The sequence below is a fragment of the Xenia sp. Carnegie-2017 genome, unplaced genomic scaffold (genome assembly GCF_021976095.1).
Source record: "Xenia sp. Carnegie-2017 unplaced genomic scaffold, XeniaSp_v1 HiC_scaffold_3, whole genome shotgun sequence".
Taxonomy (NCBI): Eukaryota; Metazoa; Cnidaria; class Anthozoa; order Malacalcyonacea; family Xeniidae; genus Xenia; species Xenia sp. Carnegie-2017.
The window spans coordinates 2,879,116-2,933,554 of record NW_025813493.1 but is presented as its reverse complement, the minus strand read 5'-3'; the positions used below and the strand labels follow the sequence as shown (position 1 = coordinate 2,933,554).

The 54,439-nt window shown below is 36.8% G+C and overlaps 2 protein-coding genes and 1 long non-coding RNA gene across 3 annotated transcripts; 1 reads left to right on the top strand and 2 right to left on the bottom strand.

Moving 5' to 3' along the window:
- Window positions 1-334: 334 nt before the first annotated feature.
- Window positions 335-4,685, bottom strand: LOC124454902 (ryncolin-1-like). Its single transcript, XM_047005655.1, has 4 exons — window positions 4,673-4,685; window positions 3,473-3,699; window positions 1,795-2,124; window positions 335-556 (listed from the first exon to the last, which is right to left on the bottom strand). The coding sequence occupies exons 1-4, from the start codon at window positions 4,683-4,685 to the stop codon at window positions 335-337; spliced, it is 792 nt and encodes a 263-aa protein (XP_046861611.1).
- Window positions 4,686-8,265: 3,580 nt separating this feature from the next.
- LOC124454901 (fibrinogen-like protein A) lies at window positions 8,266-40,273 on the bottom strand. The gene is made up of 4 exons (XM_047005654.1): window positions 39,874-40,273; window positions 38,190-38,318; window positions 21,989-22,366; window positions 8,266-8,644 (listed from the first exon to the last, which is right to left on the bottom strand). The coding sequence occupies exons 1-4, from the start codon at window positions 40,271-40,273 to the stop codon at window positions 8,394-8,396; spliced, it is 1,158 nt and encodes a 385-aa protein (XP_046861610.1). The 3' UTR covers window positions 8,266-8,393.
- On the top strand, window positions 15,352-17,579 carry LOC124454242. Its single transcript, XR_006951361.1, has 3 exons — window positions 15,352-15,374; window positions 16,615-16,706; window positions 17,116-17,579. It is a non-coding gene; the product is annotated as an uncharacterized LOC124454242 (long non-coding RNA).
- Window positions 40,274-54,439: the final 14,166 nt, after the last annotated feature.

Genomic DNA, 54,439 nt, shown 5'->3' with positions numbered 1-54,439 from the left:
ATTGCATGAAATGCATGATACACCAAGATTGCGTGAAACGTGGAGAAAATATAGAATTAGTTACTTACAGAGCAACATCTCATTAAAAAAATGAGTGAAATGACGTAACATTAGAATCATATAGTTACCTAAATCAGCTCTAATTTTTAGGGAAAATATTAGAAAGTTATTATTTCACCACAGCATTTTTAACAATTTTTTCAACGCTTTTTTAAATGATAATGATTATAAATGTTCTTAAAAAGACGTAAAAGCTAAAATTTTTTTATTATATGTTGAAAGTTTCATTGCAAATAATGATCAAATTTATAACATCACAGTCTTTGGAAATTCTTTATGGTTTTATTTTCATCTCAGTGAACTTTAAGGATTTATAACGTGTCCAATGATAGCAAGTCATACCCTCAAAGCTGTCTTGGTTGCCACTAATGTAGCGCCCATTCGGGTTGGAATCAGAACAGCTCTGATACCACCAAGCCCCTTTGGCGTCAAAAGCACAGTTTCCTCCATTTTTTATCGCTGCCATTATGTCTGGATAATGAATCCCCAGCTGTTCCTAAGAAAAGTAATTTTCCTCAGAAAAATTTTACGTCATTTAGCTAATGTTCTCATGAAATTCTCCTTAACAATTGCAGAAAATGCCCAACACGTGTTTTATGTCGTTTATAGACGATTTTAAGATGTTTTTAATGGTCATTTGTTTAGAAGGGTTTTATGAGATTTGTCAATTACTTTGTTTGATTTAGTTTATAGAGTGAAAAAAGAAGTGGTATAAATACCGAAATGTATTACAATTCTGAGTTTCATTAGATATATTCAGTAGCATTCTGATACAATTTTATACAAAGCTAAAATCGAATTTCATTGGTTAATTTTAGTGGAAGCTACAACCACAATCATGCATAATGTACTTGCTAACTGTAAGTTAATATTTGCTACCGTTTATAATATAGTTGTTGTTGTTAATATATTAAACCATTTATCCTTCTCAAAATCAAAGAAATAAATCGCAAAAATAAAAGTTGTCTACTCGTTAGCTAGCTACATGTCATAAAGAGATTTTTAACTTTTTTTCACCCCACCTTCATTCCCCTGAACTTTTTTTCTGCATCCAGTCTATTCACATTAGTCATTAATGTTAACCGGCCTAATTTTTATTGTATGATAGATTTTCAAAAATTTGTGTATTTACTTGATGGTGTACCTGGGTATTTTCCAAGGCTTAAATGATATTTATGTGTTTCATTCTTATAAATGAAAATTCTCCATGTAAACTTGAATGAATTTCAGTAACGTTTTAGGTTGTTGTTATAAGTTCGTGAAAAACCTATATTTTTAGAACAAGTTATCATAGATAAATCATTTACAATTAGTTCCAACTGGCTAACATGAATGCTTGCGTTTTTTAAAAAAGATTTTAAGAATGATTACTTGACAATGGTTTTCACAGTATAAATTCTCTCTTATGTACCAAATGATTTAGTGTGTTTTCACAACCATTTCATGATCTCTTCTTGCATGTCAAGAATTGTTGTCGCGTGGTGCAACTGAATGATTCACACGAGAGAATGATTTTTACTTAATTGTTGTTCCTTGTATTTTAAGGTAAGATTGTCGATTCAAAATGAATTATCATACTTTTTAAAACAAACAAGACTTCAGTTCAATAGCAACCGTTACTATCTGTGTTGTTTTCAAACTCACGCTTAGAAATTTCGCCGTTTATATTTACGTATTGACTTCACCAGAATATGCTCCATGACTTAGTTGATATTTTTTACTTTCATTCTTTACAGCAAAATAATCATATTCAGCATATGCTTTGTTTCCTGACCAGTCTCCCAGGTCAACACGAAGTTTATTTCTCTTGGCTGATGTTAGTCGGTATATTTTATCCAATCCAAGCCAGAATTCGCCTTTCAGATCACCAAAACCATTCTTATAATCCCTCCAATCTCGATAAAAGTCTACACTTCCATCTTGACGACGTTGAAACACAGTCCAACCTCCACCAGATGACGTCATATCACAGAAGAAACTGAATGTGCCCTGGCCATCTGGATCAATTACATAAACTCCGTTCTTTTTTTCACCTTTTTTGTAAAGATCTGCACAGTTTTTTTCCTAAAAAAAGTTTTATTAAAAAGGTATTGCAATGTACGTCTTATGGGTTTATAACTCATTAAACCTATAAGCAAATTGCTACACAGCTTTCCTGCGCATAGATCCATTGTGCTAAATAACTATTTTGTACATTTTATAATTCAATGTAAACACAAATTAGCAATGAAATTGACTCAATATCATTATAATTGCATTCTTGTCCTTGAAATCAGGAGAATTTCAGTAACTTAAAAGATGAATTTCTTTCATAGTGATTCTGTGAGCTGTGGCGTGTTTGATTTATTGTAGAAAACAAATATATCTTCTGATATTGTCAGTATCGTTTGGTTGTCTGAACGTACATGATGCAGAGCATGTTTAAATAGAACGGTTGGTAACAAAGGCTTGTTATAATGAAAGATGCATTCAACGTCTTCTACCGTAAACTTTCATTAAAAGAACACAAAACCTGTTTGAATTGGTCAAATTGAGTAGAAACAAAATCACACTTAAACATTTTGGAATTTTACATTTTATATTAGAAATTCACCAATGCGCACTTTCCATACATAAATCAGTTATATTATTATTAAACATTATTTAGGATGCTACAGGCGTGGCAAAGATGGTTAATGGACTACCATTCCGATTTAAAGACAATATTCTTTATTAGATTAAAGCCCAAATTTTTATTTAGGTAATGTTATCATATTTTTAATATTAGTGATTGACAATTAAGCAGACAAATTGAATGATATCAACTGATTCTAAACATCAACTGATGTTTTTATTGATGAAGACTTAGCGAGCATTTCAGTGATCATTAATATATATATATCTTAATAAAGGAATAACACAAATCTTTTCATGTGCAAGATTCGTCAACACTCCTTACTGTCTCCGATAAAATTGAAATTTATTTTTTGTTCAACTGACAAACGAAACTCCATTTCATTGCCAATATAAATGTAATGAGTACATAACTTTCCACCAGCTATATTTTCAAAATGACGCTGGTATTTTATATTACATTATATTAAAAACGCAAGAAAGGATAATATTTATCATGCATTGCTTTATAACAATATGCTCTAATCAATGCAGAACAAAAGAAGACCTAAAAATAAAAATATGTCGGTAGGATATTATGAGGGTTTGCAAGAAGATGATTTCGAAAACGTACACTTGATCAGGCTAACAAAAATTGAGCAAAATTTTCTTTTTAAAAGAACTTTAAGTCAGATTTAATATAGTTTTGCACAACACTTACCTAGAGAAAATTAGCGTGAATTATCAATTATTTAAAATTAATCCAAATGCCCACTTAAGAAACATTTTCCAATCAACTAGCTAATTTCTTTATTCTTACCGTCGGTAGTAGACTTTGATAAAAAGTCCATTTTCCTTCTGAGGCAACTTTCGTTAAATTGCTGTCTGTTATCTTGTTAGTAATTTGGCAGTTTATCTCATGTTCTTTTGCATCAAATAAGAAATTGAAGCCAACACATAGCTTCTGTTGATGACATTTCCTGAAACATTCAATCTGATTGGGAACAGCATGAGTTGAAATGATATCTTTCGGTGCAAGAATCTCACCTTAAAATAGAGAACAAAACAGAATACATTACAATAGGTGTAAATTATGCACAAAGATAACAAAGTTAATTTTCTAGTCAGTATATACATAATAAAATTAAAATTTACAAAATTCAATGAGACAGGAAGCAAAAGAAAGTTTCCAATTATCTCCGTTTCTTAAAAGTAACCAATCATCATTTATGTTCAAACGTAAACGCAAACATTTCTGTACGTATATTACATAGACGGGGTGATACAATGGTAGCTAAGATATAGCCCTAAATTTCCCAAATTGTATTTTGCGTTTGAAACGTTATCAGTAGATTTTTTTAGTAATTTTCATGACAAAAATCATATAAACATGCAAAAGAAACTTATTTCGTTCATAACATGCAATCCACACGGCAAAAATATAAAGACTTTTGTTGCGTTAATTTATAAATGAGATATGAACATGTTTTTAACGTCTAGCGTCTTAAAGTTCCTGAAATTCTCTCAGGGTATAAGGGAGGGTGGGTGAGACAACTCTCCAACTTTCGCAATCTTTGGACTAGTTGGGCAAGTTTCAGGAATTTGTTGGGATAATTTTCATGGTTTCACTGTTCCATTATTTTAAAAAGTACAACGGGCAAGGTTTTGTACTCGTGTATATAAAATCTGATTACAAACCATTAAAAATTTTGAGATGAAGCCCTACAAATTCTTTGGCAAATGCATGACGTGTCAACATGTTATGTGGAAACTCCGTTTTGTTTTACTGAAAGAAGCTCAGCAAAAGCAGCCAATAGTGTCAATTTATTGTTAGTTTGCAACATTAAATTCTTTGATCGTATGTTTGTATAGTTGCATTCACATTATTGTGCATGTTAATTTGTCCGTGTTTTTATCCGTGTATAATTTATTTTCTCCTAAGTCCAATTTGTATCACATAAACAAACCTGAGTTCAACGAAGATTCAAATTCACACGGGCACTTTTTTGGGTTTGCTGACCATTAAAACCCATGTTTAACCTTGGTTTGACTCAACCCATATCGAGAAGTGGAATGAATTAAACCCAGGTCAAACCTGTGTTAATAGTGTTCACACGCAAAAAAAGGCATACACGCATTCATTTGAATCTTGGTTGAGATTATGATGTTAAAAAATGCATGCTCCGTGCCTGATAATGTCGTGAATGTTAGCACATTCCAGTAATAAGAACTGAGATCAGGAACTTGTTATGTTAAATTAATAAGAGCTGTCGAAAAGTGGTTGGTTTGTTGTTGTAAAAGAGTTGTGATAAGAATGATGTGATTTGAGTGAGATCAACAATAAAAGGCAATTACTCAAGTTCAGTTTGGACTTCTACTAACTAATTGTGGGAATCGAACAAAATTCACCACAATAGAGATTAAACGTCTCGATAGAATTAAATATCAACGTCATGATAGAATAATAATGGCTTCTTATTTTTCTTATTTTTTTATGAAGCATTTGGACTACGTAGCCAATACTATAAAATTATGACAAACAAGAGCATTACATTGAAGCAATTGTATAATGTGTAGCTCCTTACTCATTTGGACAAACAGTCAACCAACCACAGTCAATTAATGTCTCAAAGTATTGTATTAAGTAAATACGTGACTGATTTGTTCTTATGTGAATTTTAAAGTATACTTGTTCAAAAATCTATTGTTTTCATTCATTAGTTAAACTACTGAAACGTCATGTCTAAAACATATACAAAGTTTATTAAACTGGAAATGCTTATGTTAGAAAATATTTGGAGAAATACTTACTTGCAAACCTCCACCTATATAGGAAATATTACACAAATACTACATTTTATGCATGATGGTAGTTCTAACACTTCTTAAAAAGAACTACGAGTTACAAGCATTCTATCTTACATGCCCAGTATAATTTAAAATAAAAGATGTTTTGCAAAAAAGATTTTGTTTTTTCTATAAAACAACTATAATCGAAACGAATGAATTTAAAAGAAATTTTTTCATTTTTCTTTATACATGTATTGATGATGAATTTCTAAATTTTCTTGAATTGATTTATTTGACAAAGATCAAATCATTAATCTTAAAATACATGGAACGCTACCTTAAGAGAATTTTTGAAGCCAAACTTTACACCAGATACGCGTGTGTAGTGTTTCGAGACTCTCTCGCGGAGTGAAAATTGATTGACTACACACGCGTGTCTGGGTGTAAAATTTCGCTTTAAAAAATTATTAGGCTTTTCAATTACTGGTAGCGTTCCATGTATTTTAGTTCAGTGGTTCAGATCGACCTCCACATTTTCACAGGCAAAAGTAAACCCAGCTGTACACCAAGCTGCGTACGCGTTTTATATTGTTGTTGTTTTATAAATGACCGATAAAAAAACATTTCTCTTTTTGTTCAGTAAAATATGTTCAAAGAAAATGTTATTAAAATAAAAACAGACAAACAGAGTTATTTGCGTGGAATATAATTCATGTATTGTAGGACGTCAGGGACGCCGGAACGTCGATAATTGAAGGGAGGGGGGAGAATATTTATATATTCGTAGTCACATCTCCTAGAAAACAATTGATTTCAAAGGAAAGTAATCATCTGAAACACACATATATGAATATTTGCCCTCCTCCCAAATTTCGACGTTTCGACGTCCATGTAGAACGTTGAATGCTCCACTAGCACGTACACAAACGTGTTTATATTTTTGCAGTATGTTTTTTCAATTACTCCTGTGTGAATTTTATTTTGATAAGATTGCCTTTTCAGTATAATGGGATGATGTTATGGTCCTCCTGAAGGCTAAAGTTGAGGTGTAGTTAATAAATCTTCATCTGCTTGATTACTATCCTTTTTTTCAGGAATACGCCCATTTTCGAATAAAATGCTTAAATCATTTCAGGCATTTTTCCGAGGAGAAGCCTGGAGACAAGTTGCGTCATGATAATGGTAAAATCCATTGTGATATTTAGGGTGAATTTTGAGCTCGTCAAAAGTTGCTGATAAACGAGAAATTCATTTTTTGGTGATTAGAAAGAATATCATTCAGATGTAGCAGGTATGTAAATTATCTCTACCAACACAATTGTTTGTTTGCATCTTCATTCAAAGTCTTCTTGAATAACGTGGTTTCTTTTGATTTTCTAATTACTAACAGTAATGGGCTTAAATGTAACGTATGTATGAATGTGTCTTTGACGGCGTCTTTTTTTATTCATTCTCAAGGCAGGGTGATCTGGATTCAAAAAACTGCAATGATTTCTTTTGCTATTGTGTTATTGTTTATAGCAGTAATTTAGAGTTTCATATCCACAAAATTGGATTTACTTTTGGTTTCACATTTCATTTTAAAGAAAAAACAACATTAACATATGACAGCATTTTGCATTTATAATTTAAGAGTTGGATCATTTGGCTAGAAACTTTAAAACTTACTACGCAAGCGAGAGCATAATTTTCACGCTGTGTCTACACAGACTGTTCATGATACTTTGCTTTTATTTTATATGTGGTGACAATTTGGAAATTCCTTATGAATATATACAACAATCCCTCCACCACCTCCCCTAACGTCAATCTATTTGGCATTTATCCCTTGTTACCTCTATTGCTTGACTTGCTTTGGCTTGCTTTGACTTGACTTTACTTTGGAAAACCGGTTGAAAACTCTCCCAGAGAGTGCTCACTACTGTCTTGTTGTAATTCCTGACTATAATAAAGTTAAAGTAAGGCATTAACAATTTCTTAAAGTTATGTTTGTATGTTTTAACAACAGTGTTATGACCTTTAAACCAGGATATAACCTTTATACTCCTTGATTTGGATTCCAAAATGACCAAAATATATTTTTTATACATAAACATGCCAATTGGCGAATATAACAATCACTCCAAAGATATGAAATAGTGCAAAACTGTGTTAATTTGTGTGTGAATTTCTACACAAATTCTCAAATTATTAATAACTGTAATGGTGTAACTCTAAAAACTCAACAACAAACATTTAGACATATTGTGTTGTCTGTAGGTGCTGTGCAAACATTCTCTTGGATGTGAACAATATTATTGCATGATAAACCAGATAATATATAGAATAGTCGCATAACGTGCATGATAAATCCAAGATGGCGTGGGAAAAGAGACAAAAAAACGTCAAAATTTTTTGCAATATATTTTCACCACAAACGTCAAAGAAATGAGAGAAAAGACGTCGCAGTAGAACTATATCAATAAATCTGCATTCATTTAGAACAAAAATAGAAATTTGTTTTTTTCACAACAGCATTCTTCAAAGCAAAAACTACAAAACCATTCCAACACATATAATTTGTTATCCCGAATTATTCTTAATTTTAGTCTTTCCTAGGCAAAAGCATATCACACAAGGCCAAAATATTACCATTAAGGCATTTTGTGATTATCTAAAAGCGCATTTAGTCGAAGAAATAATGCGCAGCTTCTGAACATAGGCAATACAACATTATTAACGTAACATTAGAATCATATAATTACCTAAATCAGCTCTAATTTTTAGGGAAAATATTAAAAAAATTATTATTTCACCACAGCATTTTTAACAATTTTTTCAACGCTTTTTTAAATGATAAGGATTATAAAGGTTCTTTAAAAGACATAAAAGCTAAAATGTTTTTATTATATGATGAAAGTTTCATTAGAAATAATGATTAAATTTATAACATCACAGCCTTTGGAAATTCTTTATGGTTTTATTTTCATCTCAGTGAACTTTAAGGATTTATGACCTTTCCAATGACTCCAAATCACACCTTTGTCACTACTTTGGTTGCCACTATAGTAGTCGCCATTCAGCTTAGAATAATAACAACTCTTATACCACCAAGCACCTTTGAAGCGTGTGGCACAGTTTAATTCACGAGTCTTATCATTATCTGAATCTTTTGTTGAAAACGCCATGCCTTTATGATAAGATAATGAATCTCCAGCAGTTCCTAAGAAAAGTAATACCTTTCAAAAATTGCATTTAATACAGTCATAGAATTCTTTTGAACTTGCATTAACACAAGACAAGTTTAATGTATATATCATTTAGGCATTGGCACTTGCATTCACAATTGATTACCAGGGTCTTACATGTAAAAAGGACTTCAGTCAATCTTCATTTGACAATGGTATTCACAGTAAAGATTCTTTCTTATGTACAAAAAAATTTAGTCGTGTTTTATTACCTACATGATGTTCAGGCGCGAGCTTATCATTGGCCGTTTTTATACTAGACACGCATAATGCGTCTGAACGAGCTTGGGCAAGAAGTTTTCTTCGTCTGGTTATGCGTCTTAAGTGTAAAGACGGGCTCAAACGCATTATACGTCTAGATGAATAGTCAATGGTTATTCGTCTTTGTAGACGAGGAATCGAACATATCCAAATCGTTTTAATTTAATGCTAATATAATTTTTTTCCTATTTACCCTTTGAACTTTGTGCTTTGATTGTTTTTATTTGCCTATTGACTTACCAGAATATTTACCAAGGCTTAATTGATATTTTTTGTTTTCATTCTTTACTGCAAAATAATCATATTCAGCATATCTTTTGTTTCCTGACCAATCTCCCAGGTCTACACGAAGTTTATTTCTCCTTGAAGATGTTAGTCGGTATACTTTATCCAATCCAAGCCAGAATTCGCCTTTCAGATCACCAAAACCTTGTTTATAGTCTTTCCAACCTCGAGAGAAGTTTACACTTCCATCTTGACGTCTTTGAAATACAGTCCAACCTCCACCAGATGACTTCATATCACAGAAAACCTTAAAGTGACCCTGACCATCAGGATTAATTTGATAAACTCCGTTCTTTTTTTCACCTTTTTTGTAAAGATCTGCACAATTTTTCCCTGGTAATGTAAACAAATAGATCTGCCATGAAATAATATGTTGTTAATTGTCACTCTTGATATCTTAAAATCATTCTTACCGTTTAGTGATTTTCCTGTGAGTTTTTTATTTTCTTTGTAAAGAGTTTTCAGTTGTTTTTCAAGTTTTTTTAGCTTTGTTTGAATTGTTGCTATTTGCACATCCAGTTTTTTCATTTTTAATGACAGCTTAATCATTTTAAGCTCAATTTTCTTAATTTGCTTTTGCAATTTTACTAATTTGTACGTTTGTACATGTGTCTTATTGATTTTGGAATGAAGCGCTATTTTAAATGTTTCAAGGTGCTTTTTTTGTGTTTGTAGATTTTTGTGATATTTTTTCAGTGTCTTTATTTGCCCTATTATTAATGCAATTTGTGTCTTTAATGTTACATTTCTTTGAACAACTTTCAAAGTGCGTTTCATGTCAAAGTTGAGCGACGAGAAATTATTTTTGAAATTAATTTCTTTTTCACTTGTTAACTTTGCTCTATGAAGTAATGACGGAAATGAGATCAATACACAAACTCCCCTCAACAGATCACAGCAATTACCGGCACCTTACAAACGACTTATTCACAAGACAAACAAACGATCAACTAAAAACATTACACTTCACATTAATTCACAATGACAATACACAATTAACACCCACACATTACAACTAAAAACAACACACCTAAATCACACATCACAACTAAAAATAAAAATTTTTCACTTCACACTAATTCACAATGACAACACACATTTCTTGTACACAATACAATACGTAAGAACAACACAATACGTAAGAACCAGATAACAAATACGTCTAACCTGACGTTTACTCCTCACTTGACTATGAAGATGACTACCGCTAAGGTTGTCGAAACGTCAGTCAACAGCAACAAAAACAGTCCTTCTCAGGACTATACCAACCTGGACGATCGACATTTACAAACATGTAATACTTACTTTCTTTATTACTATATCCCTTACGACATAATATTCCTCTAATCATTGATTTAATATAGCCAAAAAATGAAATTGTTTTAAAACAAACTCGTAAAAAGTTTGATGACTTAACATAGTGCAGCTAACTGAAAATGGCTTAATGTTTATTTACGCGTTAAGATACGCCGTAAAACCTCATAGAGACATCTATAGCGTTCAACAAAGTTATTCAAAAATCCCAAAATTGAACTTAAAATATGATTACTTACCCTTCAATAATAACACCAATACAAAAAATTACGACCAACGCAAAAGTATATTTTGCCATTTTATGATATGTGATTGATATCCACAAGCTTGAAGTGAGGACAAGATCATGAAAGCTCTATTTATGTATTTGGGTCAACTGTATTTTAATAATTTGTTGCCAACTATCGATGATGCATGCACGTAATTTCATGTTAAGTATTCATGAAGAATAGGATGGTTTCAGCTGATAATAAAAGAGTTTAATTATTTAAGATTTAGACAGTAGCCATTTTATGTTCATGCAATGTTTAAATGACGAATTATGCGCCACCATTTTATTGTATATAGTCAAACTTTGATGTAAATCAACTTGCACGAAAAAATTTCTGTTGTCTTTAGTATGAAAAGCAATTTTACTAATTATAAGGAACAACAAACACAACAGTTTGTCTACAGTTTGTCTACAACTAAAAATATTGCATCATATATATGGAATTTGTAGTTCATTACACATCCTGTTGTTTACTTATTTGATATTTTGTTGTATAAAACATAGCAAATTTACAAATTATATAAATTTTTATGCCTAAAACTCAACCCAACTGTATTCCTGTCTACAAGTGAAATGTATCTATCTTTTGATATTCTGTCTCAGCACTCAATTGAATTAAGTAATTAATTTATTTGCACGACTTACAAAGAAACCTTTATAACGTGGCACTCGATACAGATCATTTTCAAATACACCCATTTTGTGTACATACTTTGATGCAGTAAAATGGATTACAAGCTGTATTTCGCCGTTGACCATTCTTAAAACAAATTACTTTGCAGCTATATTGAACCAAACTGGCGGTAATTTCCTAGCTGTCTCTAGTATAAAAGTTATATAAATACAACTCCAAGTTTGAAAATTTGTAATCCAGGCATTGAATACATAAAAGATAAAAGTTTCTCCGGATTTTAAATGATTTTTATTGAGCTTTCGACTCGTTGCTTCGAGCCTTCATCAGAATGAGGATATTTATTTACACGTGCTTTTAGCTTGGAGACGTTTAGAGCGTCTAATTGGATTAGTGGGTGGATTAATGTGATTGGATGGGGAGAAATGCGTTGCCATGGGTTTTGGTGTATTGTTAATATGATTGGTGTTAATAATATTAGAGTGTAGTGTTTTAGTTTTGGTGTTGTTTGTAGTTTTTTTGTCCTTTTTCTTTAGTTGTGAGTATATGAAGGGTATGTCGATATGTCTGTTTATTGTGTCGCTGTCTTCATTGTACCAAGCTTCTTTAAATTCGCGTGCGTGTTTAGTCTGTGCGCGTCCGAGTAGTTTAGTTTCTGTCCAGTCGAATGTGTGGTTGTTTCCGTGGGTATGTTCTGCCGGTAGTGAGTTCGGATCTCGTCGTTTTATGGCGTTTTTGTGTTCTGTGAGTCTTGTTTCAATTTTCTTAGATGTTTGTCCTATGTATTGCGTTGAACAGTCAAAGGCATCGTTACAGCCGATACTTTTATTAATAGAGTGGAGATTATGAATGAGTTGATTACACATCCTGTTGTTTACTTATTTGGTATTTTGTTGTATGAAACATAACAAATTTACAAATTATATAAATTTCTATGCCTAAAACTCAACCCAACTGTATTCCAGTCTACAAGTGATATGTATCCTTTTTTTTATATTCTGTCTCAGCACTCAATTGAATTAAGTAATTAATTTATATGCATGACTTACAAAGAAACCTTTAAAACGTGGCACTCGATCAGATCATTTTCAAATATAGCTATATTTTGTGTATATACTTTTGATGCAGTAAAATTGGTTACAATCTGTATTTCGCCGTTGATCATTCTTAAAACAATTTACGCTGCACGAAGTTATTTTGCCTTTAACACTTTATAAAGTATTAAAGTTTATTTCTAATGAAGTTTGTTAAGTATTCTGCTGAAAGTTTTCGTTGAGCATTTCTTTGAAATGAATATATTAGCTGTTTCAGTGAATATCCTAATTATAATATTTTATTTTTAAATGATGAACTAAAAATACAAAATACAAAATGGAAAATAAGAGTTTCTGTGATTTGGTGTAGTTGTTTGTTTTAGTGTGGAAGTCGCTAAGAATTGAGAAGTTTGTAAATTGAACAATTTTAGAACATAACGAGAAAGCATCTTCGATTAAAAAACAAGCTTTGGAGTAAGAAAACTATTGAAACTGCATTAGCACGAACTTTGCAATGTTATTTGGCCCAAAAACAATTCTCTACTTGAGTCAGTTAATTGAACCTTATATCAAAAGCAGTTCAGCACAACAATCACAATACGCAATCAAATTTCGTAAATTCGATTTAAGGCATTTCTTTCATGTTTTTCGTAATCCTCGATTCTAGCGATATGAAATGACATTTAGTATCCGTCAACAATCAGTTATTACACACTTATCCATAAAAGAATGCAATATTATCTCAAAATACTGTATTACTAGCAGTAATTTACGGTGGCCCAGATGTGCAACACACAAACACAAATTCAAATACACAAACACAAAGTTTAATATGCAAAATTCATATCCGGTTAATTTGCCAGCCAAATGTGTTCTGAATTTACAAAGTTGCTGAAGTGCAGAATATTGTCATATTCTCATATTTTCGTTTTATTTCGAGAAAGTAAGATGAATACATATATTTGTGAGTATTTATTACATTTAGCGTTCATGTATATGTTCGCATTATCTTTCCCGGCTGTGGGTAATGGACTCCGTCGATTTCGACGTATGAGGGTTCCACAAAGTGGAACATCCTGGTTACTTAAGTGAAGGCAGCTGACCAGACTACAATCACTCATACCTTTCACGCAACTACAACGCTGACATCAGCGTGACACAGTGTGACAAGGCTGCAACATTGCAGATGCAGATACAGTCCATCCGAGGACATAGTTTCCTCTACCAAATTTCCCTCACATGGCTTTGGTCAACCCGGGCTAGGTTTACAGACACATTGCCAGATGTGCCACGAGCCGGGATTGAACCCGCGCCGTCTGGCTTACAGCTCACGCAATTAACCATTCAGCCACCCGCCCCGTCCGGCTGTGGGTAATGTGAACTTGAACACCATGTTATGTACAGTATGCGGGAGTTCACTAAATACATGGGGTAATTTTTGGGCTAACTGTGGGATGGATCTTCGAAAGTCTGACGAATCAAAGACGTTGCGGAACAGTGATCCATCAACATCAGCTGAGCCTTCTACTGATCCTCGTGCCACCAAACCTTTGACTTTTAAAGAGTATTTGGCAGATATTTCATTTGCCACTGTTGAGACAAGGAAGCGTCTAGATCGTTTTGTCTCCACGAAAAAGAGGAAGAAGGATGAGACTTACAAGGTTTGTGATTATTACTACCTCTGCAAATAGGTCATGTCAATAATTAGATGGGTGATGGTAGTGAATAATTATATTCAATGCTTGTTTTTATGTAGATATTACTTATGTAATTCCCACCTATTTAAGCTGAAATATAAAATGCTGCTATAGGAAATTTGTTTTTTTTTGCAGTCATTTGAATCAACACAATAACACTTATGTTGCATGCTTTAAAAATCAGGCTCGGGTTTTCATGGAGAAGGATGGAATAGTATTTTCCATTAAAATGTCTAATTATTTTTTCATTCTTCATCAACCATTTTGTGATGGCAGGTCATGAACACCTAGTAACTGGATATTTTTTCCACCCCAGATAAACATTGGAATTATTGAGCTGGATGGGAATCATTTGAAAATTAAGTGAGTCTCACTCCTTCCTATTGATGTAAAAAAAATGTGATTCTCATGCTGCTATAAAAACTGCTGGGCTGGAGAAGTAACTGGCTCACAATAAGCAACTCTGTGATGAAAGTTCCGAATGGGTTTTGTTGTACCCAGATGTGGAGTTTTATATTTACCAAGCACAACAGAAACATTTTCTGTGGAAAAGTACAAGGATTCCCTTAGCAGGCCATGCAGTAGTGTCAATTTTTATCTTTGCAAGACTTTGGATTATGAAAGTGAGGAGGTTTTCTATTAATTATTAAAAACACTTTGTTAATGTATAGGCAATTATCTTAATGTTAATTAATACCTAATTATGAGCATTTAATAATCCAAGCAATTCTGTAAGGTCAAGTATATAATAATTTTTGCACTATTTGGTTAATTTTATGAAACTATCATGATACAAATAAAATTAAACACTTACTTTATAAGGAGCTAATACTAAATATTACATATTAATACTGACAACATTTATTGTGATGTTATACTTGAGATTTCCAATATGAGTGCATAAGGAAATCAGCAAAAGTGTGTTATGCAACAATCTTTATTTAAATAAATTACATATTTGATAAAAATACAAATATTTGTTTTGTAGTTGCTAATGAATTAGTTGATGATGTTGTGGAAGAGCAATTAGATTTGGAAGAAATCAGACTAACAAAGACTCAAAATGAATCATTGTGCACAGAACTACAGCTTGGTGAAGAATCACATTCCACAACTTTGGTTGGACTGTAATCTATTGATGATGCAACTTTAACACCACATGCACTAGAGAACCTCCAAAATTGTGATGTTTTGAGATGAATACTTTCCAAGGTTTGTGAGTACTATATAGTCTACTTGTTCTTGTCTGTCTTTTTACGGAAAAGATGTTCTAGTTACATATTATAGAAGAAAAATATCCACTAATTTGATGTTCCATTAATATTTCATGAAATGATGAGTGGGTATTGTGATGATGGTGCAAAATACCATTGTGAATTCATTCAAAGAAAGTAGATGAATCGAATTTGAAAATAGAACAGTCAGAAATGTTGTGGCTTATCACCCATCTTTACTATATTAAGTGTTGTACATTGCAAGTGAAAGTTCTGAAGGGTCTACTTTTGTCCCAGAAAGTATGGCAAATGAGGTTATGGAGCGAGAAGTGTTGCTTATTCATCGTTGTAATGTGAAAGCTGACTTGCTGCACTATTTTGAGAAAGGTGATATTTTAAAGAAGTGTGTGGATGTCAAGATGATAGATTCCAAAGGTGTCGAGGAAAAGAGTGAAGGAGTCTGTGTAGTCAGGGATGCATTTTCTCGGTTTTGGAATGAAATATATAATAGTTTCATGTTAGGCGAGGATAAACGAGTCCCAGAGAAGTGGCAAGCGATAGCTAGAATTCTTGTGAATGGCTACACTCAAGAACGCTATTTTTGAATCAAAATTTCTCGCGTTTTCTTGTGCTCCTGTCTTTTTGGCGAAGATTATGTCTCAGAAGATATGTACCTGAGTTCTTTTATGAAGTATATTTCGACCACTGAGTCTAGTGTGGTTAAAAATGTACTTTCTCATTCTCTTGCAGTTGATGATGAAGATGTACAGGATTTCTTAACAGCGTTTGAGTGCAAAAAATCTAGCGTTTATACAGCGTTTGCGTATAGCTTTTTCCCCTCGGTGTTTTGCCGTATATATGTTTTTCCCTCATTGTTTTGCCGTATATATGTTTTTCCCTCGGTGTTTTGCCGTATAAATGTTTTTCCCTCGGTGTTTTGCCGTATATATGTTTTTCCCTCGGTGTTTTACCGTATAGCTTTTTCCCTCGGTGTTTTGACGTATAGCTTTTTCCCCTCGGTGTTTTGCCGTATAGTTTTCCCTCGGTGTTTTGCCGTATAGCTTTTTCCCTCGGTGTTTAGCTTCCGGAGGTATTATGTATTCCAGGTCGAAAATCACGCAAATATTTGTGTTTTTAACAATCTTATAAAATCTTGCACAAAAGCTGCTTTTTATCGGCCTCGAAATCGTCCCGAATGTTTGTTGTTTTTATATCACCTAAACTCTTCTATATTTTAGGTATTTTTCTTCCGTACGTATTTACAAGCTTATAATGAAACGAATGAAATCACGTTAGACGAGATTGAAAAAGTTATTGACGAAGCTGACAGGTAAATTTTATAACAATCGTCCTCTTATATTAATATACCGCAAGATAAATTTTAAAATTCTTTTTTAGGTTTCTATGGGTACGTATGCCTTGACTGATTCAGTGACGTAGTTCTCGTTTATTTAAGGTTCAGTTAAGTCAGTTTAGAGTTTACTGACACCATTTAGGTCAGTTTTAAGTATACATAGGGCTTGTCAAGTTATAACTGATGCAATTGATACATAACTTTTGAAAGCAATTATCTTTTTTATTACATCGCCCATTGGTGTACTTATTTAGCCATTGTATTCAAATGCTTACATATTGGCGTCGGTTTTGTCTTTCTGCGAATAAATGTTTTAATTTTACGTATATGTTTTAAAAATTTCTGAAATAACATCATTCAGCTTTGTTTTTCTTTTCTTCTATAGATTGTCTCTTCTTTCTCATTTCTTTTGGGCAATGTTTTCAATTCTTCAGAGTTATAAATCCTCGATCAATTTTGGTTATCTCGTAAGTAGATGAACAGTTAAATAGTGTTGTTTACCGTTAGATTTACATCACGTGACTGAATTTGGCTTTTTCTTTGTTGTATTGTCGTACCGTGGTATTGTATCCTAAACACCATTTGCTATTTTTAAAATACCATATCTTATAAGGAACATTCTACATCGAACAATCTTAGAAATGTGCACCACCACTTCATCAACTTTTTGCATTTAGTGTGCGTTATTTCTTTACAAACATTTGTGTAAATGCATGGTCTTTTGCACCAAGTTCTTTCCATGTGGATTTGTTTAGAACAGATGTTAGTCAGCAATATTGTCTTATGCGTATGTATCAAACTTGTACATAATGAGCGCTATCATTGTGAACAAACGTAAAAGCAACGTAACACTTTGCGAAGATTTCTGATAAGTTTACAAGAAGGATTTTGTGTTTAAATTTTTAGAATCAAATCACTATAAAGTAAATCCCATCCGCAGTAGTAACCATTCAAAGGATCTTGAGTATGTTTTATTAATCTGTCATATAAGGTATTAAGAAGCGTCAGAAAATATATGGAGAAATACTTACGTGTAAACCTCCACCTATACAGGAAATGTTACGCAAATACTACATTTACTGCATGATGACAAATTTCCGTACCTTTCATAAAACCAAATTGTTTATGACGATTTTTAACTTTTTCGAATGTAGTCCCTGCCTCATCAACTGCCTTTTGTATTGTTTCATGTTTCTCCTTTGCCGTTGTATTCATTCCCTGATCGTAATAAGACTTCAAGATAGCTTTTTGCAAGTCAATAATACTTCATACTGTATTCCAGTTACCGCCATCTATATATGGTACAGTGTGTCGTGTGCATGTCGTGTGTTGATGATATATAAATTGGTGCATATATAAATTAAATATGGCGTCAACAAGAACGCTTTGAGGATCTCCTACAACACATACATGCGAAGTTCTCTATTTAAGAAGTCTTGCTTCAGACGATTAAGAACATGTGACATGGGTAATGATTTGAATTTTTTTCAAAATCGGCTTTTCATGACAAACTGTTATTTTTAAATAGACGTCTTACCCACAGATATCTAGAATTATTTGCAGGTAGTTGACCAATTAAAAGTGACATTGCTTACATAGTGAATAATGATGTAAGATAATTGCATGAAATGCATGATACATCAAACTTGGCGAAAAGATAGAATTATCTACTTCGTAACGATCGTTTTGCACCGGTTTCCATTAAAAAAATGCAAGCGCGTAAAAGGTGTTTCCGGTCGTTTCTGTCGCAAGGATAGAACTCTAGTCTATCTCAAACGATCGATACGCAAGGATTGTTTCTAACGTAAGGATCGCTTTTGTCGTTTGAGTTGCGCGTTTCCATATGATCGTCTCTGTCGCTTCTACAAATTGCAAGCGACAAAGACGATCCTTACGACAGGAACGATCATATGGAAACCGGGCTTTAAAGAGCAACATCTCATTAAAAAAATGAGTGAAAAGACGTAACATTAGAATCATATAATTACCTAAATCAGCTCTAATTTTTAGGGAAAATATTAGAAAAGTATTGTTTCACCAACGCATTTTTAACTATTTCATCAAGGTTGTTTTAAAAGACATAAAAGCTAAAATGTTTTTATTATATGTTGAAAGTTTCATTAGAAATAATGATCAAATTTATAATATCACAGTTTTTGGAAGTTCTTCATGGTTTTATTTTCATCTCGGTGAACTTTAAGGATTTAATACCTTTCCAATGACTCCAAAGCACACCTTTGTGATTGTTTTCGTTGCCACTATAGTAGTGTCCATTCAGGTTAGAATGATAACAATAGTTATACCACCAAGCACCTTTGCAGTCAGTGGCACAGTTTCCTCCACTTTTATCATTATCGGAATCTTTTGTTGTAAACGCCATGTATTTATGAGAAGATAATGAATCTCCAGCATTTCCTAAGAAAAGTAATACCTTTTAAAAATCGCATCTAATGCAGTTATAGAATTCTTTTGAACTTGCATTAACACAAGTTTAATGTATATATCATTCAGGCATTGACACTTGCATTTACAATTGATTATTAGGTGCTTAGATATAAAAAGGACTTCAGTCAATCTTCATTTGACAATGGTTCTTTTGTCTTTAATGCGTTCGGTGCCAGAGCCCTCTATTTGTAAGAGTTAGGACAGCGGGTCTGGGGTGAGCGTGGAGCCGCCATTTTCGTGACTACTTGCAAGTTAAACTTGTAATAAAACTGTGTGAAATTGGTTAATGAGCAAAAGAATAAAGAAAGTCCGCCCTGTTCAATGGAAATTTTAAACATATCGGAAACCACAATCAAGCTTTTGGCTTTTTTCTGAATAATTTTTGCAAACCAAACTCAATTCCGCAGATTTTAGCTACATTGCGGTTGACTAGTTCGTGCTTTGAAACTAATCGTGACCCACTGCTAGACGTTTTTACGTATGTGAACGTATATTCTCGCAGTTTTCAACTGCAGCACCAAGATATTTGTCTTCATTGCTTATAATTTACCAGCGATAAAGAAAATACTCGACATTTTGGCTGCATATTCCTGTTCGGGAAAACACGTTACTACACATATCTCCAGATTTGAATCAATGCTTTGACAGGTATAAGGTATGTAAAAATAAATCACTGCAGCTCATTTTTGGTTATATTTACATTTAGAAAACGTAGAGGTGACTTAACTGGTAAAAATATATTCTTTAGAAATTCACCACTAATAATCTTATTCTAAAACTAAAAAGTATTTTGAATTTACAATTAAGCTGCTATAATTTATTTTGACTTAAACTGTGCCTACCATTGAATCAGTGTTATCCAAGTTTTGTTTTGAAGCACTGTGGTCGTGAAATTTTGCTTAGGCAGTACATATTTCGCAATGTAGTCCAGGCATAAAAATTTAATGCAGATCGATTACAAAAAATTTTCTCGGAAAATTATGAATTTAAAATATTTGTTAGATGCAGTAGCTCTTATATTCTATTAATCTAATGTGAAGTTGTTGATTTCTTATTGATTGTGAAACTGAGATTATAGTTAAAGTTTAACTCTAATGCAAAACGGTATAGGCTTCTATTTGGTGAAGCATTTGTTGAAAAGGAAATTATGTTTGTGTATTATAAAACAATTCTGCTGTTGAAGAACAGTCTTGTTTGCTACAAATGTCACTGTTTGTACAGACTTTGACATTGTATATGAGTCTGATCCAAGTTTTAATCTATCTTAAAAAAATAATAAGTTGAGTAATGACAAAACTTCTGCATGTTTTCCAAATTATAAAGACCAAAGACCACACCAAATCATTGATTATGTAAAGACCAGAACAAATCATTGATAACCAAATTGAACATGCTCTGGTTTGAAGTACAGTCAGAATGTGTATTTCATTACCAGTAATGTATTTTACCCAGCTGTTTCAGTAAATATTTTATTTATGATTACTGATACTATACTTTCAAAGGATTTCCTAAAGATGCAAAATACAATATTCGAAAGTATATTATTTTAGCATATTGGATTAGCAATAATTATCTCTTGAAGTGGTTAAGAACTTGTAAATTAGAGTAATTTCCGAACATAATGATAAGTCATAATCTTTCTATAAAGAACAGGCTTTGTATGTAAGAAAACTATTGAATCGTTAGCATTAGGAGAAATATTTCCAATGATTTTTCACTCGAAAACAATCTTCGTAAATAAACCTTTAGATAAAGATCAGTTAGACACAATGGTCACTACACACAATCCAGTCTATCGTAAAGCCATTTCTTTCTTTTTTCTCGATCCATAATTATGGCGATATGCAGTTACATGTTTTAGCTATCAAATAATCAATTATTGTAGCCATACCTCCAAAAAATCAAAATATTTTCTCAAAACACAAACAAACTTGTAGTAATCGCCATATAAACACTAGTTGAAATTTTAAAATTAGGAACAAAAATGGCGGAAATTAATCATGTGATCGATATTGTCCAGTAAACGTTCGCAAACCAGAGAACAATACATGTCCCAACTCTTACAAATAGAGGGCTCTGTTCGGTGTATGTAAAGTTTGACGTATGAAACAGACCTTACTTCATGGCGTACCTGGGTATTTTCCGAGGCTCAATTGATATATTTGTGTTTCATGCTTATAAATGTGAATTGTCCATGTAAACTTAAATAAATTTCTGTTATGTTTTAGGTTGCTGTTATAAGTTCATAAAAAACTTTCAAATGTAAGAACAAGTTATAATGTATATATCATTTAGGCATTGAAACTTGCATTTACAATTAATAACTAGGGGCTTACTTGAATGCTTGCATTGTATACAAAAGATTTCAGTCAATGATCATTAGACAATGATATTCACAGTATAGATTCTCTCTTATGTACCAAACAATTTAGTCGTGTTTATTAGCTACATGTTGTTCAGATGCTAGGTTATTACGTAATTTACAAAGCTGCAGTTGAGTTTGCATTTAATGTTGATGATAAGCTAATCACAATCATTACATGTCACAATCAATCTTTGTAACAGAATCATTCGCAAATTGGAACGACTTTTTACGTTTGTTTGTTGTGTTTTTTCGGTAAGTTTTTAAGTTCAAAATTAATTATACTTTAATTGACAAACAAGGCTTTAGTTCGAAACCAACCGTTACTATCCGTTTTTATCAAAACTTGGAGAATCCCCCGTTGTAAACTGCAATCACTCATATCATTCAAAAATATTGTATATATCAAAATGTTTTTTCCTCAAACGTTTATATTAACGTATTAACTTACCAGAATATTTACCAAGACTTAATTGATATTTTTTACTTTCATTCTTTACAGCAAAATAATCATATTCAGCATATGCTTTGTTTCCTGACCAGTCTCCCAGGTCAACACGAAGTTTATTTCTCTTGGCTGATGTTAGTCGGTATATTTTATTCAATCCTAGCCAGAATTCGCCTTTCAGATCACCAAAACCTTCTTTATAGTCATTCCACCCACGATAGAAATCAACACTTCCATCTAGGCGTCTTTGAAATACAGTCCAGCCACCACCATATGAAGTCATGTCACAGTAGACATTAAAAGATCCTTGACCATCAGGATCAATTTGATAAACTCCACTTTCGTTCTTGCCATTATTTTGTACCTCACTGCAATCTTTGGCTACTTTAAATTGAAAATGTTAAAAATTCAGTTTCTCAAGGTTGTGTTATGATAGGATAAACGACTGAATTTTGTGAAAAAGTGTTTTTAAGCGAATGAAATCACTACTAGGTATTATTATTATTTGTTAAAAATTGCTTGTTTCATGTTTCACAGGCTGGAAACCTACAGAACACAAGCATTGCATGTAAGATATGGATATTATTGACTACTGTGAATTACATTTGAAGTGGGGATGCTGTTTTGCAATATACTCAATTTCAGAATATAAAGTCAATTTCATTGTAATGTGTGCTTACATGAAATTTTTTTATGTCTGAATAGAAAATTCCAGTCTAACTCTAATAGCGTTAAATTAAATAGTAAGAAAGTCATTTGAAATTTCATTAAACCCAGTAGAAATTTAATGCCATCTACTGAAAAACGTTATTACCCATTATTTACATACATTTTTTGACATTATTTATTGTACCTCTTAAAAATATTGCTCATTTAGGTTTTTAAAGGAAGTGAATTCTTAATAGTAAAACCTAATTTTCTTACATCGAAAGTTAACAAGATATTTATGAATGAACATTATCAGTTCATACCATCCATACTAAGCGGCGGATGACTAATTGCGCAGCCTGTAAGCTTAGTTTTGTTACTCATAGTGTAAATATTATAGAATAAATTCAAATTTCGAACGAGATAAACTCACTACTTTATCAGTTCTATACATAGAGCATTATAATAGTATATCGTACAGTTTTCAACAGGATATATTATTGAAATTTTGATCATTTATCTCATCTAGAATGGCAAGGAGTAAAAACTATGTTTAAAGAGAATAGGACTTTTGAAAACGCGGGAATGTAAGCTTCAGCCTACATAGCCTACTGAGTAATCGCACAACGGCCATATTTGTCTGTTCTTGGAACAAGTTCATAAAGCTACAATCCTTTGGTTGAAGACATTTGATGTAATATTATTGAGGTGCACTCATTCTAGGAGGTCTGGAAGCATGTCTGTCAAAATGCTTTTTAAAGTTTGTATTTACAGAATTCTTAGTTTAGGAAAGCCAACCAATAATAAACTCAAGACTGTCTAATATGGTGTATCTAGGTTAGAAGGACCATAGCTAGATTACTAACTTCAGGAGGAATGTTAAACCTAACCTTAACCCTCACCTTAACCCTAACCCTTCCCCCTCCTTAATGTAGAGAAAATCAAAATGTGTTAATTGTGAAAATCAAAGCGTTGCAGCTGGCGCACTTCACCTTGAGAAAGCGTCATTTCTAGCGCACCTTACAGTTTGAGAAGGAGTATACACAAATCTAAGCGCCCCAGCCTTAGCTCGCTTATGTACTTCTTATAAATATGCTAGCATAATTACAGCGAAGGTAAAACCCAGGACAACGGCAGGAGCCAAAGACGGCCGGCAAACCCCCCGCTCCCGCGATTTGAATCCAAAAGAGTACGTATGAAAATACATGAGCAAATATAAAGAAGAGAAAGTGAGAAAAAATTGAATAATATAATAATACGACAAAGAGAAGAACATCTTAAATTACAAACCAGGCTGCTAATACAAACAGGTACGATACAATTAGAAGAATAATATTTATATATTATATAGAATCGAGATGGATACTGTTAGAGAGATTCTGCAACTATATAAACAGGGTGTTGCAAGTGGAAGAGCTCTAAACTCATTCTTTGAAGCTTTTCAACCACTAGCATCTACATCAAGAAAACGTACGAATACAGCTCCACCTGAACCTCCTTGGTACCCTGTAAGCGCAGACCTATTAAGCTTAATGACGTACTAGAAAGTAAACCGCTTGTTATAACAAATTCTGTAGGTAAGGAAGCTACGTATGGAAATATGAGCGACCCAGCGTTAATACGCTATTACGCACTTCAGTTTCTAAGTGCAATTCCTCCAAAAACTAAAACTCAGACGCCTCCGGCGGCCGGTTCACCCCCTTTGCCAAACGTGAAGTGTTCTTATTCAGTTCTAAATAATGAAGGAGACCTTCGTAATCATCTAGCGCTTCGTGTAGCAAATCTTCATCAAACAACCGTTGAATATTCGGGTATTATACTTTCTATAGTGAGTGTGATAATTACTCTAGCAGTTCCCATCTGTTGAACAACTAATGTTGCATCAGTAGGTAAGTCTACATCTATAAAATCGCTATAGCTACATTCAAAGTTAATATAACCAACACGATGTGTTTTTGTTTCACTTAAGACAAGTAATTTGCTAGGAGTTTTAAGTACTCGTAACGTTCCTGCATTTTTAAAATATTTTCCACTTAATGATATTCGGTAGAATGCAGCGGTTTCGATGGTGATTGTAGAAGAATCTTCTTCACCTTTTTCACACATCACAACATTGGTCCAATCTGAAACTCTTTTTCCAGTGACTGAAGTACCAACTTGAGTGTACACATCTACTGCAATTTCTAGTCGCTTTTTGTGTTTTTCACGTCTTCTATGATTTTTTACACGACGGGCGTGGTGGTTTTTGCCGGACTTAGCAAAGCTTTGAGAGCCTCACGCTTAGGTTTATCTACGTCTGTATAGTTCCAAGAAGATATGACTATATTTTCAGCCAGAATTATCTTCTAGTTGGAATTTTTCAAAATTTTTCTCTCTATTTTGTCGTAAGTATACTTCTACGGCTCGGCGAAAGAGATCGTTTGTTGATTCAAATTCATGAGCCGAAGTTTCAGCTGCGTTAGACATTTTAATGTTTGTGTGACAAGACACAACTGAAATAATAAACACTATAAATATAAAATGAAAATTTATTGTTTTAGAATTAAGAATACTCTAAATAGTTAAGAATACTCTAATTGTACTAACATATGACATCAATTTGTTAGTGGTATCATGTACGAAACTAACATAAGGCCCCCAACTTTGTTCAAACACAGTAGATCTAATGTTGAACCACTCGTTTTGAGACCGTTTAAGCCAATTGTTTGATAATGCTATTTTATTATTTTCGAGTGTTTTTCCAGTAGGAAACGTTACTAAAGTTACATTTACTTCGCTCATACCCGGGGGGTAAAATCAATTAGGAGAGTTCAAAACAGGTTAATCTCCTTAGTCTCCTTTAAGCCAATCAGCTCCTGCCTGTCCTTGAGGTTCTTGACGTTCTGATGGCCCCTGAGGCCCTGTGGCTCCAGTATCTCCTTTAGGCTCTTGAGCCCCTCGAGGTCACGCGGGCCCTGCAGACCCCGGCTCTCCTCTTGAAACTGTTAGACCTCTAATGCCTTGTTGCCCTTGAGGTCCTTGAGGTCCCTGAGGTCCTTGACGTCCTTAAGGTCCTTGAGCTCCTGTGGCCCCGGGCGCACCATCACTTCCATTGGTCCCATCAGTTCTGTCATCTCCACTAGGACCCTCATCAACTTTCCCTCCTTTTGGTCCTCGAAGACCCGTATCTCCTTGAGCCCATGTAGCTCCTGTATCACCTTTTTCTCCCTTTGGTCCTCTAGGACCCGTATCTCCTAGAGCCCCCGCAGCTCCTGTGTCACCTTTATCTCTCTTATCTCCTCTTGGTCCTCTAGGTCCTGGTGGTTCTGCTTTTTCAGATCCATAACCATCATCAGTTCCACCGATTACTAATGTTGCCATTAGTTTGATGCGATGTTTAGTTTGATGCGATGTTTAGTTTGATGCGACGTTCATATACTTACTTTATATAATAGAAAATTTTTTTATTTATTACTGGATTTATATTTGACCGCGAGAGAAATCTATGACGAGCCTCCAGAGAGACCCGCGATTTATTTGAAAGCTTGAGCTTCACCTTCACGACGTGCGCTTTCAGCAGCGGCGGCAACAGCTTCTTCTTTTTCACATTCTAAGTTCTTATTTGTCTTTTTAATCTCTTTGAGTAGCGAAGCTACATCGGCAGCCTATTTCTTACGCATCGGATCGTTGATTTCATCTTGAATAACGCGTTTACGCTCGTTAAAACGCCGCATTTGATCTAGAACCTGTTCAAACTCTTCATGTGAGACTCGGCTGTCACTGAGAGCACGTGACGTAATATTACCAACAATCATAAGACTCGTCGCAGCAGCTTGGGCTATGCGATTGTGCTGTTTAGCCTTTTTATCAAACTTTTTACAAAGAACACGCCCAACACCTGAGATCAACCCACCAGCGACAGCAAGAGCTTCAAGAGCGGCCCCAGCCGGAGCGCCCACACCAGACAGAGTGTGAGCAATACCTCCAGTTCCTGTCACGACTGTTAAGGCACCCGATGCATCAGATAAGGTGTCGAAGGTCGAAGTAATGCGCGTGTATTTCTTACGCAGCTTATGACGAGTGTCACGCTCTTGGCGGAGCTCTGCCTCAATGTTTAAAATGCGAACAAGGCAAAAGTTGCTCGTTTCGATTGATGAACGGGGTGAAAGAACGTCTTCTACTCCTTGGTATTCATATTCACGTTTTAAACCTGGATATATTCGTGGTACTGGCCTAGGAACGTCCACTGGCTTGACTGGAGGTGCGCTTGCAGTTTCCATTTTCTGGCAGGATTATATATAGATGCAGAAAAAATTGGTCTGTTAGTCTGATGTGTTATAATTATTCTGATGTGATATGATATAATATGGCACTCATAAATTTCGACACACCCACCGCTAAAAAATCAAAGCGCCACCATTGGATGATGCCCGAAAGCCATTATCTGTTCGTAGGCCCTACTAATTCCAGTAAAACGAACCTTTTAATTAACATCATTATGTGTTGGCTTGATTGCACTAAATCAACTATTTACACAAGAGGTCGCGACCAGGAAAAATATCTGATTCTATCAGAGTTCTACGAAAGCATCGGCCTGGAAGAATGTGTTGAATTAAGAGACCCTGTTGCAGTGGCGTGCGGTCATGCAAGCGTAGGCAAGCGCCGCTTGCCTAAGCATTTTACCGAACAAAAATTTTTTGGATCAATCTCTGAGCAAAATCAGTTTAAATTTTTCTGTTCTAAACAATGTCAATGTAATCTTTTGTCTAAATTGTCTTTACAGTTGAAATGCTTGCTATTTATACGCGATTTACTGTCGTGGTTTTCGGTTTCACTTTGCTACACTTGTAAGATGAGTCAAGTGTATTAAATTAAGTGGATTAAGTTAATTATTTATTAACCAATAAATAAATCGGAGCTCAATTTGAACATTTGCGCATGCGTTAATCTAGATTTGGAGGCTACTTATTCGAGGAATATCGAGAAAAGACAAGCGGCGCTTCTAAGGGCGCCGCTTGATAGCGATTGGTCAACAGTCTTGTACGCTCGCAATTTTAAACACATATCAGCGCACGAATAATATTCGTATATTCAACACATTGGACATCCGAATTATTCACACCGTTAATGTTATCGTTTATTAAAAGATGACTGAGAGCGAAAGGTAATGTTCTGATTTCTAATTCAAAGTAGTAGTAGATTTCTAATTTATGTATGTAGAAGATATTATCTGTAGCATGTTATACTTTAGCGTTATATAAGTCTTGCGTATGAGCTCTGAACGTGATTTCAATGTACTAGAACGCTATTAAATTTTGTGATTATTTTATTCACTAGCAAAGAAGTTATTTACAACAGTCGTGAGTATTCTATATGTTGGAATTTACTTACAGGCTTTTTATATATTTTGATAAACAAGGTGCAGTTATTACACAGCGGATAATGTACTTGAAATTTGAGTAGTTTTACGTAATTATAAAGTTAAGTGCGTAAGTTTAAGTAGCGCGTTTGAGTAAGTGTAGGATTGGCTATTTCCTCTATTGCTAATACATACTTTATATCACAATACCACATGTAATACTTTTAAACCGTAATTGTGATATATACTCTATAAAAGTTTTTAAATTTTTTAGATTTTTTCAATACTGTTTCAGTCATGACAGATACATTTTTTTCGACAAAGTACTCCCAGAAATCGCGGGAAATGCGCTCCAGTAGCCTTCAAAATCCAAAAATTTTCTGGGGGAGCATGCCCCCAGACCCCCTAGAATGGCTTGCCGCGGACCTCACCCCCAGCGCTTGCCTATTAAATTCGGTCACCGCACGCCACTGCCCTGTTGATGTAATTCCAGTAGAGGAGTTGGACACTTATACAGAGAGAGTAGTCTTTGACAATATTCGGCTCGATTCAAAAAGCTTAAACCCAATCAAAGAGTATTTCTCAGCAAGTTGATATAAGAATTTCACAGCCATATACTTAGCGCAAAACTACTATGACGTCTTCAAGTATATTCGACGAAGTACCGGCTGTAATGTGCTTATGAGAGTTCTTCACCAGCGCAACGTGAGAGAAATTGCAGCTGACCACGCTGATGGTATTACAAAAGAGCAGCTAGCGGCGGCTTGCCATAAAGCGACTGAAAAGAAGTACGGCTACTTTGTAATCGATCGTACTGCAGAAAAGGTTCCTATTCGCTATCGGAAGCGTTTTGACGGAATTCGGGTAGCCCCGAAGTGGTAATCCATTTTTTGAAGACATCATTAGACTTATTCTTGTTGGCTCTTTTGTGTTTTGGAAGATGAGGAGCAACCGCGTGCATTATAGCTTCAACGGTTTCAGCAGGCCAACCCGAGGCGTCGTATTTTTGACAAATCGGAACGAAATTTGCTATGAAGGAGAGGTAATTTAAAGGCTTTCCAGTAAACCAAGACATATCAGCCCCCATACGGCTATTATGGTTGCATTGAATTTCGTTGAATGGAATTTTGTGTTTAGAGCAGATTTTATACGTATACGTTCTTACCTTATTAAAATGAGAGTCAAATGACTTCTCGCAAGGATCTATAGACGATTTTTCTGTATCACGCGACTCTTCATCCGATTCCACTGTATCACTTGAAACAGGCACTGGCAGGGTAAAATGCTGTTTATTATCTTGAGATTGTGAATCAATAGATGCTAGCACCGACTGTATTTCAGGTAGATTATAATTTTTCATTACACCATATGGGTCGTCCATTTTTTTGTCCTATTATATAGTAAGATAAAAAACATTTATCTGTCTTCATCTATCTTGAGATTGAATTTCAAGTATGTTCAGGTCAGTTGCATCTATGGAAGAGTGCGAAAAATTAGTCCAAAAGTTTAAGAAACTGCGCGGAACACAAGCGGCAGCAAGTCGATTTCAAAGTGTCTCGACAGCACGAAGGAAAATGCTTTGAAAGGATGTCTAAACCAATTGTTAATGCTGAAAAATCTGTAGCAGAAGCTTTTAACAAAAAACAAGACAAAGAAATTGAAGGGTTGCAACAAGTCACTCAAGCGGTTAAGGACACTCAACAGCAACTTGCCCAACAGCTTGATGATCTAGTCCTTTTAACAAAAGACAAACCATCTTGGAAGGCTATAGAGAATTCAAATTTGCTTGATCGGTTGGAGGCTGGTGAGTATATAAACGACATAGATTTTGAAAATCTTGGAAACTCTATTGGCCGCTCTACAAGAAGAACCGCTTCTTCAGCTGACCGAGAGCTATGTAAAAAAACCTCGAACGTTACAATGTTTTAAAAGAAAAAAGAAGAAGTCGCCCCAAACGACTCTTTAAAACAACACAAACAGGAACTGGAGTGCACTATTATAATAGCCCATTAGAGCTTATTGACCGCCTTCACCGTTCCTGCAAGTCTGTAAAGGCTGGTAATGACTATCGTGAGTTGAAAAACGATATTGAAGCGATTTTAACAAAACTGCTAGACGAAAGTGCGATATCGAAAAGTTATTACCGAAAAATTAGAAATTAATACGTGCGTTAAAAATTTTCTTCTTATATATATTATACAGAGCTATTGTTCATTGTCGATATAACCATAATGGCTGGAGTATTAGAAGATGAAATTAGCATTGAGATAGACTCAACAAGAGCCATAGCGGCGCACGATGGAGAAGCGAATGACTTTAAAATTGGCTTTAGGCCACCTATACCTTTAGAGGTTAACAAAAAATATCAAGTGGCTCTTACTGAAGCTAGTTTGTGAAATTCGTGAAAAAATGTCATTACAAAAACAATCAACTTGAGTTTAAGATTAGAAATGGAAACTATGGTGATACTAATGGTGCACAGAGAGGAGAGCTTAAACAGACTCCAATTCAACGGCAAAAAATCACAATACTCCCAGGCGCTTACAACATTCCCGATATCAATCAAGCTATTGAAAATGCTATGGAAGCTTTGGGGGTAAAGTTCGCACATGAAGATTAAACCGCAAGACGTGATCCACCCTTTGTGCTCTCAGTAAATATTCCCACATCTAAATCTGAGGTTACTATTAAAGGTGACCTTGTAGTTTCCTTTGACACAGATAACAGCATGGGCCCTATTCTTGGGTTTGCTGTGGGTGGAGGTGATATTACTAGAGGAAAGACTTTAAGTCAGAATCGAATTAACATTACAGATGTACAGAAGATCCATATTCACTGCTCGCTTGTTAATTCAAGTATAGTAAACCGGAATCCTAGTGATGTTATTAAATGATTGCACTCGTTGTGGGCCGCACCTCGGTACTTGCCAGTAATTTGTGGCTTTCTTGTAGCTCCCCCAGTCCTTTCCTGTTATATGCACAGGCTTGGGGTTAGCCAACACCGTCTTTATCTTGCGCTCTTCTTCTTGAAGCGCTTCCAGGAAATGCCTTAGTAGAGCTGCGGCGGCTGAGTTTCCCTATCGGAACGAACGACTATGAATGCGTAGCCGCATGTCTCGTGTCTGGAAGTTTGCTGGGTGCCGCTCTTTTCGGGGTTAAGCGCGGGGCCCTCGGTATTACGATCCAGGCTCTCGAAGTCTGCGTAGATTATGATAAGCACTTTGAGCTGCTTGTGGTAGTTCTCAAAGCGGATTTTGTCATTTTTTCCGGGGGTTGGTATTCTGATGGCAACCGCGGCCTGGTTGATGCTTCGACATTCAGACTTACGCTCTTCCAACAAATCCTGCCTGGTGAAGCCGTGAAGAACGCTCACAGAAGTGCAGCTGATGGTGGCCACTCTGGTTGAGAAAGCGCTTGAAGTTCTTGATCCAAGTGTAGTGGTGTTTCTCAGGATTTTTCGAATCCGAGACGAGGAAGAGATTCACATTCTTGCCAGCTCTCTCTACTTTGCTTAGACTGCAAGGAACAATGCCTTATACCCCACACTTACACGTTGATAGCAAGGTCGTTCTCACGCTCTACTCGTTTGAGCTGGGAGAGCGGTGTGGGTGCGCTCACTTCCGCGAAATCAAGGCCGTCTTCAGTGGGATACTTCACCGGCCGTTGCGGGTCTTTAGCTGCAGGAAACAGCGCAGCCCTTAGAGACCAGCGGAGGCAGTCGTCGTCTTTATTTTTCACGTTGACGATTGCCTTCTTATTCTTGACCGCGGTGGGGAGAGGAGGGTATGAGCCTCCGCGTAAAGGCTGATAGTGAGCGATGTCAAGCCAGAGAGTTTTGATACGACCATTATCCACCCAGACCATTCCCGAGTGAACTTTTCCAATCTCTCCAGGATTGTTGGGAAGGCTTCATGTAGGGCTTGCGGAATCTCATGCACCTGTAGCAGCGTGATCTGATTTGTCCGGAACACTGGTGCTTGAAGCACTTCAGTACCATTTGATTCATCGTTCCGAAGCTAAACCTCAACAGCCAACTAGAACTTAACTCCTCGTAGAGCTAATAGCTCCTCGACGAGTTTGCGTTTGATGCAGATTTGGGCGTTTTTGAGGATAGCCATCACGTTGCGTTCGGAGGGGTTCCCCTTCGGCACCTGCATTTTCCAGGCTCTCAGATGATAGCTGAAAGCCTTCGTTTCATCCCACTTCAATTCCGTAAATGGTAGGTGAGTAGCCCTTGTGGGGCGTCGTGGTTTAAATTCAGCCAAAAGCTCATTGATGTATGCGTTCATCTCATCATCAGTAGGCTTGACGTGCCTGCACTTTCGCGGTTTTGAGATAGAAATGCGCTTTCGCGGTTTTGGGATAGGCGGAGTGACATTTTTTGGCGTGGGTGTCGGGTCAGCGGGCGGTTGAAGAGCCTTAAGAGAGGCGTTCAACGCGTGTCCGCTGATTACACCTTGGTCATATAGTTTCTAAAGTTTCTCGACAGTATTCATCTCAAGTGTCGCAAATTTTAGTGCTATATCTTACGCGAGATAATTCTCTAAATCGAAATTAATTCGGCGAGTACTCTAGCAAATGTCTTTCTTGCTTGTTGCTGTTTATAATCGAGCTTATGGTGCACCCTATCGGCACCGCAGGCTTGGCAAAGGATAGTTTCTGCCTGTATTCCGACGCCACAGTTCCGATATGGTTGTGGAAGTCACCCGCCTTCCCTTAATCGCTTCATATGAAGTCCACAGTATTCATCTATGGAGCTTCGCCCACATGTGATGAGCTTTCCGGGTAGAAACCACGCACACTTGCTCTTGCCCTGCCTCATGGCTGTCGAACGTTTGGATTACTCTATGAGAGTATATCTCTCTAAATAATAGACCTCAACGGCCGGCCGGGCAGGCGTGGGGTGCTGGGCCAGACGTCTTTGGCTCCTGCCGTTGTCCTGGGTTTGACTTTCGCTGTAATTATGCTAGCATAATTACAAGAAGTACGTAAGCGAGCTAGGGCTGGGGCGCTTAGATTTGTCTATACTCCATCTCAAACTGTGAGGTGCGCTAGAAACGACGTTTTCTCAAGGTGAAGTGCGCCAGCGGCAACGCTCTGTATACTACTGTAATAGCTAAACTGGACTCCGAACAGCAATCGAGTTACGTTTTGTAGGATAATCGGATTATATTAGGCAAATCTAAACGGCGTAATAATACGATGATTTATAAAATCTGTCGCTTAAATGCGAATTTTGAGTACGTCAACAAGTGCATTTCATGTGTTTTTTTTAGTGTTTTTGGTTAAAAAATAGACTCAATAAACTGAATAAACTAAGAAAATATATGTTTAATGTCTGAATTTCATAATTTTTTTTCGAATTCTGACCGTTTCCAGTGCCACATTGGATACCCCATGGATCCGCCCCTGTATAATAGGTATTTACCGGCTGGGAGGTCCGTATACGGAAAAAATATTTTCACAAGGTCTGCAACTTAATGTTGAGACTAAAATTGGATGCTTTTCAGCAAAATTCGCTTTGTCTGGACAGTAAAATGCACTCTAGCAACGACAACTTTCATCTGAATACACCTTGCTTACTCGTTAAACAATTTACATCGCTTTCAAATCAATTTTATAAAATTTGCATTTCCCTTCGTAAACAAATACATTGCGAAAAAATATGTTGAGACTAAAATTGGATTTTGTACAAACTTTGCTTCGTCTGGATGGTAAAACTCACTCTGGCTATGATAAATATCATCTTAAGACATTCTGCCTACTAGTTCAACAATTTACATCGCTTTTAAATCATACTTAAAAATTTACATTTCAATTTGCAAGCAAAAACCTTGCAAAAAAATATCATTTGTGCCCACCGGCAGATATGCGTAAAAAGCTACCCGCTCACGCAGCCAATCAAATTGCTGGAAAACAAAAAAATATCGCTTTGGACAGCTAAATCAAAATAAATGTATATTATTTACCGCAGCTTTTAAGACGTTGTGAAAATACTTTTCCGTTAAAACCGACCTAAACGGTAAATAACATATTTTTTTTTATTTTTATCTTAAAGAAATTTGCGTTGTAAAATAGCCGACACAGCTTGATATTGAAAAAAAATTGGATTTTTTCTTACAAATTTTACTTCCTTAGTACAGTAAATTACACTTTTGCTATGATGACTTTCATCTGAATACACTGTGCTTTATCGCTGAACAATGTACATCGCTTTTAAATCAATTCTAGAAATTTAAATTTCACTTTGCAACCAACTTATTAATGAAAATATCGCTTTTGGATCATAATTTAGGTATCGTAAAAAGATGCCTGGTTCTGCAGCCAATCAGATTGCGGGAAATCAAAAAATATCGCTTCGTTTGCATAAATGAAAAAACGAATTGAAATATTTTCGTGAAATTTAGTAAAAATTCTACGAGGCTCTTAATTTCATACATGAACATCGTAAGAAAAAAATTTAAGTTCACTTTTGTATAACCTTTTCCTATTTTTTGTTCGTATAATAACGTTCGCAGTATGCCACACTACGACTTTGAAAAAAAAATACAAAGAAAAATTTTTACGTTAAATTTTAGAACTTCAACATGCTTCATTTGCCGATAAAATGTAGCCAACTACCTTAGATGGACTAGTTAAATTCTTCGCTTCGGTCTTTTGTCTATATTTTGCAGGAATCTCTCTTATAAGTTTTGATAGTAAAACATTTGTCATAGAGCATTTATAAAAACTTACAATAGAAAATAATCGTCGAACAAAAATCCCATGTACGTCTTCTGCAATCGTAATCGCCTGGGATATTATAGAATGGGTGACAAAGGCAACAAATAGAATAGTTGTATTCGTTGGTATCAAATGCCTGTTTTTTAAAGGCTTATCCCTAACCACACACACAGAATGAAGTTTCAAAATCCCCTCGCAAATTTTCATGGCGTAGCTATAATTTGAAATATTTTGGCAAAAAACAAGCCATTGTTGAATACATTAAATTGCCATTACTTTATAGGAGTGTGATTTCTGTGTTGCAATCATTGAGTATGAGTTTGATTGAAGTTTTAGAATACTTGAAAAATTCAGTAAATTCACACAAAAATACTCATTCATCATATATCATTCACCATTTGTATCATATATGAAACATGTCACCTTGTTTACATCAAAAATGTTGAGACTACTATTACAAAAAAAGTTCTTAGAATCACTTGACCAACATTTTTTGATGTCAGGGTCAGGCAGACTTTATAAAGTTTTTGTAAATTCCACAGACGGGTAGCTAATATAATCAAAACTAATATTACTATGGACAATATTGTTTCCGTTATATTGATTTCAAACTGATTGCCTACTCGATGGTACTTGATAAACTAAAAGATTTTTATATTCAACGGAAATCTCAGGGAGGTAGTTGATCAGCGATGATCTCCCCCAAAGATATTTTTTGTCTGAAATTTTAAAGTAATAAGGAAATGTAACAACAACTAATTATTCTTAAATTCAGGTGAAAATGCTGCAACAAGAGTAATTCAATTGAAAATTCAATACTAAACCTACTATATCTCCAATCTACTTTCTTTTTATGTGCTTGCTGTTGTCATTGTTGATTGATTGATAAAGTTTACTTAAAAAAATTAATTAGCCTTTTCAGCAACAGCTACATGAAATATAGCAATTGCACTTTTGCACTTCACATAATTTTTTTACCATATGTGTTAACTCAAATGACAGATTACATATTTTAAACCAACAACCTAAGAATATTATAAACAATGACGTGGCCTTTAGTTAAGAAATAAAAGTTGTTTAATGTATTTGCACAGGCTTATGCCATCCCTGAGGAGACCTTTGGAAGTTAGAGCTTGAGAGCTGATCGAGAATTTGAAAATTCTCACAAAACGTCTCTAAGGTTTGCATAAGCCAGTGCAAACACGAAAACATCATTTATTTCTTTTATAAAGCAACAATAAAGTGAAACAGACAAATTGAAAACAGACGTTTTAACTTTACCCCTAAAATGCATTTATAATCGATTTGCAATTTGATTGGTTTGATTGGTTGAATTCATATCTGTTTTGCACAGACTAATGAAAACACAGCTATTGACCAATCAGAACTACATTTCACTGTCTTTACTTTTAAATTGAATTCTAATTAATTGAATGCCAACTTTATGTTGGTTTCACATAAAATGCTCACTTTAAACAAGCTTAAGTCAGTTTTAATGTAACATAAACCACTAATTGTTATCTATTTAGCTTTTAATTCACTTAATCAGCAGAGACTTTCGAGAAACGCCCTTCTTGAGTAAGCTAATAATTTGTGCATTTGAACACAATACCTTCTCAAGCATTTCCCATATTTTAATAGTTCAAGCAGTTTTCAAAGAACGTTCATGAAGTCACGTAAGCTTGCAACATAAGTTGAAAGATCTAGAAAGACCAACTTACCGAAGCATTTCTTCTTGGATTTGGCACGATAGTATCCAGGGGAGGATCTACATTCGTAGGAGCCTAGGATATTTATGCATGAGTGACCTTTGCCACAAGGAGAAGACACAGAATGACATTCGTTGATATCTATCATAATAAAAAGTGAAAAAAGCTGTAATAACTTGAAATAAACAGCAAGACAAATGCTTGTTTTTTAAAGTCTTACACCTAACCACACACACAGAATGAAGTTTCAAAATCCCCTCGCAAATTTTCATGGCGTAACTATGATTTGAAATATTTTGGCAAAAAAAACATGCCATTGTTGAATACATTAAATTGCCATTACTTGGTAGGAGCGTGATTTCTGTGTTGCAATCATTGAGTATGAGTTTGATTGAAGTTTTAGAATACGGAAAAAATTCAGTAAATTCACGCAAAAAGTACTCATTCATCATATATCATACACCATTTGTATCATATATGAAACATATCACCTTTTATACATCAAATATGTTGAGACTACTATTACAAAAAAGTTCTTAGAATCACTTGACCAACATTTTTTGATGTCAGGGTCAGGCAGACTTTATAAAGTTTTTGTAAATTCCACTGACGGGTAGCTAATATAATCAAAACTAATATTACTATGGACAATATTGTTTCCGTTATATTGATTTCAAGCTGATTGCCTACTCGATGGTACTTGATAAACTAAAAGATTTTTATATTCAACGGAAATATCAGGGAGGTAGTTGATCAGAGATGATCTCCCCCAAAGATAATATTTGTCTGAAATTTTAAACTTATAAGGTAATGTAACAACAACTAATTGTTCTTAAATTCAGGGGAAAATGCTGCATTAAGAGTAATTCAATTGAAAATTCAATACTAAACCTACTATATCTCCAATGTACTTTCTTTTTATATGCTTGCTGTTGTCATTATTGATTGATTGATAAACTTTATTTAAAAAAATTAATTAGCCTTTTCAGCAATAGCTTCATGAAAAATAGCAATTGCACTTTTGCACTACACATAATTTTTTTACCATATGTGTTAACTCAAATGACAGATGACATATTTTAAACCAACAACCTAAGAATATTATAAACAATAACGTGGCCTTTAGTTAAGAAATAAAAGTTGTTTAATGTATTTGCGTAGGCTTATGCCATCCCCGAGGAGACCTTTGGAAGTTAGAGCTTGAGAGCTGATCGAGAATTTGAAAATTCTCACAAAACGTCTCTAAGGTTTGCATAAGCCAGTGCAAACACGAAAACATCATTTATTTCTTTTATAAAGCAACAATAAAGTGAAACAGACAAATTGAAAACAGACGTTTTAACTTTACCCCTAAAATGCATTTATGATCGATTGCAATTTGATTGATTTGATTGGTTGAATTCATATCTGTTTTGCATAGACTAATGAAAACACAGCTATTGACCAATCAGAACCACATTTCACTGTCTTTACTTATAAATTGAATTCTAATTAAGTGAATGCCAACTTTATGTTGGTTTCACATAAAATGCTCACTTTAAACAAACTTAAGTCAGTTCTAATGTAACATAAACCACTAATTGTTATCGATTTAGCTTTTAATTCACTTAATCAGCAGAGACTTTCGAGAAACGCCCTTCTTGAGTTAGCTAATAATTTGTGCATTTGAACACAAGACCTTGTCAAGCGTTTCCCATATTTTAATAGTTCAAGCAGTTTTCAAAGAATTTTCATGAAGTCACGTAAGCTTGCAACATAAGTTGAAAGATCTAGAAAGACCAACTTACCGATGCATTTCTTTTTGGATTTGGCACGATAGTATCCAGGGGAGGATCTACATTCGTAGGAGCCTAGGATATTTATGCATGAGTGACCTTTGCCACAAGGAGAAGACACAGAATGACATTCGTTGATATCTATCATAATAAAAAGTGAAAAAAGCTGTAATAACTTGAAATAAACAGCAAGACAAATGTTTGTTTTTTAAAGTCTTACCCCTAACCACACACACAGAATGAAGTTTCAAAATCCCCTCGCAAATTTTCATGGCGTAGCTATGATTTGAAATATTTTGGCAAAAAAAACATGCCATTGTTGAACACATTAAATTGCCATTACTTGGTAGGAGCGTGATATCTGTGTTGCAATCATTGAGTATGAGTTTGATTGAAGTTTTAGAATACGGAAAAAATTCAGTAAATTCACGCAAAAAGTACTCATTCATCATATATCATACACCATTTGTATCATATATGAAACATATCACCTTGTATACATCAAAAATGTTGAGACTACTATTACAAAAAAGTTCTTAGAATCACTTGACCAACATTTTTTGATGTCAAGGTCAGGAACACTTTATAAAGTTTTTGTAAATTCCATTGACGGGTAGCTAATATAATCAAAACTAATATTACTATGGACAATATTGTTTCCGTTATATTGATTTTATACGGATTGCCTACTCGATGGTACTTGATAAACTAAAAGATTTTTATATTCAACGGAAATTTGAGGGAGGTTGTTGATCAGAGATGATCTTCCCCAAAGATAATTTTTGTCTGAAATTTTAAACTTATAAGGAAATTTAACAACAACTAATTGTTCTTAAATTCAGGGGAAAATGCTGCAACAAGAGTAATTCAATTGAAAATTCAATACTAAACCTACTATATCTCCAATCTACTTTCTTTTTATGTGCTTGCTGTTGTCATTGTTGATTGATTGATAAACTTTATTTAAAAAAATTAATTAGCCTTTTCAGCAATAGCTACATGAAAAATAGCAATTGCACTTTTGCACTACACATAATTTTTTTACCATATGTGTTAACTCAAATGACAGATGACATATTTTAAACCAACAACCTAAGAATATTATAAACAATAACGTGGCCTTTAGTTAAGAAATAAAAGTTGTTTAATGTATTTGCGTAGGCTTATGCCATCCCCGAGGAGACCTTTGGAAGTTAGAGCTTGAGAGCTGATCGAGAATTGGAAAATTCTCACAAAACGTCTCTAAGGTTTGCATTAGCCAGTGCAAACACGAAAACATCATTTATTTCTTTTATAAAGCAACAATAAAGTGAAAAAGACAGACCCAGTAGAAATTTAATGACATCTACTGAAAAACGTTATTACACATTATTTACATACATTTTTTGACCTTATTTATTGTACCTCTTAAAAATAATGCGAATATATGTTTTTAAAGGAAGTGAATGCTTAACAGTAAAACCTAATTTTCTTACATCGAAAGTTAACAAGATATGTATGAATGAACATTATCAGTGCAAACCACCCATACTAAGCGGTGGATGACTAATTGCGAGGCCTGTAAGCTTAGAAAAATTTGTGGGACTTTAAGTAATATAACTTTCTCCCAAAAAGTTCAGTATTTTAAAGACGTTTCCGTTTCTTATGCTCCATTGCCTTTGCTTCAGCTTTGTTACTCATAGTGTAAACATAGTACAAAGAACACGCCCAACACCTAAGATCAACCCGCCAGCGACTGCAAAAGCTTCAAGAGCGGCCCCAGCCTGAGCGCCCACACCAGATAGAGTGTGAGCAATACCTCCAGTTCCTGTCACGACTGTAAAGGCACTCGATGCAGCAGATAAGGTGTCGAGTGTCCAAGTAATGCGCGTGTATTTCTTACGCAGCTTATGACGAGTGTCACGCTCTTGGCGGAGCTCTGCCTCAATGTTTAAAATGCGAAAAAGGCGAAAGTTGCTCGTTTCGATTGATGAAGGGGGTGATAGAACGTTTTCTACTCCTTGGTATTCATATTCACGTTTTAAACCAGGATATATCCGTGGTACTGGCCTGGTAACGTCCACTGGCTCGAATGAAGGTGCGCTTGCAGTTTCCATTTTCTGGCAGGATTATATATAGATGCAGAAAAAATTGGTCTGTTAGTCTGATGTGTTATAATTATTCTGATGTGATATGATATAATATGGCACTCATAAATTTCGACACACCCACCGCTAAAAAATCAAAGCGCCACCATTGGATGATGCCCGAAAGCCATTATCTGTTCGTAGGCCCTACTAATTCCAGTAAAACGAACCTTTTAATTAACATCATTATGTGTTGGCTTGATTGCACTAAATCAACTATTTACACAAGAAGTCGCGACCAGGAAAAATATCTGATTCTATCAGAGTTCTACGAAAGCATCGGCCTGGAAGAATGTGTTGAATGAAGAGACCCTGTTGATGTAATTCCAGTAGAGGAGTTGGACACTTATACAGAGACAGTAGTCTTTGACGATATTCGTTTCGATTCAAAAAGCTTAAACCCAATCAAAGAGTATTTCTCAGCAAGTTGATATAAGAATGTCACAGCCATATACTTAGCGCACAACTATATGACGTCTCCAAGTACATTCATCGAAATACCGACTGTATTGTGCTTATGAGAGTTCTTTACCAGCGCGACGTGAGAGAAATTGCAGCTGACCACGCTGATGGTATTTCAAAAGAGCAGCTAGCGGCGGCTTGCCATAAAGCGACTGGAAAGAAGTACGGCTACTTTGTAATCGATCGTACTGCTGAGGAGGTTCCTGTTCGCTATCGGAAGCGTTTTGACGGAATTCTGGAAGTGGTAATCCATTTTTTGAAGACATCATTAGACTTATTCTTGTTGGCTCTTTTGTGTTTTGGAAGATGAGGAGCAACCGCGTGCATTATAGCTTCAACGGTTTCAGCAGGCCAACCCGAGGCGTCGTATTTTTGAGAAATCGGAACGAAATTTGCTATGAAGGAGAGGTAATTTAAAGACTTTTCAGTAAACCAAGACATATCAGCCGCCATACGGCTAACATGGTTGCATTGAATTTCGTTGAAAGGAATTTTGTGTTTAGAGCAGATTTTATACGTATACGTTCTTACCTTATTAAAATGAGAGTCAAATGACTTCTCGCAAGGATCTATAGACGATTTTTCTGTATCACGCGACTCTTCATCCGATTCCACTGTATCACTTGAAACAGGCACGGGCAGGGTAAAATGCTGTTTATTATCTTGAGATTGTGAATCAATACATGCTAGCACAGACTGCAACAAGTCACTCAAGCGGTTAAGGACACTCAACAGCAACTTGCCCAACGGCTTGATGATCTAGTCATTTTAACAAAAGACAAACCATCTTGGAAGGCTATAGAGAATTCAAATTTGCTTGATCGGTTGGAGGCTGGTGAGTATATAAACGACATAGATTTTGAAAATCTTGGAAAATCTATTGGCCCGTCTACAAGAAGAACTGCTTCTTCAGCTGACCGAGAGCTATGTAATAAAACCTCGAACGTTACAATGTTTTCGCCCCAAACGACTCTTTAAAACAACACGAACAGGAACTGGAGTGCACTATTATAATAGCCCATCAGAGCTTATTGACCGCCTTCACCTTTCCTGCAAGTCTGTAGAGGCTGGTAATGACTCTCGTGAGTTGAAAAACGATATTGAAGCGATTTTAACAAAACTGCTAGACGAAAGTGCGATATCGAAAAGTTATTACCGAAAAATTAGAAATTAATACGTGCGTTAAAAATTTTCTTCTTATATATATTATACAGAGCTATTGTTCATTGTCGATATATCCTAATGGCTGGAGTATTAGAAGACGAAATTAGCATTGAGATAGACTCAACAAGAGCCATTGCGGCGCACGATGGAGAAGCGAATGACTTTCAAATTGGCTTTAGGCCACCTATACCTTTAGAGGTTAACAAAAAAGTGGCTCTTACTGAAGCTAGTTTGTGCAATTCGTGAAAAAATGTCATTACAAAAAACAATCAACTTGAGTTTGAGATAATAAAAGGAAACTATGGTGATACTGATGGTGCACAGAGAGGAGAGCTTAAACAGACTCCAATTCAACGGCAAAAAATCACAATACCTCCAGGCGCTTACAACATTCCCGATATCAATCAAGCTATTGAAAATGCTTTGAAAGGATTGGGCGTAAAGTTCGCACATGAAGATGAAACCGCAAGACATGATCCACCCTTTGTGCTCTCAGTAAATATTCCCACATCTAAATCTGAGATTACTATTAAAGGTGACCTTGTAGTTTCCTTTGACACAAATAACAGCATGGGCCCTATTCTTGGGTTTGCTGTTGGTGGAGATGATATTACTAGAGGAAAGACTTTAAGTAAGAATCGAATTAACCTTACAGATGTACAGAAGATCCATATTCACTGCTCCCTTGTTAATTCAAGTATAGTAAACGGGAAACCTAGTGATGTTATTAAATCGTTTACTCCAAACCGAGGACCAGGACGTTTGTTGGAAATAAGTCCTAGTCCACCGACCTACTTACCACTCATAAAATCTAGCCTTATTATTAAAGTGAGAATGGAAATCACTGATCAGTCAGGAAATATGATTGATTTAAATGGGGAGCAAGTAACTTACACTTTAAACATCCGTCCAAAAATGTAATCATACACGCTCATAAGCGGATTCCGATTCAGAAGCTGTTTCCATAAGGGCTTTTTTTCTATATAAAATATATGCTAGCAAAATGATAGTTCCTATGATTAGACGTGGTATAGTTCGTCGAAAAATTATCGGGGGGTTATTAATTGGAAACCTCGTGGGCCTTGCTGGTAAAGCAAAGTTTGCGCTATTCAGTGTAGGGAAGTCCGCAGCTACAGCCTTAGGATCTCGCGTTTGTAAGTTTGCTCCAAAAATTAAGAATGTGGCCGTGGCGGCTGGAAAAAAGCAATTCGTGACACGGCTACAGCAGCCAAAGAGGCTGTTATATCGACTGCAAAAGAGCAGTTCTCGCCTGAAAACGTAAGCAGTCTTGTTGCCGATCTTGCACACGGAGACGTTAAAGGAGTGGCAAAAAAAGCTAAATCAAGTGCATCTGCATTGGCTCGTGCTGGGGCTGAAGCTGGTATTAGTACTGCAAAAACGCGCGCAAAAAGTGTTCGCACTGCTTTTTAACGAAAGAAGCTAGATCTAAACTTTAAGAGCTGGTTGGGACTTCTGAAGCTAGAAAAGCTCTAGTATCGCGCGCTAAAAGCCTTGCTAAGCAGCAGCTGACTTCTCGAGACTTACGTATTCTAAGTAACCTCGTGTCAGGTAACGGCATAATGTATGCCTAAATATCACATCAGACTAAATATCAGAAATAATAATTAAACTACTTCGGTCTGATGATCGGCAAACGCAAAGTTTTTATAATATATATACTGTACGAACAACAAACTATCATAACAATGGCTACGGACATGATATTCCCAGCACTTCGACTCTTTGACGAGCCCATCGTTGACCACTCTGCTTAGCGTCTGCAGTACAAAAGAGTTCTTCCCCGCGATCCAAATTTCGATAATAAGAAAGGGCTGTTTCTAATAAGCATGTAAACAGAACTAACGCTCAGTTGCTTCCTGCTGCTATTGTAGGTAACGTTGTCGCTTTGAATGGCGGTAACTTCCGGGCTAACTTTACCTCAACTCAACAAGGAACCCTAACTTCAACATTGGTTTCGCAAGTCGCCGCAGGCTCTGCGCGGGCGCCAAAGACGTTACCATGATGCTTCTCCTCGCTGACATCCTAGGCTTTGCCAAAGATATTGATTCAGCTTTCATAGGTATAAAGTTCAATCTGAATCTCACTTGCGCTTCTGCTGAAAACTCGCTTCATAGAGCAAATAGGGTAGATGCTGGAAAATTTCAGATAAAACATCTTTCGCTCTGGGTTCGTTTCATCAGACTTCGATCGAAGTTCAAACCATAATAGAAAGCAAGTTGGTTGCTGGTTACACACGCATGCTATACTTTGAGCAAGGTCGTATTTTTTGAGAGAGATACACCAGAGGTCAAACCACCGTCTCATTGCGTGTGACGACAAACGGAAGTGAAGAGCTACCAACACACATCTTCGTAGCGTTCCAAGATGCAGAGAGCTCAGACAATCAAGAACAAACTATACATGTGTTTGATAATGCTCATTTGCGTCAGATTCATGTGCGGATTAATAAGAATCACAAGTATCCTGAAGAAGAGCTTGAAGTCAATTACACAGATGTTGAAAGAAATTACAGCAGAGGTTACATGATGTTCCAAGACGCTGCGATGAAATACAGCGACCCGGATACAGGCTCTCAAGTAAACTTAGGAGACTTTGCAAACCTCTTTCCTATTTACAACTTTGACGTTAGCTTCATCCTGAAGCTTTGAAAAAAGCTCCGGCAAACATTGATGTTCGTTGGATCTTAGGTGGCCCTTTTAATACTGCTATTAATGCTGGTAGTGAACAGGCGTACCACGTGTACTGCTTCGTGCTTAGCGAGCGTTTCCTTCGGCTCAATGCGATTAACGGTAAAGTAGACATAATGGTTTAGTCTGTTTGTCTGATGTGATGATTAGTCTGATGTGATATGTTACGTTTAATCCGATTCCTTTGCAGCAGAATTAATTAGAAATTTAAAAAAAATAAAAATTTTTCGACTGTTTATATACGCAAATTGTTTTGCAAATGCACAAAAATGTCGGACATTGAGAACGCAATATTGTTTAAAGCTCTCAGACCCGACATGGAGCGAGTAATCACTCAGGAGTTTAAAGGCGCTGGTATTTATCTTCCTGGGTCAAGAAGTATAGAAGGTGGTAGCTTTATTGGAAACCTTGTTTTAAAACTCATACCTACAGTCATTAAACTCATACCAAAAGTGTTACCGTCTCTAGGCCTAGCAGCTATATCAGGTGCTATCCCCGGGAGCACGCAAAAGCAGTTGCTGGTAGTGATATAGTTAGAAGAAGAGGTATCACACCATTTAATGGACCTGAGTATAATAACAGTCTTCTTGATTTCGGTAGTAGCTCTTGTAAGAAAGTTCGTTCTGGATACACAGTTCACGGTATTAAACTTTCAAAAGATCAGAAAACTACCTTGGCAAAAGCAGTTAGAGACAAAAGAGAAGTAACTTTGCGAATAGCCAACAGCGCTCTTGAAGGTCCTGATATGCTTATGCTTACTAATACACAGATCAAGCGAATATTGGGTGCAAGATCCAAAGGATCTGGAATCGATCTAAAATTGTCTAAGAGTCAGATTACAGCCATGACGCGCGCGCAAAAAGGTGGATTCCTTGGTTCTTTGCTTACAGGTGTAGCTGCTCCCATCGTAGCGCCCGTCCTAGGAAAAACCCTTGGATTAGGAACGTCGGGGGAAGGAGTATACCTCCCCAGGACGCGGTGACGCGGGTGAGGAAGTGGAAGCCGCTATCAAACAAAGATATCAATCGTATAGTAAATGGTAATCTAAAAGCAGTAGCTAAAGGTTTTAGGGGGGTGTTTTCAAAAGACATGCTTCCTAAAGAGCCTCTTTAAGCTGAAGAAAGTGTTATAATCAACTTACAAGACTTTCTCGATGGAGGTTGTACTCACTGGATTTGCGCCTTTGCTGATGAGTTCTGCGTAGATTACTTTGACAGCTTCGGCCTTCCACCATCTGACGTAGTTAAAAGTGGATGGAACGGTCAAAACTTGTTGTTTGCTATTCTTGTAAAGAGATACAAGATTGGCGCTCCATTATGTGTGGGTGGTACTGCCTTTTCTTCTTACAAGATCGGGTTCACAATCGGTCTGCGACAGATATTCTGTTAGACTTCGATTCGCGCCCTACAGCGCATAACGAGCGCATTGTAAAACGTTTTGCTAGATAAAATCTAAGAGCGCGCTAATAATTAACATCAGACTAAATTTTTGTGCATTGTATACAGATGCTCATCGCATACTGTTTGTACTATAAGAAACAACAACTTGTTGTTAAAGGAAAAATCGAATATACAAAAAACCAACCTAGGCTCACGGGGCGCTACCGAGTGTGTGACAGAGGCGTCTCCTAGTTTCTTTCTAAAAGTGAACTTCTGGATAAAAAGAGAAGAAGAAAAAGAGGTTTGAATAGTGCGCTCCCATTCTGTATTAATACTATTGATTTGGCAATCAAAGCCGCGGATGAAATTTATAAAATCAGAAAAGCTTGGTGGACATAACACATCAAACTAAAACATAGTCCAGAGAAAATGACTGTCGCGTTTTGTATGCGTTGCAAAAGACTGCCAACCAGTTAAGAGTGGTATAGTTGTAAATCATAACGGTAACACCAGACTTGCAGGCGCTGGGTTGTATGTGGTAGTGCTGTTTCTAGGTTTCTTTCCCAAAGAATCTCGTCGTATTGGAGGAAAAATAATCGTTTCTACGAACGAAACGTTGAAGAACGCCTCGCAGAGGCGTACTACAGTCCTGCGGGGTACTGGCACGGCATTGCTGCTATGCGAAAGCTGGCAAAAGAAGCTGGCGTTGGCGAGGATGAGGCTCATGAATGGCTAACAGGCCATCTGGCAGATCTACCTTCCCGTACCAGCGCGAAGTGCTATCCCACGGTCGTCTACGTAGCAAGTCGGTATAAGGAGGCCCAGGCAATCACAGACAAGACAGCGACTCAGGTTGGGAAGGCGTTAGAGTCGATTTATGCCCGTGTGCCTCTTCGAAGGCCTAAAGTTTTACAAGTCGAACTTGGTTCGGAGTTTCGCGGGCTGTGCAAAAGCGTGTGATAAAAATGGTGTCTTGATTCGACAGGGTAAGGTTGGGTTTCATAGAGATCAGGGATCGTAGAAAGATTCAACCGAATTTTGGCGGAGCGATTGTTCGGTAACCAGTATCATTGCGAGCTGGCTGAGCTTGGAACTCGGAACAAAGAATGGGTATCAAGATTAACTGAGGTGGTTAAAGCGCTCAATAATGAAACTACCCGTTTGACGGGTGAAAAGCCCTCCCTTGCGATTCGGAAGAAGAGCTTTAAGGCCAAACCCGCTGCGCTGGCGCTTCGTCCAGTTGGTTTCAAAGAGCGACGCTTGCCATCGGATGTTATGGTACGGTATTTGTATGCGCCTGGCGAACTTGAGGGTGGCGAACGGCGTAGGGCGACCTATCCTGTATGGAGTGTGGCCTCCCATCAGGTCGAGTGGGCTGTGTTTGAGGGAGGGAAGCCTGTGTTGTATTATTTGAGCGATGGGCCGAAGATATGCTGATGCGATTGTACGCGAGGAGCTGCAACTGGTGCCCTTTGGGACCAAAACACCACCGGCTTACTCGATGGGGTCCTGTCACGCTTTTTATGAAAGCTTTCACTACCATATACTACCTTACGCTTAGCCGTGGAGCAGCTCTTCTACTGTAATTATCACATCAGAACTAATTATCAGCATAATTACGCACCGGCTTCCCTATGCCCGCCTGCTAGGGTAGAGATCCCATCGGCCGCGAACCAGCGATTCGTGTCCAGCAGGCTCAATGATGTCTTGTTGACATGCTCGCGGAAGATTTGATGCCCGTGACTGCGCAGCATATCCATACCGTGGCGGAAGCCCTTTGCCTCAAATAGAGCCTCTTTTTACTGGGCATGACTGATATGCTTTTTCACGACGCCTTTTCAACACCTTTGGCTTTGCGCTCCTCCAGACCATCGGCTTTCATGATAGAGTAAATCTTGGGCCTGAGCCCCACAAACTCAGCGATAGGCGTCCCAGCGCACTCGTCCTTCATTCCCCCAGCACTTTCTTGTTGGCTGTGCTGAACAGCGGTTGGTCTTTGGGGTAGTTGCTGGTGTCGTACTGACCGGCGTTGCGTCTCATGTCGGCGTACACGTGCTCAGTCTGGATCTCCAGCACAAGGCTGTCGGTGTCGGTGTAGAGGAGCTCTGCTGATGACCTGTACTGCACCTTGAGATGGTTGTAGTACCAGTCGTACATCAGATGCTTCGAGAGGTCGAGAATGCTCGTGCCCACGAATACAGGCCGGTTGAGCAGCAGACTGCTTTTATTCATGTGAACAGCTGCAAGGTCTCCCGCATCGCCAAAGATAAGAGGCCGATTGTATGTCGGTTTAACGATAAGTTTGCGGAGTCTCTCGGTCTCGCTTGGCCGGAGAAGCTTCACATCGACACGCTTTCGGAGGTTCACCATCGTCTTGCCAAAGACGCTGTTGTTCAACAGCTTGTAGAGGTTGACTTCAAAGTCACTCTTTGCCTTCTTCCGGAGTTTGGTGTTTTTCCTGATGTAGAGCTCCATTCATGGGCTTTGGTCGAAGCAAAGCGCTCTGTGGATATTTTTCAGGCGCATGCCAAGCAGCAGATAGAGCTGCAGATTCCGATAGTGCAAGACGTATCGGGCCTTGTCGCGCAGATTGGGGACCAGCTTTTCGACCTCGTGAGACGCACCCCCATACAACTGTTTGAAGAGAATTTGCTGGTAATCCGACATCAAAGCGTTGTCGACCTTCAGGCGTCCTGACGCTAATGGATATGCATTGTGCTCGTCGTGCAGCTCTTCTGGTTACTCCAGATCGACTTTGAGAATGTAGCCCTTCTCTGCATGTACAGGCTGGTTCAGGGCCGTCTTCACATCCTCTTGGGTGACTCACTCGAACGCGCCTTTCAGCAGAGGCTGCGACATCGCCCAGCCGTACAGGTTGTTGGCGTCGTAGTACTGGATCCATCTTTGGAGCTTCCCCGGATCGTAGTCTGGCACCTTTGGATTGTTGGCCTTGGCGAAGCGCCTGCTGGCCATGCTGATGCCACCCCGCAGGCCCTTCTAGATGAAGAGATGCATTCAATGTCGGTGAGCAGCTCGAGCTCCAGCCCTGTGTGCTTGAGGAGAAAGTCCCAGCTTAGGCCCGGGCTTGTGTAATAGTGGGCCGGCTCTAGCCGGTATCACTCGAGGCACAGCTTTCGGAAGTTGTCGAAAACGTCAGCGAGGAGGAGGACATAGGTCCGAAGGTAGAGGTCGTGGTAGTCGCCAAGGGTTGTGCAGACGAAGGCGTCTCAGACCCTTTTTCTGTGGGCGTAGTCACCGTCGGTGATGCCTTCGCCGGAGAGCTTGTTGTAGAAAGCCTCCTTCGGTGGGAGGCTCTCCTCGTCCAATTGGAGCCAGCTGTCCATGTACTCGTAGGGGTAGATACCCTTCCGGAGCAAGATGGTTGGCCTCTGGAGGGTCAGCTCCTAGTCTGCTGTGATGCGCATGTCTTGCGGGTCACTGGCTTTCACAAGTCGATCCAGGCATGAGAGCATGAACTGGGCGCTGTCGATGAATCGGAGCTGGCCGTTGCTGAACGAGATGTGTTTCTCGGCGTTGTTGGGGATACAGGTGACCTTCCCTTCAGTCTCTGTGATAGTCTGAATAATGAGATGGCTGACGTAGCCCCGCAGGTTGTGAAAGACAAACGTTATGGTTGTCGTCTTTGGGCTGAGTCGCAACTTCAAGTTGCACTTATTGTGGGCCGCACCTTGGTACTTGCCAGTTATGTGACAGTGTTCTCGCACGTAATTGCCTTCGAGGGGCTTGCAGCAGACGTGGCAATTTGTGGCTTTCTTGTGACTCCCCCAGTCCTTTCCTGTCATATGCAACTGATGGCAACTGATGGTAACGGGGCGGCCGTTCGTGTGCTGTTATTGGATTTCAAGAAAGCTTTTGATCTGATTGATTGATCATAACTTATTGGTTGAAAAACTACGTTTATTATATACATCGAAATGGGTTTTACACTGGATTATGGATTTCCTCTCCTTCAGGAAACAAAGAGTAAAGCTGAAATTCGATTGCTTTTCAGAGTGGAAACTCGTACCTGCAGGCGTTCCGCAGGGCACAAACTTGGGGCCTTGGCTATTTTTGATAATGATTAACGATCTCAAGTTACCAAATAATGAAATGTAGAAATTCGTGGACGATACCACTGTTAGTGAAGTAATTGCGAAAGATCAAACAAGTAACTTACAAAACCAAATGGACACATTAGCGAACAACACCTCGCGTGATAAGTTCCAGTTAAATGAAACCAAATGTAAAGAGATGCGAATTTGTTTTGGATCTAATACCAATGACCTTCAACCAATTACCCTCAATAACATTACACTGGATATTGTCCAACACGCGAAAGTTTTGGGATTGGTTATAGCCAGTAACCTTAAGTGGAACATCCACGTAAATGAAATAATTAAGAAATGCCCTAAACGCCTTTATTATCTTATTCAACTAAAACGAGCATATATCGAAGTCAAGGAATTGCTCCAATTTTACAAAACGTGTATAATACCTATCTTGGAGTATGCTTGCCCAGTGTTCCACAATAGTCTGACATTGTATCTGTCAGATGACGTAGAGTCAGTCCAAAAGCGAGCATTAAAAATAATCCTGTCTCATCAAGAATATGAAAACGCTCTGCAGTTTACTAATTTGCAACGCCTTAGCGAAAGGAGGAATGATATAACAACAGCGTTGTTTCAGAAGATAGTAGCAGATTCCTCACATAAGCTTCATGACCTTTTGCCTCCTCGTTTAGAACGTTCAACTATGGAACTTAGGACTCAATCTTCATTTAATACTAACTGTAATACCAAACGTTTTAGAAATAGTTTTATAACTTATAACTCTTTGAAGATGTAATTTAGTTACTTTATTTATATATGTATTATATGTAATCTTAAACGTATTTCAGCAAAATGGCTGCCAAATCTCTTTCTTGCTTGTTTCTGTTTATAAACGAGCTTATGATGCACTCTATCGGCACCGCAGGCTTGACAAAGGATAGTTTCTGCCTGTGTTCCGACGCCATACTTACGACATGATTGTGGAAGTCACCCGCCTTCATGTGAAGTCCACAGTATTCATCTATGGAGCTTCGCCCACATGTGATGAGCTTTCCGGGTAGAAACCACGCACACTTGTTCTTGCCCTGCCTCATGGCTGTCGAACGTTTGGATTACTCTATGAGAGTATATCTCTCTAAATAATAGACCTCGACGGCCGGCCGGGCCGGCGCGGGGGGGTGGGCCAGCCGTCTTTGGCTCCTGCCGTTTTCCTGGGTTGACCTTCGCTGTAATTATGCTAGCATAATTACAAGAAGTACGTAAGCGAGCTAGGGCTGGGGCGCTTAGATTTGTCTATACTCCTTCTCAAACTGTGAGGTGCGCTAGAAACGACGCTTTCTCAAGGTGAAGTGCGCCAGCGGCAACGCTCTTTATACTACTGTAACAGCAAAACTGGACTCCGAACAGCAATCGAGTTACGTTTTGTAGGATAATCGGATTATATTAGGCAAATCTGAACGGCGTAATAATACGATGATTTATAAAATCTGTCACTTAAATGCGAATTTTCAGTACGTCAACAAGTGCATTTCATGTGTTTTTTTTAGTGTTTTTGGTTAAAGGGCTTATATTACGAATTTTAGCACCCATTTTTTATGAGCTTAATTGAAAATTTGGATTATTTGAAGAGCTATGACATGTCGCTGGACTTAAACAGATAAATATAAGTTCCTTAATTTTGCCTCCAAAGTCGGGTACTATTTGCGAATTTTTTACGACGCCATATTGATACTTGTGACGTAGATAGTTGAACACGTCTGTTTCCGTCAATATAATATTATATTATAGGAGGTGATTTTGTTGTCGTTTGTCTTGTCTTAAAAACAAATAATGACAGTATTTTCAATAAAATATTAAAAAACAAGTTTTCCAGAAAGTATGGCCTCGAATCAGTGCTCAGATAATTCGAATTCGATGTCTGAATGCGTATCTGATTCGAGCTCGGAATCCATGGGTTATGTCGAGCATTTAAACGACTTCGCATATGACGATGAACCGCTCGCAGGAGATGGTGATGAAGTGCACACTCCAGATGATCCCGATGGAATTCTCCTGCGACATTAGAACAACGAAGTGATGGCGTAATTCCACTCGGTGAATGGTAAGTTGTTGTTTTCTCCTGTTTGTAATATACATAAAGTTACTTTATAAACCACAATGCTCCCACGTTTCAGGTGTAATTGTCAATGCTGTCATACCGATTTGTTAGAAGGCGCATTAGAGTACAGATGCTGTAAGGAAATAGGACCAGCTTTGCAGAAAATGACATTCGATGGCAGCATTGAGATAATATCATGCATAACACAGTATGCCAAATTTGGGCCTTTAGTTCATGAGGCTGTCCTTGAAAACGTCGGGCCACTATTGAGAGATAGGAATGGACGTTCTTATTGCCGCCAAGCATCACAATCATTAAATATGTAAGATTGTAAATTGTATGAGAAACAATGTTATCATCAACATTGTTTCATCAACAATAATTAGTCCAACCTTTTTATTTACTTCAGGTACTTGAGAGCTGTGGCATACAGATGGTTGATGCGATGGTTTTGTGGGTCTATGGGATGGGAGAATACTCGGCCTTTACCTGCTTGTGTTTACCACTTTATTCGGAAAGCATATCCAAGTGGTAACACAAACGGTTACATACCATTAGAGGGCGATGAAGGAATAGTCTATTAACTTGTGCACTGAAGACTGTTGACCTTCTTTGCTGAGTTTGGAATGGTCAGGAAATATGCCTAGATGAAAACCAAATAGGAGATACATGGATGCACTATATAAGTTGACATGCAGTTTAATGGTTTGAAACAAGAGTAAACAATAAAAACAAATTGGTGCAACTACTGAGAGGTTAAGCTGAAAGAATTAATTTTAAGAAAATCTTTTCTTCAATGTCAGTCTGGGAAAAAAGACAAAACAAAAATATATGGAATTAAATCATAGCATAAATGTAAAAATGGAAAATAGCAAGCCCTTCAAATGGCGAATCGTTTGCTTCTCCAGTGCATACTTCAACATGCTCAGCTCCATCACTAGTAGATGGTACTTCCTCATTGAGAGAACATGTTTCCTTCAGCAATGGCTTATGGAGAGTAAATCGAATAATCAACAAAACTTATATCGAATTTACATATGACAAAAAAATAATAACATAAACAAGCGTAAACTTACTTGTCTTCGCTTTCGATCGGTTATTTCGTCCTGTAATGGTTCAGGAATCCCAGCCACGTCAATGGTTGGGATAGCATCTTTCTTCAACCTTCTTTTGAGCTTGACTTGCATGCTCAAATTAAGGTGAAAACAAGAATCTTCAAAATGCGTAGAACACAGACACGAGATAGAGGAAGCCTCAAAACCTGGTCTATGTTTACGCACAAAATTTACCTATTTTCTATGTCTTTGCGGCTCTGTTTCTTTATTAGGAAACAGATGCATCGACTTTCCATCGGTTTTTGAGTCATTGGCGCAACTAATTTGATTATGTCCGCCAGCAACACAGCGTTTTCCTCCGCCTTTCTTATTAAGATTACTAGTAGAATACGCCATGTTGATATATGTGTTCAACTTTCCACGTCACAAGTCATTAGCATACCGATCAAAAAGTTCGCAAAAAAACTACTGAAAATCGTGACTTTGAACGTCCGTAAAATCACTTTCACCAATCCATTTTCAATTATAACTGCAGATTTAAAATCACTGAAACAAGGTCTTTCAATTTAGCTAATAAAAAAAGGGTGGCTAAAATTCGTAATATAAACACTTTAAAAAATAGACTCAATAAACTGAATAAACTAAGAAAATATATGTTTAATGTCTGAATTTCCTGTGCCACATTAGATACCACATGGATCCGCCCCTGTATAATACGTATTTACCGACTGGGAGGTCCGTATACGGAAAAAATATTTTCACAAGGTCTGCAACTTAATGTTGAGACTAAAATTTGATGCTTTTCAGCAAACTTAGCTTTGTCTGGACAGTAAAATGGAATCTTGCAACGACGTCTTCCATCTGAATACACCTTGCTTACTCGTTAAACAATTTACATCGCTTTCAAATCAATTTTATAAAATTTGCATTTCACTTCGTAAACAAATACATTGCGAAAAAATATGTTGAGACTAAAATTGGATTTTCTACAAACTTTGCTTCGTCTGGATAGTAAAGTTCACTCTGGCTATGATGAATATCATTTTAAGATATTCTGCCTACTCGTTCAACAATTTACATCGCTCAAGTTTGTATCTAATGGAGCATAGGCATTCGTAGGAGCCTGGGATATTTATGCATGAGTGATATTTGCCACAAGGAGAAGACTGACATTCGCCGATATCTAATGTTTCACAATAAAGTTGTTTAAAAATGTGTACC

Coding starts and splice junctions, on each gene's coding strand:
- LOC124454901 (XM_047005654.1), bottom strand. CDS start 40,273: ATGGAAACTGCAAGCGCACCTTCATTCGAGCCAGTGGACGTTACCAGG. Junction 38,319..39,873: donor AGGTGTTGGGCGTGTTCTTT/GTACTATGTTTA, acceptor TTATTATGATAG/ATATCAACGAATGTCATTCT. Junction 22,367..38,189: donor ATCCAAAAAGAAATGCATCG/GTAAGTTGGTCT, acceptor AATTTAAAGTAG/CCAAAGATTGCAGTGAGGTA.
- LOC124454902 (XM_047005655.1), bottom strand. Junction 2,125..3,472: donor ATCAAAGTCTACTACCGACG/GTAAGAATAAAG, acceptor AACTTTTTTTAG/GAAAAAAACTGTGCAGATCT. Junction 557..1,794: donor CTGAATATGATTATTTTGCT/GTAAAGAATGAA, acceptor TACTTTTCTTAG/GAACAGCTGGGGATTCATTA.